This window comes from Mastigoproctus giganteus, chromosome 2 (genome assembly GCF_048544385.1).
Source record: "Mastigoproctus giganteus isolate SK-2022 chromosome 2, ASM4854438v1, whole genome shotgun sequence".
Taxonomy (NCBI): domain Eukaryota; kingdom Metazoa; phylum Arthropoda; class Arachnida; order Uropygi; family Thelyphonidae; genus Mastigoproctus; species Mastigoproctus giganteus.
In genome coordinates this window covers 195,901,350-195,973,438 of record NC_143576.1, presented here as the reverse complement: position 1 = coordinate 195,973,438, position 72,089 = coordinate 195,901,350, and the positions used below count along the sequence as shown (strand labels likewise).

Sequence of the window (72,089 nt, the reverse complement as noted above, 5' to 3'; positions counted from 1 at the left end):
AACCACCAACCTTTCGGTTAACAGCCGAACGCGCTAGCCTATTGCGCCACGGAGGCCTTCTTCTTGCTGATCATTTTAAATTTATCATTTATTCTCAAAAGGATGTCAGTAATATTTGAAACTGAAATAGAAAATGAGCAGTGGAATTCACTAAATGGAAACAGAGGCATTTTAACAGTTTTATTTATTCATTTTAATTTTTTTAAAACACACATAAGCACGATCGCAGGGTATAAATACTCTGTATAAGGTACAAATATTTAAGATTATGTGAATTAAAACAAAATGAACGAAAATCTGAACTGATTTTATTCTGACAATAGCGTAAAGGAGGGAACAGACTGGATGTAGTTCCCTAACCAACGTAAGTAGAAATCTTTAGAGAAAGCTTTGTTGTACCAAATATTATTCCCAAAACTACTTTTCTCCTAAAAACCAACATAATAAGGAAAGCACCACGATGTGTACATAAATAAACACCGTAGTACTTTCCTTATTAAATTTGTCTTTTAATCAGTCATTACTGAGATTTTGCACATTGCCCAATACGCGAGTGGGCACACTGTGGAGTGGACTCTTCAGTTCAAACAGCCACATTTGGGATATTAATTAATTGGCTACTAACCAAGTTTGCGTCGCCTCCAACTGTATGAAAGCTTTCGAAGTGTCCGCTAATTAGTGTCGTGAGGTTTCCATGGAGAGAAGGTGCCTTTCCACTTGATAATTAGAATTGCTTCGTGTTATTGAATTTTAGCCCTGCAGCGATAATACTTTCGAGTATATCCAGGTACACAAATGATTAAGCTTTTTACGTGCCTCTAAATTATTTTTGAAGATATCGCGAGCTTTTTCTTTTCGAGTATGTACGCGTGCTGGCAGTATTCCATAATTTTGATGGTTTCAGTTAATGGGAAATATTTCATTATAGCGTTCCTGTTGTTGTTGTAGGGTTTTAGGTGCACCATCAACTTAGGCCATATTGCGCCGTATATAATATGTCCGTAAATTTCGTGTGTTCTGTGGTCGATCTGCTATTTGCTGGACCAAAAAACCGAGTTTTCGGGAGAAAAAAAAAGCCATGCTACCTTTCCTGAGACCGACTAACACAGCCACATTGCGAAAAAGGCCAATAAAAATTCCTCTCGTCATTGACGGATTCGAACTCAACTGTGCTACACACGAAGGCTCGCCATACAACCTGATGGTGTTAAAACAATAATACTTAATCCAATCCAGGATTATGGATTAAGTATTACCTTTTTAATATCTGGATTAAGTATCTAGTTTGATATCAAATTCAAAAACTTAAGCCCAAATACGACACAAAAAAAAGTGTAGACATCAAACAACTCAAATCTAATTTTGATCCGAAGAGAAAGGGGAAGATACCCTTGTTTTTTGAAATTATCAAAAGATATTCAGGCACTATCACGTTCAGAAAAAGAATTTTCTATAACAAATGAACAGATGTTCCACGATGGAGCGAAACTGCCATTGGGCACACCTTTGGCTCCAATGACCGTATTGGTACATTATGGAACGCTTTCCATGTTCCTTGTAGCAGCCAGCAGGAATTGTGTCCATTCCTCCTGAACAGCAATCATCAGTTGAGTTGTAGAGGGGAGGGAGTATACTGGACATTCCCTAATTCGATGTTTCATCGGATTCTGGCCTGGACTGTGTGCAAGCCATGCTGGAACCCGGTGGGCTCATTTCCATAGAAGTTGCCAAAGGATTTTTTTTTTTTTCAAGGTAATTCTTTTCTTTGTTTCCCATCCGAGACGGGATTCGAACTCAGGCCTTTTCCACCCCGTGTGGGGAAGACGGCGATTATACCGACTGTGCTACCCATGACAGCTTGAGCTGTTCACCCACATATTTCGACGCCAAAATAGTATGTAATAATGGTTTAATACTTGGCTGCAGTAAGGTTTCACTCGTCTGTTAGTGCAATAATTTCATTGGTCCATAAAGGAAAATGTTTTGTACTTATTCTTGGACTCCCAACAATAAGTAATATTTTTATTTTTTACACGAAGGCGAACAAAAATAAGAACACAGCAACGTTTCGACCATGGAATAACCAGAATTCCTTTTCAATAAAGAAATATTTGCAAATATCTATCCTAGTATAGAATTTTTCTGTCTTTCAGGCTCCTTAAATTTTATTTTTCTATCTAAACAATGGCCGATAGAAGTAAGGAAATCCTTTTATTCACTATATCTGGCAATACTGTGCTCCAACAAATGGATTTTTCTATTCAGGTATTATATTTACGATGGTGCATTTATCATCCATTATATTCTGAAGGGTATTGATTTTTTCTTCCTCCAAAGACGTCACTCTCCTACAGTAATCTTTCCTTGGGTTTCAAAAAAAGGGAAACAAAAGACATATCGAAATGATATCGTCTTTAAATGTATCGTCTGCTCTTCAACGACGAACAAGTTATAAATAAGATTTTGGAACTAATAATCTTTTGGCAACTGCTGCCGTTTATTTAAAAGTGCTTTTTTTTCTGAATGGATGAAAAACTGCTTTCAATTATTTAATAGCGTGAATATTCAACACAATTAAACAGATATAGAATGTACTCTGTGATTTCTCAAATTGCAGACGATAGGAGCATTGATTAATGTTCTTTAAAAGTTTCTTCAAACATGTATTCGTAGCTCCACCTGCTGGCAATATGCGCAGTTACTTATATCAATGGAATAATTAAAATTTGGCGAATATTTGCCTCATTTTATGATCAAATAACTGTAATTTGTATGTGTGTGTGTGATGTTCTTTTTGCTTTCGACTATTCAAGGAAAATCATATATTTTTTACAAAATAAAGATCACTAGAATATGGCATAAGGTAATGGCTACTTATTAAAATTACGAATTAATGCAATCTATTAAAGCATGGTCACAGGAAACAGATATCTACTTCCTTTCCACAGTGAAATTTTATTTTGGTAATACCGTTTATATATGCAGCAGAACTCAAGATGTATCCAACCCTGAAAAGTGTCAGTCATAAATGATTCCATAGAATCCAAGTCACGATCGAAGACCATAGCGGTTATTCATCTTGACTGGATAAGAGGATTTTGTTGAGTCATCTCATTTTTCTTTAACAGGAGAAAAAATCTTTGAAGAAACTTACGTAACACGAAACACTTATAAAAATGTTTCAAGTCTCTTACCAGTCATGATGTTCTTGCCATTTTTATGACACTGTAGTTGTATCGGCGACTTTACATCCATTTAGGATTAGTCTTCCCTCGTGGGTAGCACCGTTGACATAATCACCGTCCTCCCCAAACAGAGTGAAAAAAACCTGAGTTCGAATCCCGTCATTGACGCGAGGAATTTTTATGGGTCTTTTTCACAACGTGGCTGAGTTAGTCTCAGGCGAGGTTAGCCTGGATTTTTCTTTCAGCAAACAGAAATCGACCACAGAACCAACCAATTTACAGACACGTTATATATGGCCTAAGTCACCGATGCGCCTAAATGCCTACAACAAACCATAGGATTACCCTCCATCCTGGAAAATTTAAGAATTCAACTTAATCCTGGAAATTCATAAAAATTCGAAACACAATTTCATAAATTTAAAAACAAATTCTTCCATGTATTTGCCGAATCTTTTTCTTGAGTTGTATAAATCTTTGTATGAGTACAATAACTTTCCAGACTATCTGGGCAAAACAGAAATGGCTGTTTCGTTGTAATGAAATCCAAATAAAGCCGGATCTATGACTCCTGTAATATACAGAGGATATTCGGTTGGACAGTTAGGGTAGCAGCTGTTCCTAATGTGCAATAAATTACAACCGTCGTGATAAACATTGTGGTCCAGTACGGCGTGTTTGATCAATTACCTTTTCTCAAAATGGTTTCTGCTACAAACATTTGCTTTTCTCGATACCACACAACTGCCTCTATTAGAGAAGCAGCAGTCTTCAATTATAGCCCGGAATGCCCCACTGACAACGTTAGGCGATTTCAGTGATTTAGAGGTCTCCTTTTGGTATTGTACACGCATTCTATTGGCGGATCGCTTGAGGACGTAAATTTATGGTATACACGAGCTAGTGTTAGTCACCGTTCGGTTGTTTCATTAGAGATTAAATTTCAGGAATTTTATAAGCATTGTATAGGTGTCAGTTTTGTTGAAATATGTAGAATACAAGGAACATTTATCTCCCTTTATTTATGCTGTAGACAGAAAAAAGGTAAAAGGCTTTTCATGGTCTTAACTCTTCTACTTGGCGCACTTTTATTTCAACGAGTTTCCCTAATATTAAAGAACTGGTAGAGTAATACTGTTAGGAAGCCTCTACCCATTCAACCATAGATGTAACAGTTGTTTCAAAATTGCCTCCTCCACTTACCAGTACACTTATCTCCCTCCCAACTCTCAAATGAATTCTACTAACTTTCTTGCAATGTTTTCACTGCCACCTCGAAAGCGTGCAAGTTTCTTTCCCCTGGGTCTTTCTCTTAGAAGAACGGTTACAAATCAAGATGTAGACTGTCTGGATAAAATGGAGGCTGGATAAAATTGTTTCGCTTCAGTAAACATGTACTGAGAACAGCCATTGTGAACTCTTGTAGGGATACGAATAATCCACGTGTCTTTAAGTGGAGGGAAATTAAAAGAAAAAGCGTCCTAGAGCACATGTTTGTAAATATCTAAAATGCATCAAAGTTATTCGATAGATTGATGTATTGGACATTTGATTTCAAATGGGCACTTGCTTTTGTTTCGTATTATACTGCACTTTATCTTACAAGTTGTGATAAGGATACTAGACTTCTCATCTGTACTGACCATTGTCTTGAACTTTACGAAATTCTGTGCGGACATGATACCAAGCACATATAAAATACCATCACTCCTTCTTTATAAGTTAGAATAACCGATCAATCAATCGATCGACCGATTTATTGATTGTAAATGGTTTTAGACGCATCCGCGACCTACACCATATTGCGCCTTATATATTATGTCTGTAAATTGCTGGTTGCTGGTCGGAAAACTCGAGTTTCCATTAGAAAAAAACCAAGCTACCATCGCCTGAGGCTGATAAACTCAACCACGTTGTAAAATGCTGTTTGTCTGTTAGTTTTAGCAAACTAAACAAACTGTTTGTTTGTTTGTTAGTTTTATTAGTTACATTCTGCAACATTTTGGTAGAGTAGTACATACGCTGCTCTAACGTTATTATCCGGACATCCTGCCGTTGACAGCTGGCCACATTCTATGGAGTTAACAGACTTCCAACGCGGAATGATAATAGTGTGTCACATAAGCAATTAGTCTGTACTTGATATTTTAGCACTGATGATCCCTAGATCAAAGATTGGTGATGCGATATGAATGGAAGCCGACTAGTGCTGAAACCGTCACGAAACGACCAGAAAAAACTTGGAAGGTAAGGGAACTTTACAGGAGAGCTCGTCAAATCGCAGATCGATGTTGTCGCTGCACATACAGGCCCTCAGTGAAAAGATTGGGACATATTCACACCAGTACAGTGAGCAGGACGCTGCATGATATGGGTATCTGGATATGGTTAGGATTTCCACATTCGTGCAGCTGTCCACAAGCCACTGATCACCAGGCCTAATGCTACAGGCCGTCTAGCTTGGTATAAGGCCTGCCACTCTTGGACCCTAGACCAATGGAAAGAGTGGCCAGTCACGTTACTTGGTCTTCTAGCCTTACGGTTGTCTTCTTGTGGCGGATGTCCGGAGAAAGCTCTCTGCCGGACTGTATAGTCTCGACAATGAAATTTGGCAGAGGTTTGGCCTGAGACCATTGGTTGCTTTGGACAAAACCATGAATGTTGAAGTCTGTCTATACGTCCTGGACATCAATACATTACCTATGCATTGTATCAATATGTCAGGGAAGGGGCATACCTGTATAAGAAGAGCGATGCTCCACGTCATATGCTCTCCTTGTGATGGTTTGAGGACATGAATGTCGAAAAGTTGGACTGGCCAGTCCAGAGCCTTGACCTCAATTTTAGAGACTTCTTTGGGATGAACTGAATCGTCCGGTGCGTGCGAAGAGAGCCTATACAAAAAATAAAGCTGAACTGTCGCCATTTTGAAGGCCAAATTCCGGAAAATGTTGGAGGACATTTAAAAAATCTGGTGAAGAGTGTTCCCGCGGAGATTAAAGGCTATTATAAAGCCTAAAGGTTTCAACACAAGTTATTAGTTTTCCTGTAAATAAAGGTGATTTGCAGATATGAAAAAAAAATATATTTTTTTCTTTGTCCACCGCTGTACTTAGATTAGACCAGTTTTGTTTTGGTTGGAAAACAATAAACGTAGATACAATTCTTTCCGCTATAAATAATCTGGAGTTATTACATGTTTGACAATGGGCATTCTTTTGTGAAAAGCTACAATTTAGGTAATTCTACTCAGTGTTTTTTTATATTTATTTAAATTAATCCCTGTACAGCAGTAATGCCTGGAAGGTGATCAGTAACCTCGAACCACAAGAAAATTATCAAATTATTGGAACTGTGAATCTCTCTCCCTACTCACGAACAAGGAAGTGTCACGTCTGACCGAAAGAATTAATTAATTTCCCTGCCATTGAAGCCATCATTTCATTTGCAACGAAATTAAAACAATTGATTTCATTTGACGTATTAAACATGAAAAATGGCCGACAAGTTTCACGCTAGTTAAGCAAATGAATTTTCTGCGTGATCTCTATCACGCTAAAATGAAAATGTCCGAATTAAAACGGAGCACGAACTGCTCGTAAATGAAATTCTAAGAAAAGTTTCTCGCACAAATTTAAAATTGCTTTATTTATCTCTCTTCTAGGCTGCGGTTTTTTAATGAACAAAGTCGGGCTTCCCAAAGGCAGACGATTTTCGCTTACTTTACTTCAAAGACAAGGGCTTTGACAACCCCATAATGACATTTATGGTAAGGAAGCACGACGCAAGAGGGAGAGACATCCTGTTTCCACCGCTTCATCGATTCTCTGTCGCTACCAATTTGGTGGTGTGGTTATTGGATTTTGTGGTTGTTGGGCAAGTGGCCCGCCTCTCTCGCCCGCTTGTAATTGACGTTCGCGTTCAGTTTTCGAAACTGTAAATTAGCGAAATGATTCCTGAATAGGATGCAAGATTAGATTTTGTTGGAGTGCAGTAGAGGCGCTGAAGATTGTTTCGAAGAACGGGACACAGCAGTGCCGCTTTATTACAGAAAGCTCGCTTTTCGAGAGAGAGAGTTTCCTACAGTTATTAAATTCTCATCGCAGAGGCGCGAATTATCATCACAAAGCTAAATACATTAAATGCCACAATGTTCCAACAGAGGAACGTTCGTAGTTTATTCAGAGCTCAATTAATAGCATCCATTAACCTTCTTCGAGCCTTTATGTCATCGGTAAAAGAAAGGTCACGAAAGAACATGGCAAGTTACAAATGGTAAGGCGTACCAGTGCAACTTCAAAACCATTCATTGCATAAACACGGGCGTAGACTATTTGTTATTATGATCAGCCCCTCTCGCTACATTTTTATTCTGGTCAAATTGTTCTGTGGTCTTTTTGCCTGTTTTACTGGATGAAAAACCCAATTTTCCTGCAGAAAAAGCCTTGCTATCCACTCTTGAGAGCGACTAACTCAGCTATGTAGTGAAAATAGACTACAAAACTTCCTCGCGTCATTGAAGGGATTAACCTGGGTCTTTTTCAACCGGTGCGGGAAGGACGGCGATTATAACCTCAGTGACATGCACAGACTTTGTTCGGGAAAGGTATTTTGATTTACGTTGGGCAATTAGCGATTCATTTTGAGGATTATGAATCATTCATCAATTTGTGTCGCTGATAAATCTTTAAACGGCCCAAACAGACAGGATGCATAGTGGGAGATGATCTCAATTATTCCTGTTTTGGTCTTGTCCTGAGTCAACTCTTGTTGCGCTCTCGTGGGTAGCACAGTTGGTATAATCCCCGTCCTCCCGACACCGGGTGAAAAAGACCCGGGTTCGAGTACCGTCGATGACAGGAGAAATTTTTATGGGCCTTTTTCACAACGTGGCTCAGCTAGTCGGTCTCAAACAAGAGTAGCATGGTTTTTTTCTCTAATGCGTTAATATCAGGCCTTTTCAAGTCAAAAAATAAATTAACTTTTGATACCTCGGCACTACCACACATATTTAAAATCTTTATTGTTTCTTACAGAGGTCAGTGGAGTTTACAACAATCATTTTTACAACGAATAGAATCGTGAACCGAGTGAATTGCACATTTAGCAGCCACACCAGTTCCAACCACTGTCAACTCAAACAGTTTTATGTGTGTATTAAGCGCCAAAACAACTGAAGTTACGAGGCGTCAGTACTTTGTGCTTGTAATTGCGTGTATTCTTCGGTCAGTTTGTCTGTTGGATGAAAAACTCAAGTTTCTCGGAGGAAAATTAGCCAGGTTGTGAAAACTCCGATAAAAGTTCCTCTGTCAAGGACTGGATTATAAACTAGGGTTGTTTCATCGAATCGCTGTTAGCGGAGTTATTATTTCCACCGTGCTACCCTTAGGGACCAAGCGTGCGCTATTGCATTTCCCCCACTGCCCACTACAACAAGCCATTAAGTTTTTCGACTAGTGATAAAAATTGTATAAAGTGACTTCCAGTTGCTGTGAATGAGGAACTAGCTAACTTTTTCTCGAAACTGAGGCGTTCACTAGGTGCATTCCTTTGACCAAAACAAGTTTTGAACTTGTGAGTAGTACTCCTGAAAAGAGCCGTTAAGTAGGGCGAGAAAAGGGGCTTTGCTTTTCGAGGTACATCAAAACCAAGAGCGCAAAAACCTAGGATTTAAAAATAAGATATTGTACATAGTTACTCTTTTAACTTTGAGTTAGCCACTCTCAAGTGGGAGTGCAGAATTTCCCTCTCTCATCAGTTGTTCCCCGGTTTATTCCTTTAAAAAAACATGCAAACCAGCTTTGAACACTCATGGTCACAAACACATAATCGCAGCAAGCAATGGAAATCCACAGCATATTAGTCTATATAAATCCCTACAGTTAAGGACTATTTTCGCCTTCATATACTGGCACTTCATGGCCTTAATTTCCTAGACCCTAGTTCTATAACAAATAATCAAAATGATGTTAATACATGCATTATTAATGGAGGGAACGTCGGTATTGTAAGCGAAGCAAAGGTCTGTAATGGTCACATAGGAGATCGCAATTGCATCCAAACTTTCTGGGATAGATCTAAAATTAAAATTTGGAATTTTAATTTTTACTAACATACCTCAGATTGCAGTCCAAAGTTCGGTTGACAGATTTACAATTCTTGTGTGCCAGGTGTACTGGAAGTTTCTTCACAGTCCAGTGTGTCTGCTAATAAAGATCTCTTCAGGCACTGGAGTGTACAGTGAAAGCCCAAGATGGTAATAGCGGGAGTCATTTCGCAGTAACTGTGAGGGTGCAATCGAGATGTGTCATTAAATCTGCTGTCTAATTATTCCATCGCATACCGAACAGTCACTTTACAACCTCGTGTTGAAAACAGTCCCTTGGAAACGTTGATAGTATCGATCGTGGTGTGGGGATTAACCAGTGCAGCTCAGCTACTGACGTGCGTGTCTTCACATAACATTTTGCCTTCGTAACGCTCCAGGATGCAAGTTGACTCTCTAACAGAACCGTGGATTGGCGTTGTCAGCAATGGCTTTAATTATCTATTCAGATTCTTATGACAGGCAAAAAAAAAAAAAAAAAGAGATCGAAAAAGACGAGAGAGGATGTAAATTTGCTACGTGCATTGTCTTGTCAAAAGTATGAGGACACCGTAATTTTTTTCCAGTAAGAACCTCGGCATTTGGGGAACCGAACACAAAATAATCTTATCTAATTCATTACAAAAGTTCATATTTCTGTTAAATCCTGAAAATTCAGCTGGTTGAGGCCCTTCGAAATAAGTGTTCGATGCCACATGGGACATGAATATCTGTATAGCTGTCAATTTAAAAGGTGTTAGATTAGGCGTGTGTTAAGTACCAAAGGCTTTGAGGCTGCAGTATTTGTGTCTATAATTGTGTGTATCCTTCGGTCGGATTGTCGAACGAAAAAACCGAATTTCAGGAGAAAAATCGTGTAACCCTCTGTGACCGTCTAAATGAGCCAAGCCACGTTGTGAATAAAAAAAATCTGGCGTCATCGATGGGATTCTAACTCAGTTTTTCTCACCTGAAGCGGTAATTATGTCCACCGTACTACCCGCAAGGTGGACGTAATATATGGAAGAAAGTTGTCCCAAAGAACAGAAGTATAGGGAATAAATGAATAAGATGAAAAGTTCGTTATATATGTACTGTGAATAAATGCTCAATAGTTGACGCTCTTGTTCAGTGGGATTCGGAAGAAAATGGTTGAATTACAGATGCCAACATCAGAAGAAGAACAGCGATCATTGCTCGTGAATATCTGTAAAAAGGTTATATAAGAGGAAACTGGACGTATATGTTATAGGGATTATAGAGAGTGCGTAAGAAAGGAATCATTAATTTCCCAACTGCTCTGAGGGAACGGTATTCCATGGTAGGGGATTTGCAATTTGTATACTGGCAGTGGATAATTTGAGTAGTTGTGATGGACTGTACACAGAAAGATTTGTCAAATTGGAATATAGCGCACTTTCATCAGCAACGTTACGGTAGAATTCCCAGTCAACGCTGGAGTTCCAGATGATGGTCATTGATGCGGAAAAGAGAGAGGAGTTAAAATAAGAGGTACTCCAGAAGTGGTTGAGAAGTTAGACTACGCAAAGCTTTATACCATCACAAGTAAGAAACAACAGAGTAAGGAAACTATGGACCCATTGATAAAAGTCATAGGCACACCCATAAATGGGAGTTTGCCTAGTTAGTCTTCTTGCCAAACCCGCTTGAAATCTTTTAAATCCAACAACGTGAGATTATTCAAACTTTACCACAAAATTTGTCCACAGTGAATTACGTAAGTCAAGACATTTCCTTCGGTTCGATACTGATGGAACATCCATTAACGATCGTTAATCACATTAAAGTCTTTCGAAATAGTGTACGAACTGGCTGTTACCCGATTTCCCCCTACTTGGTATATTTTTGCCACAAATGTATCAAGGACGAATAGGACAATAATTAGATGCCATTGATTTGTTTCCATTCTTAGTAATTCACTGGGTGTGGAAAATATTCGTGCAGAAGGGAAACGCCAGAGAAATAGGAGCGCATATGGAAGAAACAATATAAGAGTTAACTCGGGAGCACGTTTTAAGAATAAGTTAAGAAATAATCATTAGCATCCAGGGATCGCTAGCATTAAAGGTTTTACGTGATTATTCTAATATTTTTCTCTTGAAAAATATTAGAATAATCGTTTTAAGAATAAGTTAAGAAATAATCATTAGCATCCAGGGATCGCTAGCATTAAAGGTTTTACGTGATTATTCTAATATTTTTCTCTTGAAAAACTAAGAAAGGGATTGAGAGAGGTGAGTTTCGGTATGACAGAAGCAGATTCGCCAAGATTAACAATGCACGAATTAGAGATAAAGTAAGAAGGTAAATAGGCCATCTTTATTGTTAGATGAAGGTCATGGCTCAACAGACATGGTCACTATGATGAATAGTATTTCATAGGTCATTCTAAGAGCTGTGAGAATAAATTGCCATTTCTTTGTGCCAAGGATCGTAGCAAGTACTAGCACAACCTTCGACATAGGTATAGAACGATGAACTCTTAATACGAACTAAAAGAGTCCATCTTATATACACCGGTGTGCAAAACTTAAGGACCAGTCAGGTTTTCACCTGTAGCTTCTCATAGGAGTGCCCTGGATATGGGAAAAGCATAACAAAGGAACCTTGTGAGGTACAGAAATGATGAAGGAAACAACAACGGCACAGAGGGATTTTATTCAAAATTGGCAACATAGCACTGGCTGCCATGATACAGAGCATCACAGCCAAAGATGGAACAAAGAAAAGAGATGGTCCTCAGTAGGAGATATGGCCACCCCTAATGTCGATGCAAGTTTTGCACAGCAGCCTGTCCATACTTAGAACAATGTTGTTGATAAGTTCTTGCGGTAACATCGTCCATTCCTCTGTCAGCGCCATCTTCAGCTGGTGAACATTTTCTGGTGGGTGTGGACGTGCCGCTAGGCGTCTCCCCAGAGCGTCCCATATGTGTTCGATAGGATTTAGATCGGCGGGAACGGGCAGGCCAATCCATACGAACAATGTCCTCACTTTTCAAAAGCATATCAACAGCTGCAGTGCGATGGGGTGTGGCGTTATCATCCATAAACACGAACTCGGGGCCAATGGCACCTCGGAACAGACGCACATGGGGAAGGATTACCTCAGTATAGTAGCGTGCACCGGTTAGAGCACCGCCTTCCAGTATCTGGAGTTGTGTACGTCCATCCTCAGACGAGAACACCTCGACCGCCATATCGATCCCTTTCAGTGATGTTTGTGGTGTGATACCATGTGCCAACCTCTCGCCAGATTAGCTGCCGGCCAGAATTGCTGCTGAGACAATCTACTCTCATTAGTAAAGAGTACCTTACCCCATTGCGGTGCTGTCCAGTCCTTGTGTTCGATGCGCCGCTGTAAACGGTGTCTCCGATGGACAGGTGTTAAAGGAACACAGCGTACTGGCCGTCGGGAAAATAATCAACCTTTGTGGAGGCTCCTGGCCATAGTAAACCGCGATATCCGACGTCCTGTGCAGCTGGTTTGCAATGGATCCCGGTGTATGGTATCGATCCCTCTTGGCCTGTATACAGCGGACGTTGGGCGTTGTTTTTCGTGGAAGACCACCACTGGTCCTTCGAACAGCTGTGCCCGTCGTTCTGATGGTCTACCTTGCACGTGAGATGATGCTATGGGCGATACCGAACTCTGCAGCCACACTCCTCGCACTTCGAGCTTCCCAATTATTCGAGCCCGGGTAAAGTCATCCAGATGTTGTCTACTGGCCATTTCGTTGTCTGTAGCACTGTATGAAACCAGTCGAACGTCTGTAACAATCTTGCTCACCATTCGGTAATTTTCACATAACTGCTGAACTGCTGCTTTTATCTTTTATGTGAGCCCTCTCATCACGATTCAAATTTTTGCATGTGCATCAGCTTTCTACTGAACGGCCACAGTTATGCAAATCGCCACAGGCTGTTTTGTTTGATTGTGTGGTTGTGGCCTTTAAAAATAGTGCTGGTCCTTAAGTTTTGCACACCAGTGTACTATCCAATCATATTTGGCTTTAATTAGAGTAGCTGTAAAATTGGAAAGTTGGTTTTATATGAATTTAACGTTAACAAGCAAAGTGTTTTCAGCATTTTAACCTCATCACATGACCCGCTCGAGTTTTCTGTGTAATGGCCGTTTCGGAAGACCGTTTTTGGGTGCTCCCTCTCACCCTTCTTAAGCTGGCGACTAACATTTGGCAATAATTCCTAGATCGTTTTTACATTTATCGAAACCCGAAGATGCAGTAGAACTATTAGGGACGTACGCCTGGAGATTTATAATTAAATATAAAAAGATTCGAACCAATAAATCAAATTTTCCACCAATAAATTCCACCAATAAATCAAAGTTCTTTACAGGAAAAAAGTAGATATTATAGTCACTAAAGAAGAACGGAAAAAATGAATAAACTGTAAATGATGAAAAATAGAAAAAATTTAAAGGAAATTTTAAATGTCTTCCAGTCCCGTCTTGAGAAAAGGTACTTTTGTGATTTTTCATCCCGTGACGAGTTAGTTGGTTTGGCAAAAAAAAAAAAAAAAAAACAAATTATGATATTAGGGTCCCCCGTAAATGATTACATCTACTCACATACTGTGTTTATTTTGTCTGTAAATTGCGTGTGTCCTCTTGTTGATTTGCCTGTTTGCTGGACGAAAAAACCCCAGTTTCTGGGGGAAAAAACCTTGCTATCTACGCCTGAGACTGGTCTTGGGCAAGGGCAGTATGCTTTTGGAACAAAGTTTTTTCCAGAAAAACAAGCAAAGTGATCATAGAATTACGTAATACACTGACACGTCATCGCCCACGTTGAATTGCCACATGAACAACAAATATACATATACGATACTGTTTTTCCGAGGTATTTTGATAGCTAAACATCACGTGGTACGTTAAACCATAAAATTAGACGATTAACAAAACAGGCAATTTCTTTCGATATGTATTTTGACTACTAAGGAATTAAGAAAGTGGCTTTGAATTTTGCATACAGCTAAGTTAATAGATCTTCTTAAGATTTTGCAACAAATATTACGGTTTATCCTAATATATTCTTGGTCTAACACCCAAACAATTGGACCAAAACAAGGAATTTTTTTAACGTGTCTTCTTCACGTGACTTTTAAGTACGATCAGAACAGATTAGAAACTCTTCTGCATTCAACGGTTAGGCGAGAGAAAGAGAAAGAACGCAAAGTGACAGTCTCTCAAGTATCTTCGTTGCCCTTTGCTGCCATATTTTTAAAACTAGCCACTGACACTATCGATCCGAATCTTACCTTTCTCTTTGTTGACTTCCAACGTAATCCCTTAATCCGATCATTTATCTTGCTCAAGAACCACTTTCTGCTCTCTAATCTGCTACTGGACACGTTCTCTTGAATGTCAATTGACGTATCTTTCAATAGTACCCACTCAACATATTTGCATTGCATTGAAAGCCACTTACAAATGGCGCAGTTTTAGAATGTATTAAAAACCATTCATCCAAAAAAAAATATATAGATTTCGCGCAGTAAAACAAGTAAATGGGAGAAAATATTCTAATAGAAACTTCTCTTAGAAAAATGTTATTATTAAGTGCAACATCCAATCGCTCGATATCCAATAAATTTCACAATTCAAGTTGAAATCTTACGTGGACAAAATGCCAATTATTTTGTTATTTGATTTGATCACACCCGGAACTTAGATTCTTGTTTTTACTACAAATTTAAACCAACGGGAAATTCAAATATTACTAAAATTTAAACAGGAATTAACTTGCTAGAGAAACACTCAAATTTAGATGCACGCATAGATTATAAAATAAATTGCATAACAATCCAAATACTTACGACCTTGTTGGTATAAATAAATAAATGTTCGTTATACACTGAGATTTTAAGTATAAAAATAATCTTTTAAAAATGGGCGTCTTAAAAAATTTGCATTTATTACTTATTACCTAAAAGAAACAATTTATTGGTTAATTAACTACAATTATCTTAACGAAAGGAAATTTTTATAGCATTTAAAAGTATAAAAACATTTTCAAAATGAACAATTGTAAAATCAATGATAATATAATAAATATTTTTGAATACTGTATTTTAGTAAAAGAAACCATATCAAGAGTGAAGTTAGTGATATAAAACATTTGGTGGCTGAGAAAGCTTAGGAGCCCATCTTAGGATGGGTTCCTAAGCTTTCTCAAACTAAGATGAGTCCGAATCCCGTCCATGACATGAGGAATTTTTGTTTCTTTTTCACAAGGTGTCTGAGTTAGTTGATCTCAGGCGAGGTTAGCGTGGTTTTTTCTCCCGGAAACTCGGGTTTTCGTTCAGCAAACAGAAAATCGACTTAAAGACAATATACAAGAAGCGATATATCCTTAGTCACTGATACTCCTAAAACCCTACTACGACAACAACGATCTTGGCCTACCCCCAGGAAATATTCAGAAATAGCTAAGAAGAAATTCAGGAAATTTTTTAGTTTATTTTTGTTTTGTTTAATTTCGTCTTTTAACTCGGCGAAATATTTTACCTCCAGAAAGACAGATTTTCTTCTAGCTGTTGAGTTCATTCAGCGTGTTCCACGCTGGCCAGTTGGTCAAACCATTCGTCTTACACATCGGCGCATTTTGATAACAGAGCGAAACAAGAAAAGATGGATGGAGTAGAAAATTGTAAGTTGTTGTCGGGTAAGGTCATATTGATTGAGATTTTTAGATGTGAAGTGGGGACCACTTCGGGCGCGAGAGCTTTGGAAAGCTACTACAAAACCTGTAATATTGATCCAGCAGGGTTAAATAAAAAAGGCTACCTCTGCGCTCAAGAGAATACGACTTTTCCTGACTATTGGAATACACTCCGAAAAGTTTCCCAACGGTAGGATGACGCTATACACGTGTGCAGTTTGAAAAGCGGTCTTTGTCACTCTTAAAGTATTGTATTTTCTTCTTTCTGAATTTTTGTCATCTGTTTACTCGTCTGTTTATTTTACTCCTAGAAACTCCAGTTTCGGTTCGTTTGTACCATATAGTTGAAAAACTTTATCATATTATCGTTTTTCTAGCGTTCTGATCTTTTCGCTGACCCTTGACGTGTTCTTTCTATAGATGAATGAAAGTGAGAGAAAGTAACAGACCAACCGAAAGAGAGAGGGATCACTATTTCTAAGAATCTGATATCATAAAAAAACGGTACATAGAACTATCTGAACGCCGTGAAAATTTCACAGTGACTTCTTTCTTTCAATTGTAATCTTCATAACTTCATTGGACTTAAGTCATATTCTTATTTTATCAGGAAAAAAAATTAAAAATACTCTCACAGGTATGAAAGTCCTATTTATTCCATCGAATTCAAGTGATCATTGCATTAACCAAGAACGCAAAAGAGCCCTCGTGGGTAACAACAGTTGGTAGAATCGCTATCCTCTCCACGGTGGGTGGAGAAGATCTGAGTTCGAAGTCCGTCGATGACGTGAATAATTTTTATGGGTCTTTTTTCACAAAGTGGCTGAGTTAGTTGGTCTCAGGCGAGGGTAGCGTGGTTTTTTCTTCCGGAAACGCGGGTTCAATATCTTCTAATATATTATTGATCATATAACGAGGATGTCTGTCTCCAGATCTATTTATTGATATTGGATGATGTGGTAACACAAGATGTTTCTAATTATAGTTAAAACAGATTTCAAATCAATGATAAAAAACTTTCTCTTTAGCGAAATTTCTCATAAGCAGTTGTAATTTCATTTGGGAAAGGGATTTTATATTTTAATAATGTCAACATTCTTGTCTTTTTATTCTAACTGACAACACTACTAACATTAGTTAGTCACATTGCAGGACTTGCTAAATTGGCCACCAGGCGGCACTGATAAAATAAGTATAAATAAAATCTTAAAGTAATTATCAAATAAGAAATATGTTTTCCTCATATCAATAACAATTCTAAACATATTTATGTCATTAATAAATACACGTATATATTTAAAAAAAAAAAGTTCAGTTCATTCTAAATTTCATCAAAATCGGACAAATAAAAACCCAATAATTATTATTTATTTATTCGATGTAATCACTATGAAAAAAAGAAAAAAAGAAAATTACCAGATTAAATGTAGTTTTAATGCTGCATTGTTATCTATGTCCCTTTCTTTCTCTCTCTCTCTCTATATATCACTTCTTCTCACCTCTATCTCTCTTTTTCTCTGTTGCTCTCTCTTTCTCTCACTCTCCCTCCTTTTATTTTGTTTCTCTCTCTCGTTCTCTTTTTCTTTTCCTCCCTTCTCCCTTCTCTCTCTCTTTTTTTTCCTCCCTTTTTTCTGTTTCCCTTTCTTTTTTACTGTCCCCCTCTCTCTCTCTGCTTCTCTTTCTCTCTGTCTTTCTCTCTCTCTCTCCTTTATTTCTTTGCTTCTCTTTCTGTCTGTCTGTCTGTCTGTCTGTCTGTCTGTCTCTCTCTCTCTCTCTCTCTCTCTCTCTCTCTCTCTCTCTCTCTCTTTTCTCTTTCTATTCCTCTTTCTGTGTCTTTTTCTCTCTCCCTTTTCTCTTTCTATTCCTGTCTCTCTCCCTCTCTCTTTTTTCTCTTCCTATTCCTCTTTTTGTGTCTTTTTCTCTCTCTCCCTTTTCTCTTTCTATTCCTGTCTCTCTCTCTCTCTCTCTCTCTCTCTCTTTTCTCTTCCTATTCCTCTTTCTGTGTCTTTTTCTCTCTCTCTCTCTGTCTCCCTTCCTCACTCTCTCTCTCTCTCTTATTTTCGCACAAAAACACGAATTCCTACTGAAAATTTGAACTGTTCCGTCCCTAATATTGTGTATCTTTCGGAGAGAAGGACCGAAGGTCTCGACAGAGTGGAGGCTGTTCGTGTTTATGCACATATACGAGTGCATCCTCTGGGGAACAGGTTCCATCTGTGCCGCTTCGTTTTAGAGATACCTTTTGCAGCTTCCTCCTTTCCCTCCTCTTCGTTTTATAACCACCGCGCGCAATAAAAGAACGCCATTCCAATTCGGTTTTTCTGCGCAACTGCAATACGCAAAAGATTGTAATATGCGCCGAAATATTCATTTCTGCAGAAGACAGAACATTAATCAAGCTGCAGGCCTCCGGCGGAACACTTTTAAAGATAAAAACGTTACCTAAAGAACGGGACACGTTTCATAAATAAGAGAGTCGAATGGCGACGATGTCGGTACCGCAGAGCACCGTAGAAATCCCCATCAGTGGCTTTTAGGCAGAATCCGTGGCATGAAAGCGTAATACCGGTCTCGCTCCACGATGAAGTCATGTATAATGTATAACTGCTCTCCGAATCTCTCCGGGATTCGTGCTGTCCAGAAGTAACGAGCCGAGCAAGATGTAAAGAGACACGCGATACACTAGAGAACGCTGACACACGCGGAGATTTAAGAAAGGTTTTTATGCGGGTCACCGGGATCTGTTTTCTTTTCACTTCGGCATACAAACAAGCCTCGGAACGTATGAATAGCTGCACATGACAGGGAGCATGCCATCAAATCTACATTGTTGTCACGTGGCAATTTTAACGATTGCGAGACCTGCAAAATGACTCACGTGAACGTCATGTGTAATACTGTTAGAATTATGAAGGCCACGCGATATCAATGTCGATTTCGCCTTCAATTTTAATTATTTGACTTCTGGCTAAAATGTGTTTATTTCCAGGTTAATCGTCTGATCAATCTTCTGGCTGAAATGTGTTTATTTCAAGGTTAATCGTCTGTTAAAAAAAAAAAAAATACTTCTGGCTAAATGGTATTTATTTCAAGGTTAATCGTCTGACTAATTTTCCTTTTCTATTTTTTAACTTTGAACTTTATAACTTAATGCGGTAAATTCTGTAGAGAATAATTAGAAAATAAGGAATTCCCATACAAAAATAGGACTTGTATTAACTATATTCAAACTGCAAACTGCAAAGTGTTTATTTCAACATTAATCGTCTGTTACTTCTGGCTAAAATGTGTTTATTTCAAGGTTAATCGTCTGGCTAATTTTCCTTTTCCATTTTTTTAACTTTGAACTTTATAACCTAATGTGGTAAATTTTGCAGAGAATAATTAGAAAATAAGGAATTCCCATACAAAAATAAGACCTGTATTAACTATATTCAAACTGCAAAGTCCTTAGTTGGCAAAGCGATAGCAATATTATTAGATCGGATGGATTATCTCAATCGTACTATATTTCCTAATAATGTTGTATTGACTGCAATGATGGAATATCAGAAAAGCTTTTAGCACTATTTCTGAGACTGTTTATTGCTATGGCAACTGTAGCGTCATTAGAGTGCAGCATCATTTAGTTTAGTGCATTAAAATCCAGTCAGCTGCGTGATTGCTTCTACCCAACCCTTTAGAGATCACGAACTGAAGCCAAAATTTGATCACTTCCTTGCAGGCACGTTTCGTATTCTTCCGTACACTCGTGGCGAACGGTGCTACTCGTCATTCGTACGATCAAATTAATCAAGGTCACGGAAAACAGCCATCAGTCTGTTTCCATATTTTGCATCACTATAATGCTGCTAATAGTATAATGTTGTTACATTAAAATGATTTTAGCAGTGCCACCAAATAAGACAAAATCTCGGTAATCCGAACATGCGCTCATCCGAATCAGCTTGTGGTGTAAATAATTCTTTTAATAATAACAAAAAAAGTAACAATTAGAGTTTGAAAATTTTCTCGGAATATTATTGTTACAGAATTCAACGGAAGTGTGCAGATTGCTTGAACTGTCAATCATGTGCTACTGCGCATGCTCAGTAACAGAAAGTTATCTTACACTCCCAGAGCCATGCAGGCGAACTAAGAACTAAGAAATTTCTAGATAGATGACAGTACAGAAATACTGCCACCATTTTACACCAGTCTCTTTATGATGTCTGAGGAATTATATGAGGAATAATGTAGATACGCGTAATAACCCCACTAATCCGAACATTTCGGATTATCGGGGTTATGTGAACGCATTAAAGGCACGTTTTATTAATTAGTTCGAGTTACTCGAATGCACTGTACATATTTTGGATTGGTGTACGCATACTGGCATTTAGTTAAATGAGATTTTATTCAATTGATTTTTTTTTCTTATCTTCACAGAAGTCTTTGTCATCGTTAATGTGTGTCAAGAAATCTTTGCAATATCTACGACTTCCTCAGCCATTTAAAGAGACCCCCGTGGCAAAATAATGCTATTCGAAAAATGTTATTTCGATAAACGAGCCCCAACTGTCATTAGGTTAGTCCGAGATAAAAGCATCTAAAGTTTCCCCTTCTGTCTCTTAGTTACTGTGGCGCCAAATAAAAAGACAAAACTTCAGTTTTATTTGTCGAAATGATCTCCATTACGACTTTCCTGGGAAATGGCAACAGCAGATAGATGAAGTGTGTTGATAGTAAAATTACTCGGGAGAATAAAATGCGGGGGTTTTTAATGCAGCAATCAAAGCCTTTTCTGCTGAAAGAGACTGCAAGCATTATATCCCCACTCACCCCTTAAGGACAATAAAACGCGGTTTTGACAAATGAATCCATTTTTATGTGGCACATTTTCCTCCATTAACAAATAGAATACGTAACGTACTTAAGCCTAACAGAGCAAAAACAAATTCTGGCTAATTGTGGAAAATTCTGTTGCCATTTTTGGATGGCCTCCAAGCAACAAAAAATGTGTAATGGTCATTACACGTGGTTTGTCCATTTATTAAGAGGGGAGGGAAGAAGTCATCGTATAAAGTAAATAAAAACCACACGTTTTTCTACTCCTCATAATAGCTGCATTCTTTCCTTTATATTTCAAACGGAAACATTGCTAATAATGGAAGCAATTTTCGGATGTGGGCCAAGGAAGCAATACAAACCATCTCATACGTTTAATGATACCATCGCAAGGAAACTGGGATGAAATAAAGCAGCCATTTTGCTTTTGTTGAGCTCACTTTTTCCACGTTTCTTTATTTTTATGTCCCCGAACGACAGACAAAGTTTCCAGCCAGTCCGCGATAAAATCTAATAGAGTCCACCCAGAGTCGTCAATCGTTATAGCCATTCCCGCTCTTTATAAACTCGGAACGGACATCAATTACGTGAACGGGATGGAGTTGGCTATTTGCCTACCGCACTGGCAATCCAATAACCACGCACACAACACAACAAGAATCGATCAGGAGAGAGTAATACAATGTGCACAATTCCTCTGCCAACAGAGTCGCCTACTTGATGTTTGCGTTGTTTCACCTGTCAGGGCACATTACGGGGGGGGATTACATGACCGTGACATGCGGTCACGACATAAAGGTACAATTTGTCTTATGTTCTTCTGGTGTTTCTATATAACACCGCGAACATTTTAAACGAAAAAGGATTTAAAAGCAAACTCAGAATACATATATATGAAGTAATTTATTGCCACTAACAAAGTAGGGGCAATGCCCCGATACAGACAAGCTAGAGGGGTTTACATCAACTTAAATTGCCTTTACCAATGAGCATAGTTAAAATCATTTGGGCGTATTCTCGAATTGATTTATCTACTTATGGTTCTAGGAAGAAAGCATATGATGGAATGAAGAAGGTAGGCTGGATGGTGTTGTTTGGTGCGTGTCAAGTGCGAAGAACAAAGGACAAAGGGTCAGTATTTTGTGTCTGTAACAGAGGGTATTCTTTTATAGTCAATTTACGTGCTTTTCTGGATGAAAAATCTAAGTTTTTGGGAGATAAATTGTAAAATTTTCACCAAGACCGGTTAACTCGGCCACATTCTTTGTGCTATTGCTTTGAAAGGAATTATTTATTTTAAAGAGAGAGAGAGAGAGACAGAGAGAGAGAGACAGAGAGAGAGTTCATCTCAACAAACATTATATCTAGTGCTTTAGCTACAATACACAGTATATCGATAGCCTATGTAGTATGTTTTTAAAATAATAATAATAATTAGCACATTTCTATTGGTCTAATTTTAATGAAATTTAGGAAGACTTGACAAATCTTTCTCTAGAGCCAAATATAAAATTTCATGAAATTCATTCCCCAGAAGTCGAGTTATTAAATGCGGACAGACGGACTTCGTGAAGATAATAGGGGCTAAAAGGTGTAATAAAATTGGTCACTGATCCATTGATCGTTGTCTCGGATTATTAAATTTATACCATAAATTGATGATCCTCTTGAAGTACATTTGTAAAATCGTCTCATGGTAACTCTGCAAAATTTCTTGTTACTTCCAGGGACTGTCTTAAAACTTTTATTAAGGTTTCATCTATTAGATTAGATATGATTTAGGCAGGTCTCAGAAGCAAGAACTTATTCCAGCACGATTCCCTAAGGACAACGGTAAGAAAAAAAAAATTCTAAAAGAACACACGTGCACAGGCCTGCGCGAAATTCTGTCACTTGTCTTCTTGTGAGACGGAATATTTGCAGAGTTGGGCTTTGAATCTCTTATTTTCTTTCTCTGTCGTGAGCGTATTGGTTGCAATAAAAAAGAAACACTGGATGTGTGGCATCTTAAGTAGCCTGTAAGAAAATAAAAATTTGTTCTTTCTTAGAAATAAAGAAAAAAATAAATTAAATACAGTTGCTTTGATGCATGGTAGCCTTTTACTTTTTTTTAAATCGCTTTCAGAAAGAAGAATATACCGACACGCATGCGCATGGATAAGTTTGTCAGTACTTTGAATTAAAAGTATCACGTGAGTTCTAATGATGTTTAACTATCAGCCTAATCTTTAAACAAATGTCAAAGATAAACGAAATGTATCATTTATCTTTGACATTCAGCTATTTAGTATATTATAGTATAATTAATAGTTGCTAACTTCATATATCAATATATAATAAATATTTTAAACATAGCCAATAAAGTCTAAATAAAGTAAACCCCTAAATATAGTGAAGTTTAAATACAGTAACATAAATAAAGTAAAAAAAAGTTAGTGAAACATTTGTGTTAATGTGCCTTAATAATGCGTAAAGATTGGACAAATTTCTATCTGAAATTACAGTTGTGCATTTTAATTCATGAGTCCAAAAAATGGCGCATTTACAATTCATGGAAACATAATCTAATAAAGGATGCGATCTCCTTAGGTAATAGACACGCACGACGTCGACTATTCATGCTGGGGAAAAGACTGTTAAGTATCAATTTGCATCCTTGAGTAAGGGTTGATGCTTAGGAGGTTGGGAGAGGCTGTGACTGAAAATCCTCCTGCCCAGAGCATCTCAGGCATCATCTATTAGGCCAAAGTGTTGGTATGTGGTTTGCTATTCCTATACGGGTTAATCTGAGGGAGGGTGTTGCTGCACTAAGAGATTATGTGAAGGAATACGAATAGTACAGTGTCTGGTGTGTCTTAAAACAGAAGTTTTGGGCAGTTCTCAAGTTGAAAAGTGATTGCTATTTTTAAATCGGGAGTCCGAGCAATAAACAAGAATTATAGCGATTCTGAAAACAAGCTGTTATTATTTGATTTCTCTATTTTCACGTTAGCAGTTGTTCAACTTTATTTAAAGGGTTAGAGGAGAGATTTTTTTTTCATAAATGAGCAATACTTGGCTCTGTTTTAATTTGTAATTAAAACTGTATTAGCGTTTTCGTGTTCCATAGTTTTTGAGCAGAAGTGTGATGGATGCGCAGAACTAAATGGAATCTCTGTTCGTGCATAAAACTCGTTGCTTTTTGCTTTTTTTCCCTTATAAATCATGATTTATTACTATTTGCTAACGCGCTTGAAATATAATTCGCTGCATACATTAACTAACTCGTTTTCATATGTTTGTACAATTATCTGTTAAGTATGCTTTTAAATTTTCACTTATTAAGCATAAGCATCTGATTACGAAATATATTTTGAAATTAAAACCCTATTACCACATCGAATGATTCATTGCTTGTTGTGTTATCAGCAGAACAGCTTTCAATAAATGTTGTCATTCCACAAAGAGCCAACCACAAGTGGGTTAGATACGCGATTTTTGAAATAATTTAGCTTTTATAACTGTAGGAAAAGGCCATTCTTAATTTTAACAATTTTCCAGTTTTTTTTTAAATTATCTGTCAAATATTTTTATCGACATATAGGAAAAGCTATCTGAGTATTAATCAAATCGTCTAAAAGATCATAGAGACCGTAATTATGTCTCAACATTCATTTTTATACAAAAAGAGATAACTTCAGTCTGCAATAGTAACTCGCCATGTTGTATTGAAACATATCAGAGGGACATATTCTTATCTATCAAGAGTAGACGATATCATATTCCCTTCCAAGCATTCTAACGTTGTTGTCACGCTTTTGTATTAGATTTTTCATGAAAAACTCGATGTACAGAACCTGCACAGAGCGAATTTGGCTTTTAGTTGTTTAGAAACCAACATGGGAAGACAATTCATATTAGTGTCATGGGTTGTTTCGTGTTTTAATGCATCCGCCTCACAGTAAGTCTGAATTAATGTTCCGCTAAGTAGGATTGTTTACTATCTGGAACAGCGGACTAAAAGGAAAATTCTGTTCTTGCCAAAGAAAGCGTAAATCGATTTTTGTCCGAACAACAAACTCGTTTCAGAAACAAGAATCCTTAAAACGCGCAGCATAAGACGTCCATTTAAACTTCATGCACCAGCGACGTAAGAGCATTTTTCGTCAGTAAGCGATCGGCCCAAGTGAATTCTTTTCCACTTCCTTCTCCTTCTGAACATTGCACGAAATGGTAGAAGAATAAACAGCGTGTTACATCGAATAGGACAGTTTGGTTCAGCACAGAAAACAACTGGGAAGGTTTAAAATACGAAGATGTGAAAAGTTATAATGTAGAGTTGCTCTGTAGCCTTAACTGGCATACTTTTAGATTTTAAATTTAAGACATTTTTAATCATTTAAATGTTTTGAATTTGTTACAAACTAAGAAGAAATGATTTGCGAATTATATTCGTAAACCTAAAGTACAGTTAAAATGTATTTTACAACTTGGTTTATGAGCAATAAGATAAGAATACGAATAGTAAATTTTAATATGATAATTCATGACTTATGTATTTAGTAAACTGATGACAAAAACGATCAGAAAGTAACGACTTTTATATGCGAACCGAGAAACGAGAACATTTCGTTTCTGCACATACGCCGTATTGTCCATTCATTTCTTCAAACAGGATACGTCAACAAACATAATATCCAGTACTTCAGCTACAATATTGGATATATGGATAGTCTGTGTGATATGTATGAAAATAAGAAATAATTATTTCCGGATTTTTAATGAAATTTGGCAAGAGTTGACAAATCTTTCTAAAAGGTCTAAATATAAAATTTCATGAAAATCCATCCACTGGGAGTCTGTTTATTACATGCAGACGGACGGACATGGTGAAGACAATAGACGCTATACACTTGTAAGCCGTCTTAGCCTAGTGGTCAGGCGCGCGGGTGCATAAGTACACGTGCCTTGAGTGACCGGGGTTCAAGCCCGTGACTACTGAATACGGTGCTGTTTCTTGTATTCTGCCTATCTTGTGAACTCCTCTGACCGTTTGGTCGTCCCGGAGTATAAACAGAAAATTTATTTATTATATATTAAAGCGTCTAAAAATGAAAAAATAATGCTCGGAATCCCCATTATAGATAAGAAAAGAAACGACTGGATAAAGCAGAAGTGTGTGTGACAAATAGTAGAAATGATAATAGAATGAATGTGGTAGATATGTATTAAGAAGAACCGTCCACTGGTGAATAAGAAAGAACCTTCAGTTAAGCTAATGAACTATGAAAAATTAAGATAAAAGGAATAAAATGGAAATGAGAGGAATATTGTTGCAAAAAAAAAAGCGAATGCAGCCAATTCGAACGGTAAGACTTGATTTAAAAGAGGAATTGAGTTACCAACGTTGTAGGCCTGAAGGTTCTGCAGGACGACTCATTTTCTTCCAGAGTGCAATTTGAATTTATGGTCCCCAGGTCTGGAATTCTTTATAACAGTAGAAATTCTACCTTCATTCATTTTACTAATCCCTCTCCGAGCCTTATAAACCTCAATCAGGTCACCTCTAAGAGGGTTAGTTACTAATCTCTATAGCTCCCATAATCAGTCTTTCTTCGTATGGTAGCCCTTTTGCCGATGCGAGTTGTCCTTCTTTGGACCCTTTCAAGAAGCCCAATGTCTTTTTTCAGATGAAGTCTCCATACTTCGACACAATATTCAAATGATGCCTTGCAATTGCCTTTACTGTAGGATTATGACCTCTCTGTCTCTGCAGGATATTGTTCGATAAATTTATCCTCTGCAGGATAGATTAGCTATTAAGCATAAAGAGTTAATTTGCATTTTATTATATAACTAAAAGAGGTATAATTTTTATCTTATTACGTAATACTAATTTTATGAAAAAAAAGGTTTGAATTCTTTGAGACAATGACATTTTAGAGACATTTAAATATAATGAAATGTTCATATATTTTGCTTTTGATCAGCATTTCTTTTCTTGTTTTTAAGATGGTGTTTATATTTGAAAAATACAAAGTTAATTCTAAGATACACAGAAAAAAACACAGATACAGACAACACATACACGCAAAAATTCCTCTAGATTGAAAATAAAAATGCCCACACAGAGCGGAGAACAGAACAAAATTTACAAACAGAGTTGCCAAGGCAACTAGATTTTTCCCATTTTATTTTTCTATCACTCGAGAATCTTCAATCGTCAGCAGCTGTTTTGAACAGTTCTGTAACTGACTAATGCGGCTACACGCTAAGCCTAATCGTCAGAACGTTGTCGTTTTGTAAAAAATATCTAATTAATGCGAAATTGATACAAGGAAAGCGATTCAATTGCAGTCCAGAATTACGTGTAGGAATATGGAGATTAAATATATGTAGCATCGCCACACAAATCAAACGGATGCTTTTGAGGAACACAGTAAATCCTTGTACTTAAAAAAAACTGATCATAGTATTAGGGAAATCGAAAAGTACGCAAATTAAGAATTATATTTGTTTCTTAACACAAATAAGAAGAATGAAGTTCAGAGCGTTAATGCGCGCATTGAGTGTGCATTCTGTAGGTCGGTTAGTCTGTTTTCTTTTTTCCTTTCTTTCTGGAAATAAGAAAACCAACCTTCAGAATGCTAAACTGGAAAAGAAACGTCCAAGTTTTAAAGTATGTAAATAAAATAAAGAAAAATCTCGGTCTTTTTTGAACAGAAGGCCGTCTGCGTATTCATGAAGGCACCTCGAGAAACTTGTGATCTATTTGAATCACACATTTTTATAGGTCAGAATCTGATCACATGACTGTTAAAATCCCATTCGATATACCATTTGTGCGTAATAGAAATTTATGCAACCGAAAAACGCTCTACCGTTGTTTGGTTGCAATGCTTTTATTGGAATTTAATTACAGAGGCATGCCGGTGAAGAAATCAGACCTTCATCACATCGTTCGCTGCAATTTCCACGTGCCATTAACATGTCAAAGTCAGTATGAAGACTTAGGTGCCTACATCTATCTCCTTTCATCTCACTTCTTGCTCGTAGGTGACAATGCGATTGAAGTACAGGAAATCAATAGCAAGCAAAACGAATAGATTTAATGGATTGGATAACTTTATAGCAATTTTAAAGTAGTGGTTATAATCACCATCTTCCCACACTGGGTGCAAAAGGCTTGAGTCGAATCCAGTCGATGATGCGAGCAACTTTTAAGGTCTTCCAGCAAACTGCAAGCCGACTGAAGGATACACGCAGTTACAACCACAATATATTGACGCCTCATAGCCGTAGTTACTTTGGTACTTAACACACCTAACTAAATTATAAGGACGGTTTCTCATTGTATATAGGATTAGCCCCACTTTACTAATACCTTAACTGCCGTGAGACACGACAATCGAGTTCTGCGAAATGGTAGATGGTTCCCATTGTGCATTTCATACTGACGTTTCCAGTAGGTGGCCTGGAGGACTTGAATGTGACATTACTCTGCAGTTACACGATGACACCATCTAAGAGATAATTAGGCTGCTCTCTCTCTCAATACCCTTTTTATGTTTTCTTCATTGTATTCTAGAAGAAAACTATATGGCAGCCCTGAAAAATACAATATTTAAATATATTTCGAATTGATAAAAAAAATAGATAGCAAAGAGAAATTTTTAAAGTGTATAAAAACCTTTTTACTTTCCACTAAATATCCACATTATTAAATATCCACAAGATTAAAATTAATAATAATAAAATACTGTTATGCCACGTCAAAAATAGGATTAAAAATCTCTATTGAGAAACCCCGATAGGTACTTTTAATGACTAAGCTACGTTTCACGGCAATAATACGTCTTGTGGTCGGGCAATCTGAAAGTGGAGAGACTTGTAGGTGATCTGCAGACAAACCAGTTTTCAGTTCACCAGAACAGAAAGATCTTATCAAACGTAGCCTTGAGTATGTATTTAGGTATCCCAATAAAGATGCCTAAAACTCTGAGACACGGCTTTCGGCTCTCGCTGGCAGTTGTCATATGGATTATGTGGCCTGGAGTGCTCTTCCACTGCAATTATGTTGTTTTCTGTATAAACTGGAGACATAAATAAATAAATATAAACTCATATCAGTTAGAAAAATAAATGACACAAACGTAAACAAGTGGTACAAGACGAGCATTAAAAAACACGTAGCACGTATCTAGTGGCCAGAAATGGCATTTTTCACAACTGGGTCTTGTGTGATCCATATAGAGGGTCTCAAATGAGAAAACACTAAATAAGAAGGGGGGGGGGGTCCTCTTATTTATTCTTTTAAAACGTTGCGTATGGAAATACGGTATGTGAAATGTAAAATATTTATTCACTTTGTACATTATATAGCATTTAAATATTTCAACAAATTAGACTGCTGACATCAAGAACACCCATGCAATATACCAATGATCTAAAACAATACGACCCTTTTGAAAATTTCTCAAATGTCCAATGTCAGCGGTCTTCGTGTGATGAGAAACACAGCAATACACAGTTGGCACACTCATAACGGTAGCATACAGCACACCTTGATGATCCAAGTTTTTTCCCCCAACATTCAGAGCATTTTAAATGTACTTTTACACCCTGTAGTCATTGGAGGTTCCTGTCAGTTCAGTTTCATTGTTACTGAGGGCGCTGTGGTCGCGGTTGATTTCTCTTCCTAACTTCCTTCTGAATGAGCGTTTCAAGGTTTGTGAAGAATGTGAGGAATCTTGGGTATAGTCGTACGTGAAGCCTCCTATAATACCTCCAAGAACAGGGGCAACCCAGTACACCTGCAAAGAAGAAACTGTTATATGAAGCAATCTGCATGAATTTGAATAAAATTACACAGCTCTACCTTGCAACCCACAATGTACAGTAAAGCGAAGTGTATGCTTATCCTTTTATTTTGAGTATCCGGGGGAGAGGGGGAATTTGGTTCATTAAAATATCAAGACGAAAAGTATCTTAGCATTTAAATACATTACCAGGAATAGAGCATTATTGTATACTTACCCAGTGATATTTCCACGAATTCGTCACTACCGCAGGACCCAAGGACCGGGCGGGATTGAAACTAGCTCCAGTATAGCGAAACTTAAATAAAATAAAATAAATAAACTATTTAAGATTAATTTGACAGACGTAAAATCAAATATTTATACAGAACAGTACGTGACACGTTTAATACAATATAGATTCGGTTACTGAGTAGTACATAACATTCTAGAGTAATCAGAGCATTATATAAAGTAATTTGACCCAAACGCAAGCAAGCAATTGGATTGCACGCTGAAATGAATACTGAATACCCCAGGACCACAGACAGGGGTATTTAGGAACTTTTTAACAGTAGTTTGATTGGAGTTGTCAATTAGGTGATGAAGCTTTTAGGGATGGGGAGGAGATCCGATGGTTTTATAAAAATAGAAATTAAGAAATAGTAAAAGGTGGTGGAAATTAGATACCTTGAATGCACCTTGAGAAAAACAGAGGAAAATGAATTAGAATTTCCAGTATAGTTTCAGGTAAAAAATGTTTCAAATAAGATAATTTTTACCTCTGGAATTGCAAGTGAAGCTGCACATAACGTTATCGTGTTTGGATGTGTAAGATATTCCTTTTCGAGACAGAGAGCACAAGTCAATTTCTTTAAAACCAGGTGTAATGGCCTCCCTGGGAAATTAGATTTTCGAAAGGGCAAGCAAGCGTATCTGGGTTTGATGCGAATTCCCTGTACTTTAATAAGTTCTTTCATTTTCTTCTCCACACCGATATTACATAGCCACTAACCCACCCCCTCCCCATCTTCGGCTCACATTATCCATAAACGTTGTTCATAGCCAAAGAAGCAGAAACAATTTGGGAGATTGATTTTCTTTATGGGATTATCTTTAACCGACACGCACACACGAAGTATTTGTTTTCCCATCTTTATGAATAGATTTTTCATTTCTGAATCTTGCTGCCTACATAGAAATGCAACGACGTCTCGAGAGTATCAATATCCACACTTAAGGTCGCTAGATTATATCACTTTTTTTCCATTTACCTGAAAGACTTTTTCTTCGATTACAGAGAAATCTGTTTCTCAAATAAAATACAGTACTGTAATATATCTCTGAACATATTAGGGTTATTATTATCTCTTGGAAAGAAATAATGTCGCTTTTTTTTTCATTTCCTCTTACTGTTATTAAAACAATAAAATCTAGATGATATTCATTCAAGAACACAGTTTTACTCTATTCTCTCATTAGCTACCATCTTTTCACCGGACGTTGGATGCTCTGACAGTAGAATTCGAAGCGAAAAACAATTTAAAGTCAGTTTTGTTTGCATCAAGTTACTGTACGTACCTCTTTTTATTCAAAACTTGCTGAAAGGATTTGAATATATGGTGATCAGAGTCCAGTCAGAAGATTGTGGTGAACGAGGTAGAATCTCACGCCCTCGTGAGTAGCACAGTTAGTAGAATCGCCGTCCTCCCCACACCAAGTGGAAAAGAGTTGGAATCCCGTGCCTTTTTCACAACATGGCCGAGTTATTCGGTCTCAGGTGAGGGTAGCATGCTTTTTTCTCCCGGAAAATTGGGGTTTTCATCTAGCAAACAGAAAATCCACCACTGAACCCGCGCAATTTACAGAGAGTATACACACTGTAACGACGATAGTACTGAATCTTTGGCCAATTTTGCTTCTAACTCGAGGATGTTTCCATCAAATTTCGATAATTACCGAAACTGATCTCAATCAGAAACCATACTTGACCCTTACGTATAATGAAGGTAACGTCTCCATAAACATTGCAATTCATATTAAGAATATGAAATCAATCCAGCTACCTTCTCTGGAACCAACTGGGAGCTATCAATAATAAGTACATCGCTGGTGTCCACGTGATTAACCTCTTCCCAGTAATACATGGCATTTAATACTCGCTGTATCCAGGGACGGTGCTATCAGTAAGCGAACTAAGCAGCCACCTAGGGCACAGACCTCAGAGGGGCGCAGTACCGACCTTTGACAAAAGATCGTTCATTTCCTCTTTCCAACCTGAAGGACAATGTGGTTAGCAGAGCGATCATAATTGTTGTTCTTTAATATCATGCAGGTAAGGTATGGTTTATATTCCAACTATATTCCATCGAGGAATTTTTAATGGACTTTTATTCATATCGTATTCGAGTTAGTCAGTCACGGAAAATGGTTGCGTGAGTTTTTCATCCGGCAAAACTAGCTGCAACGTTAAAAATAAAACCAAACAGACAACACACCATAGAAAATTTTTTATTATTAATTTCGGGAGGAAACCAAAACAAAAAGATGGTAAATTTTTTAGTTTTTAGATGTCCAAAGATTCAACCAGATGCATTGTGCATCTAGCCGAATTCCAAAGAGTTACTATTGCAGTTATTTTAAGAAATTCGTAAGACGCATGCGTACATGCCAAGGCACAGTCGTCGCCAATTTCCAACAGTTTACAAATCAGAAGTTCCTTGAGTTAGTACATACTAGAATGGTTTTATAGCCCTATCTTAATAATTCATAGCTTTTTATCTCCTCTTTATTGCCTAGTTTACTTAACTATGCATTGAACGTTTCCATGAAAAAGTGGATTTTCTTAAAGCACCTTAATGATAAGGCGATTTTTGTGTGACTGGTTAACCAATCTTGGAACTGTGCCATGTGGTACGGCTATAAAATTATCAGTAATTTATCCTTTACAGCGTTCACAAAATCATCCAATTGCTTAGGAAGCGGAATGATTTATGTCGTTCTGTCAATGTACTAGTTTGAATATTGTATCAGACCGAAGTTATCTACTTCATAGATTTAACAGAACTTTGGCACTGATCCAAATGTTCAAGACGCGGTTGTGGTTTTTCAAGAGTATGGTGAAATCCCGGTCCAACGAATACCGTTTCCGAGTAAAATAATGGACCTATATATTAGACAATTGCAGCAGGATCTCGTTTGAACGGAATTTTACTGCATATAAAGATTCTTTTGTCAGTTACAAGTGACTGAACAGATCTGTAGAACAATACTGTAGAACTGTTCTTTGTATTCGCCATAGAACAGAACTACAGCAAACAGAGAAACTTTTGTTTCCTGTCTCTTCATATATCTTTCTTTATCTCCTTCCATTTTCACGTCTTTGTTTCTTCAGTTTTCTTATTCTTTTTTTATATTCGAAAACCAGCGTTATCACATTTTCTTCTTCTTCTTTTTAGAATTAGTTAATCAAAGATCGATTCTGTCAGAGATGTCAGAAAAACAAGCCTGTTTATATCTCGAAGCAAAACTGTCGAGAGGAACTCATATGAATTACAGATAGCTTTTTTTTCCCTCCTCGGTTAGCAAGCATTGCTTTTATTCAAGTAGACTGCATTATTCATCGAATAAACAAATGAATGAATAATTCACGTTCACAGGACTAGATCAATTCATCCGTGGTAAACCTGCACTATGGTTTGACAACGCCTCGTTCGATTATTACAAAAACGTTTGCATGCCATAGTGTTTTCTTTCACTAAATTTAGGATTTCAGTTAGATGTCATGTATATAGACAACTGAAGAGCCTTTCTTCCATTTATGGATGATTTAAACGGACTCATGATTGGCACACAAATCCAAATCCACCTCACTATATGACTTTCGTTTGTCCTAAACGAAGGTCATCCACCAAAGTTTTTTTTTTCCTTTACAGTATCGATTTTGGGCGTGGCATACAGTTGTCGATTTACACCTATCCCATACGCTGGTGATTAAAGTCAGACTAACCGGTTATAGACCGGTTAGTCTGACTTCAAGGGAAAATCTTCTAAGCAATGATTATGAGGGCAGTCCAGGTATATTTAGATAAAAATAGCATTCTGAAGGACACACAACATGATTTGTTAAGGGTTGTTGTTGTTTGTTATTTGGTTTTTAGGAGGATTAGCAACTAAGGCCATATTGCTCCGGGGATATGCGGTGGTCATTCCCTGACCTTTCCGCATCCTCCGTTGGTGGTCACGGGCTCGAACCCATTTGTTAAGGGAAAACATGTTTAGCTAACCTGGGAAGCTATTTTGACACAGTTACTTATTGAGCTGAATGCAGTAAAAAAAAAAAAGTAAAGTGCAGCCATTATCAACCCACTGCAGGATGGAAGCCTCCTCAACAATTCATGCTGAGGGAAATGGACCATAATCTGCCACGCTGGTCCAGTGCGGGTTGGCAGATCGGCCGTATTCAGCAGTCAGGGGCTTGAACCCCTGTCTACTCAAAGAGCGTGTGCTACTGCACTCCCGCTCTTGCCCACTCGGCTACGGAGGCCTATTTGGATTTTAGCAAGGCATTTGACTGTCTCTCATGAGAGATTACATGCTGGAACACGTTGGGATTCTAAGATTCTAAGATAGATTGCAAAGTGCCCTGCATCTACTTTGCGATCCATCATAGAATTTCCAGTAGTCGGCAGAAGGCAGAGTGTTGTGATTAATGGATATTTTTCAGATTGGTGGGACCTTAGAAGTGGGGTCTCTCAAGGATCGATTCTTGGACGACAGTTATTTCTGATTTTCATAAACGACATCGACGAAGAGATAAAGGGCATGATGTTAAAATTTGCAGAAGAGGTAAAGATTGGTAGAGTCGTTAATGATCAATGCCAACCAGCGCTTCTTCAGGATGACTTGAACTGGTTTCAAGAATGGTCAGAAAAGCGGTTCTGTGTTTTTATACAGCAAAGTGCAAGGTCTTACACTTGGAGAATAGCAATCCCAAATTAACTTATACACTTGTGGCGCTGAATTAATAAAAGTGGAAGAAGCAAGGAATCTGGGACTAACGATACGAGCAGATATGAAGTTTTCTGAGCAGGATAAACAGGCGGCCAGCAAAGCCCATGTTGTCCTATCGATGATTTATCGAACATTATCCTATAGAGATAAGGAGGTCGTAATCCCACTGTATAAGGCAACGTAAGATCGCATTTTGAATACTGTGTCCAAGTATGGAGATCTCGTCTGAAAAAAAAAAAGACGTTCAGCTCATTGAAAGGATCCAAACTAGGGCAACTCGCATGATGAAATCGGCAAAAGGGGGACTGTACGAGGAAAGACTTCGATTATGTAGGCTATAGAACTTAGTAACAGGGCACCTGACTGAAGATTGTAAGGCTCTTTGATGAGTTATTAAAATAAATAAGGCAGAATTTTCAGCGTTTAAATAATTCCAGAACTATGTGCCATAAATTCAAATTACTGGGGAGGTTGGAAGACTAGATTGTGGAACATTTTTTCTATCAACCAACGAGTCATTGATCCCTTCGCAGCTAGTTGGCTAGTTGAGGATGCCAGTTTGAAGAAATTTAAAGGTCAACTGAATTGTTAACTACAAGGACGGAAGCACATAATTTGAGTTTTCATATCTACTTTTCATATATACAAATGTATATATTTTTTGGGCCGTGCAGCAAAAACCTTTGGTTTTCTTTCTCTATGGTTATACTGATACTAATTACTTCTGGAGAGACGCGTTCTGCTGTAAAATTCTGAATAACACTGTGTTGTACCAGTTTGGACAAACTAGTCACTGTGAATACTATATTGTGTTCTGATGAGAATTACTCCCCGCGTATACAACACAGCTAGTATGTTCTGTTTGTTTGTTGTAGGGGTTTAGGCGCATCAGCAACTTAAACTACACTGGTGTTCAAAGAAAGTGCATCACCCCTTAAAATTGTAAATGTCGTCCGAATAACGTAAGTATGTGTCAATGTTTCTTACAGATTGCATCAGATAAGATTGACACGCGTAGGTGATGACGTAATATTGCATCAGCTGTTACTTTCAGCTATATAAGCACGCTATGCAAGAGTTGCAGTCATTCCTTGCATGGGTCAGGATGGCTAGTTACGTGCAGTTGACGCCACGAAGAAAGAGTGAGAAAAAATGTTCTTCCCGTCATATTGCTTATAGAGTGTCTTGTAATCAGTCGACAGTCAGTAGATTTCTTTCCAAACTCAAGAATACTGGTTCGGCTGTTAGGGAAAAAGGAACCACACGCAAACGAGTCTCTACGCCAAAACAGGACCGCGTTTTGAAGCGCTTATGCCTTAAAAACCGTAAGCTTCTTTGTCTGAGCTGAAAAGAGAACGGGAAGAACATACAGGAGTGGTAGCAAGTGCAGTAACAGTCAGAAGACGACTCTTCAAAAATGGACTTGTAGCTCGTCGTCCTAAGAAGCCGCTCCTCACACAAAAAAATGAAAAAGGCCCGATTAATTTGGTGTAAGGAGCATGTCAAAGGGAACCCCGAGCAGTGGAAGTCAGTTATTTTCTCGGATGAGAAGAAATTCAACCTCCATGGCTCTGATGGGAGACAAATGATTCACCGTAGATGTGGTGAAGAATACCATCCAGGCTGTATGGTGTCTACAGTGAAATTCCCTACCATCCAAATGATATGGGGGTGCATTTAGTATCACCTGCAGTTTATAAAAGGTTCCGTAAATGCCAATGGATACCTGACTATATTGGAAGGAAAATTGCTGCCAACCATTAGAAACCATTTCAACCTGCAAAGTAATTGCATCTTTCAGGACGACTCTGCTCCTTGTCATTGGGCGAATAGTGTAAGTAGGCACTTCTGTAGTTACTTTAGCTTCATTTCTGCATTAGAGGTTCGACAGTAATGTGTTTACATTTGTTACAGGTGAAAAAATGGTTGGAAGAACGGTCCATTACAACTCTTAGCTAGCCAGGAAACAGCCTGGCCGGACCTGAATCCTATAGAGAACTGTTGGCATCGTGCGGAATCTGCAGTTGCCAGAAAGAAACCAAAGACCCTTGGTGAACTTCATAATTCGTGTTCGGAACCACGAACTACCAGCTGAAATCATCAGGGACAGAAGCAGTTCAACTAAATATTAGTTTGCACTTGGTGAACTTTTCATTTTGTTTTTTGTTTTCCATTTAAAATGATAAACTGAAGCAAATTGAGGGCGTCTGATAACATTTCATCCGTAATTGTCGTGTTTACCAAAACTGTTGTAAGGTTGCAAATGCTCATTTTGGAATATTTTGAGAGCACCTGTCAAATATTACTTAGCTTTGCCTTAACTATTAAAACTATTAATAAATATCTTTTGTTTGTATTTCTATTTGTGATGCTAGTCATTAATGTAACATACCATCGCGAAAAAGGGTTAGAAATGTGAAATTCCATGTGATGCACTTTCTTTGAACACCAGTGTATATTGTGCCGTATATATAATGTGCCGTCAGTAAACTGCATGTGTTTTACGTTCAATTTTCTGCTTTCTGGATGCAAAATTCGGATTTCTGGGACAAAAAGCCAGGCTATCATCTCTCAGACCGGCTGACTCAGCAATTTGTGAAAAAGACCCATAAAAATATCTTGCCTTATTGACGAGATTCAAGCCCGAGCCCTTTCCAGCCGTTTTGGGGAGGATGCTGATTATACCAGCTATGCTAGCCACGTGCGCCCAAGTTGTTCTAATGTCCAATACAAACATTAGTACCAATCCCTAAAATTTATACCCTTGACGACGCTTAATTTAGATTTACATGTAGATGGTTAAAATCTCGAAACATTTTGACCCACCTCTTCATATTTAAATTTCTTTAAACTCGTAATCCGTTATCATCGTTCATGAAAAACACCACAAAGAGCACTCATTGGATTAAATATACCTTAAGCTATTTAACTTGTGTAATGTTTTTAAGATAGTAGAATGGAAAGTATTCATACAATCAAGTTAGTGAATGTAATGCAATGCGTTCGATTTTTTTCCAGAAATTAAATAAACTTTTGTTCGTTTTCTGTAATTAAGAGAAGTGAAAAGGAAATATAGTTATCTCCTTATCATTTAATTACTACGATAAAAACTTTATACTCATAGAATACTTAATAAAAGTACAGTTTTACGTTCTGTAAAGTTATCCGTTCAGTTTAATTACAACTGCATATTATTTTTTACTTCCTACCTGTATTACTCTTTATATATATTCGATTATTTCCATCAGAATTTAAAATTCGTATTGGGAATGCAGATGTATATTTTCGTTACAAGTGTCTTTGTTTTGGCAACACCAAACCTTGAGAAATTTCAATGTGAGCAGTTCACCGACTGAATACAATTCCGAAGCGAACTCCTCACTTCAATTTCCCCCAAACCGTCACAGGGAATATGATTCTACCCGATCTTGGTGGATTGCTTTGCTACACTTAACAAAAAACCTAAACATAGTATTGAATATCCTGGGTTTCCGAAAAGATCAGAATGATATCCAGTTTTTTTTTTACGCCCAAGGTATTACATTTCCATTACTTTTGGCATTACCTCACTGGCTGACTGAAGGAGTGTCTGCTGAAGATTACTATCGGTTTCTTGCGAGCGAAATGAATTCTACAAGTTGGATTAATCAAAATAAGTTATTGTGATTCTTGGATACATTTCTTCAAAGTTATTCAAGAGAGTTGCAAAGCTCATTAGAAGGAAGGAGCCTAAATGTTTTGGTTTCAGTCGGTTTAATCTTCATAAAGAGATTTGTGTTAGTGTTATCCAAGAGAATAAACTCATCCACATATGTTCGTAAATGGTGAGTGTTCTCTGGTCTGTTTGCCTGTTTTGCTGGATGAAAAAAATTGGACTAATGGGAGAAAAAAAACTTATTATTCTCGCCTGAGGCCAACTGACTCAACCACTGTGTGTAAAAGGCCCATAAAAGTTGCTCGTGTCATTGATGGAAATTGAATTTAGACCTTTCCACACAGTGTGGGGACGACGATGATTATAACCACTGTACTACTGCGAGAACTCTTCATAAAGAGATTATCAGGAAGGACATAAGGGAAAAAATCAACTTTTGCTCATGTTACGATTCTTTAAAATATCTAGTGCCCTGGCTTTGAATAGATTGAACTGAAATTCAGTTCACTGCTACATTTTAAAAAAGCGGAAAGCTTTGCAAAAGATGAAAGATAAGTTCAGCCGCCCTCGTTCATTTGTTTTTTGTTCTTTTGGTATGATGTATATTATTTCAGAACGTTTTCCGACATTATGTGGCAGATAACTAAGGCCGATTGGTTTTCCCCTGTGCTGGATCCCTCTCATTACACACACAAATGTAAACTAATGAAATGCTACATAATTTAATCTACCAAGACTAATATTATAAGGATCATTGCAACTAAACTTTTAACAGGTGCAATCTTCTGTTCTAATTTTTGGTACATCAATTCAGTTCCTTCTAGGGTTCTAAAAGTTGAAAATAAAAGGGATGAAGATGGGCATGTATATATAGCATTTTAAGTACGGACACAGGATAATTGAGATTTGCCCGAGTACCCGAGATTTGCAGCTATGCTGCCTGCGTGGCTTTTCCTTGTCAGAATGGATGATAGTTGCCTCACTTCCAGTTCCAAACATTCCACGGGTGTTGGATTGAGGTCAGGAGAATTTGGAGGCCAATTAAGATGGATGATATTTTCGCTGTGTTCCTCGAACCACTCGTGCACAGTGCTGGCCCGATGACATGATCAGGATCTTAGACGCATTATCGTCTTGGAAGATCCCGTTTCTGTCAGGGAAAATGCAGTATGGCAGGGGGCACATGGTCTCCTAACAGCTGCCAGTAGACCTCACCAGTGAAACGTTGGTCTATACGCACCAGGGGTCCTAGTTCTTCCCAGCCAAACGTGCCCCATATTAAGCAATCACACCCACCTGCCTGGATAGTGGACATCATGCACGATGGACATCAATAACGTGCCCCAAACGTGCTCCATATTAAGCAATCACACGCACCTGCCTGGATAGTGGACACCATGTGGACATCAACACAAATCCACTATGGATTTGTGTTGCTTGCGCCACACGCAAGGGCATCCATTGGGGTGTTGCACGCCGACGGACTCATCTGACGAGCACACTCGTTTCCAGTTCTCTAGTGTCCAACCACGTAACAGCACAGCATTCGCTATCGGTGAGGAGAGGGTGTCACTTGGGTCGTCTGCTGTGGAACCCCATAAGTCTGAGTGTGCGACTCATCGTCATTTGGGACATTGTCCTTGCATTCTCCATATTGTATTGCGATGTCAACTGTTGCACAGTGATCTGCAGGAGAACCAGTACAACTCTCTGCACCATTTGCTCACCACGAGCACCCACCTTGCATAATCCACCTTCAGTTTTGTCGACTGAAGGTGGTTCGACCCGTTGGAAACCATTCTTTGTGGGCCGTGAGCAAAACCGAGAAGACGTGCCGTTTCCGATATGGAAGCACCCAACGCACGAGCTCCTGCAACCATGCCCGCTTGAAACCTCGTGATCTCTTTAATGCGTCCCATAACTGCTTCTTTATCAGTTTGATTTTCACGACCCGGAGCAAATTACTACTGCTGCATCGTACGATGCTCTTTGGCTTTTTTTATATTGCAAGCTATGCGGCACAGTCCAATTACGGATGGGGTGGTCACGATTGATCAAATCAATTGTGATCCCTCAATAATCAAAAAGTGTAAATAAGTATCGGAATGATCCTTTTCATTTTAATAAACTAGAGAGTACACTAAATACTATCTGCATTGGAACTGTTCCTAAATATAAGAAATTTCCTTTAACAAAGATTTCGACTGAATTTATAATTAATGACCTTTCAGAATCATTTTTCAGATCACATAAATTTAAATTAAAAATACAAAAATTAACATTCAAAATTCCCCGATGTCTATTCTGCCTTTTTACTTATTGTGAAGGACTTGTGAAGGACTTAGAAACATTTTTAATCCAAATGCGTTTTCAGATAGTTCATTTCTATACCCTAAAGGGTTTAAGAAATCCTAGGAAAACTAATAAAAGTTCACCGTAACAACCAGAGAATAACTTTGATCCTAACAAAAAAAAAAAGAGCTCATTGATGTTTAAATTTGCTATTATCAAAATGAGAGAAGTATTGCTGGAAAAATTCTGCAATCTTCAATTGCAGTTGCATTTGTTAGAATATATCTTTTTACTAAGACTTGATTATTTATTGGAGTAAAAGACTCAGAAATTATTCCTCAGGGTTAAGCTGAGACAGAGAAAACAAAAGAATTGAGAAACTAGCCGTTATATGGAGCAATTCTTTACTGCTTATAGAGTTACTCACTCTTCTCTTTCTCTCTCATTTCGAAGGTCTATGCATTTGATTTAAGATTAAAATAAGTCATTAATAATTATTTTAATATCTTTTCCTCCTCCTGCTGTTAAAATAAGCTTATTTCATTCTCTTAAAAATGAGTGAATTCTCCGGTAGATTTGCTGTTTTGTTGAACAAAAAACCTGACTTTTCGGGAGAAAAAATCGTGCAATCATCGCCAGAAGCCGATTTAATTCAGCCACGTTTTTAAAAAAAGAAAACCTTAAGTCATTGAAGAGATTCGAACTCGGGCCTTTTCCTGGCATGTTGTTATTGTAGTAGGGTTTTAGGAGTATCAGTGACTAAGACCATACTGCTACGTGCATACTGTCTGTAAATTGCATGTGTTCTGTATTCGATTTTCTGTTCGATGGACGAAAAACCATGCTAGCCTAGCCTGAGACCGACTAACTTAGCCACGTTGTGAAAAAGACCCATAAAAATTCCTCGCGTCATCGATGGGACTCGAATTTAAGTGTTTTCCATCCAGTGTGGGGGAGGACGACGATTCTACCAATTGTGCTACCCACGAGGGCTCCAGGCGGTGTTGGAGGATGATTATTATAATTACTGAGCTACCCTCAAGGACATTCATCGCTTTCAAATCTCTTGAATCTGTCAATCTATGCATTACAGGACAAATACAGCATAATCTTACTAGATACCTTTATTAATAACTAAAATTACACTTCATGGAAATTACCTTCACAGATGTCAAAAAATTTGACTTGATCAATCCGGAAGATCGAAAAAAACTTTTTAGATATTCGCACTTTCTTTAAAATCATTAATATCATTACTAAAACTCATTACTAATATTTATTACTAATAACATCATTACTAATTATTAAAATCATTAATCATTTAAAATCATGGCTACAATCTATTAACTTGTAATTGTCCCCTTAGATTAAAGAGGAAAACAGAACAAGTACAAAATGCTAATTTTAAGTATTTATATATTCGGTTTTTAATAGGATTATGAAATTAAGCCATCAATTGAATTTCGAATTATTTGCCAATTTTAATAAACGTTTATTTCAAGTTTTCAAATATTGAGTTAAGTGTTATCTATTTTTAATATTATATACTTGAATTATTCCAACAATATATCCTGATTATCCAAATTGTTCTTCCTTAGTTTGGATTTATTCTATAAGGTTGAAGTTTAATTAAAAAAGAAATAAATATAAATTAAAATTAAAAATAAATAAAAATTTGCCTTGCACAAAAAAAAGTATGAAACATATAGTGGGACCGAAACTGGTTATATAATATTTCAAAAATAAGCAATGCGGAGAATTGTATACTCGCAAAAGGTTTTTAAAATCGATCTTGTCAAAGAACTTAACTTTGGCACATAAATAGTTTTGAAAACACCAAGGTGACGCCATTTAGATGATTGTTTGATGTAGAAGGAAATAGGTAGAGGAAGACGGGTCAACCCCATACATGGTAAAGGAAATTTCTCAATGTGGACCACAGTGAGTGCCAATCAGGAATTATGCAAGCAATGCCAGAATACAGAAACTCTTCTCCTAGCACCTGTACAAGGGCATTCTGAGGTCACTTAACCACAGGACGACAGAAATATTATACCTACAAATTCCCATAGACTATGCTGCATGTCAACTTGGATTGGGACTTGACGCTGCCAGAGGAACGATCTTTATGAGGAAGTCTATGGAGGACCTATGTCATCATGCAGGATTACTTATAATCGGCGTTTATATATTTATTTATTCAGTTTTAACCCCTGTACAGGGTAAGGGGATTACAGGTTTAGCTATTTTGACTAAATTGCCGATCTTGTTGACATGCAGCATACTACATTTTGCACAGAGGAACTGTATTGCCTGGAAAGAAGTGTTCGAGGCAGTCGAGCTTAGAGAACAATTGAGTGTACGGGTGCAGTGTTTCTTTCCTTCTCCTTGAAGGTCTGTCGGAACTCTAGAGATATCAGCGGTGTTGATCTCCTCGTTATGAGTTGAGACAGGGTAGTGATGTTCCTATGAGCAACAAGTTGTTTCCAATGGATGATTTGCAGGTCAGCAAGCACTATTGACTTAGATGGTTGGTGGATTCCGTTTAACTTTATTTAGATATTGGAGGATCCAGCATTCAGTGTTGAGGAATTTCGATGGATGACTAGATGGGGAAGGTGACCGGATTACAGACGCGTACATGTAAACTGTGTCTAATGCACCGTTCAGTATACTGTATGATCATTTTGGTGTTGTTTATACTAAGTTCCTTTTTGATTTTCCATAGTGCTGAAATATTTTGACTTTTGTGTCTTTAAAGTGCTGGAGAAATCTAAGATTCTCGTCCCAGATGAGCCTAATTTCGTTATGGGTTTTGACTTTTTGAATACGAGTGTTATTGACTTGGATATTATGCCATTCTTCTGTTTTCTCTTCGTAAATGTCCTTTGAGTTGATCATAATTTCGAGGCCGATTGATTTTAAGTAGAGATTTTTAATTCAGCTAATAATTGAGTAGCCTGTTTAGTTTTCGTGGGGATTGCTTTAGATCATCAGAATAAATAAAGAACTTGATGTCATTCTCATATGCTAGTACATCAGGATGATTGGAGAGAAACGGCTGAAGTGTGACAGCAAACAACAGGGTGGAGAGAAATCCACATTTGTTACTGCTTTCGAGTGGTGTGTTCATGGAGAAAATGTTGGTGGGTGACTAAAAGGTACCTTTCCTGAAGGATGGCTGCCAACATTAGAAGAATATTTCCGTGGACGTTGAAATAATTCTATTAGGTATTAGGTATGTTCGGGGTCTGACGGCACCTGGGATTTCTCCCATCTCCGCGTATGTTCTCTGTATCGGACAAGCCAGAGATTTAAAAGTGTGTGGGATATGTACTGTGTAGTTTGTTGTGCCCATTGTTCATCCGGCCTGTTAGCCGCCGGGCCCCTAGTGAGACCCGACGTTACCAATACCCGCCACAGGGAGGCCGGCCGGGTGTTACCAATATTTGTACTCTGGCTGGTCTTGCCACTTACTTTCCTGGGATTTCAGTGGCTAGGACCAAAAAAAAAAATAATAATAAAATAAAATAAAAAAATAAAAATAATAATAATTATAATAAATAAATAAATCGAGGTTGATATTAGTGATACTTAGCAAGTTAGTATTAATAGTACGCGACATGGGGCTGTGCCGTGAAAGTGAGTTTTAAAAACCAAATAGGTTCGGGCAAGAATTTTGATGTTCTCTTTTGATTTTGAAATGTAGGGCTAAACGCTGTGCAAGACAAAAGTTTGGGGGAAAGATGAAGACTGGGGGGAAGAAGTTGGAAATAAGGGGCCGACAGAGTAGATAGCCCCTGCAGGTAGTGAAGCATGCCCGTGCCCCACCAGAGTGAGAAAATTGGGGAGGCAAGGAGAGGCAAGCCTCTCCTCCCCAGGAGTTTGGAAAGAAAGATCCGCTCAAGAGAGTGCGGATTTGGGTCGCCAATAGGCTGTCCGGAGGGAGAGTGCCACCGTATGTCGTCTCCATCAGTTTGCAGGCCCTAAAAAGCTGGCCATTGAGTCTCATCTAGGTGGGACACTAATAGGAGGTTAAATCTGGGATGTCATCCTTCCAGAGTGCATGTGGTCTGGGTCCTATTTTCTGGTCATTATCTTGGGGTCATAATCAAGTCTACTGGCTGTCATTATGGGGTTTTATCCCTTCCGTGATGTTTGATAGTTCTCACACTACCTCTTGTCATTATGTAGTGGGTCTATGCTGCAAGGTCTGGGGGCAGTGTCCCTTTGTTCTGATGTCACAACTATTTAAAGGTGTTTTTTTGTTTTTTTTTTTTTCGCTTCCATTGGCGGTAATCATGACTCTTGTGGTTAGACAATATATTGCCACTTGTCTTTTCCCAGTTCATTTTGTACTCAGTCCAAGGTCTGTATAGTCGGCTCCTCTGTGTCATCTCGCTACTATTTGCAGGTTTGTTTTGTCTCATTCCTTTAAGGTCTTCTGTATATGGCGGTTAGTGTTTGGCGCCTGGTAAATAATCCCTGGGCAAAATCAGTTAAGGCTAAATATTCCTCTTAATAATTCTATGGAAATAATTCTATGGAATATCGAGAATTAACCGAGACAGTTACTACTTTATTTCGGATTTCATTTTAGTAAATGGTAAAATCACTCCACACAGAATTCGCCAGGTGAACCAACAGCTAGAGAGAGAATATACCACATTTGTCTACTCTCAGCTTTCCATTTTAATTCAATACATCCAGCCTTGAATATTCTAGGAATGTGCACTGTAACTGTTTCCTGGAGTTGTCACTCCAGTTATCCATTATTTTCAGCATGAAGAGATGTTATGAGGGACACATTATTATGAGAAGAGCCATATTTATGTTCAAGAGGAAATGGTAAACAGAAAATAAGATCTATCAAAGTCTCTTAGGAGCCCATTGGAGTAGGATATAATTTGGAAAGAATTTCCCAGATATTTGAGATTTGATTGCAATGTCTGAGACGACTGTATGACACTTGCAATTCGGGGGTTTAATCATAGAGTTTTAATCCCATCTGTTACCTTATTTTTCGATTCCCTTTATATTACTGCTAAGTTTAAAGAATTCTGGACTTATGTCTCTGCTTTTCGAACTTCTCTAGTATGTTGCTAGTACTGAAATAGTATACAGGCTTAGATGTCTGAAAGAAAAAGACGTCCTCTGTTTAGGTCACGTACCGTTGCTTATCGGTGTCATCGCGAACCAGCAGAACAAGAGAAAACAGAGGAACATTGACGATGCACGAAGCCATGACACGGCTTCCGTTGAAGACGTTCTCGGCTCCCGCTTTTGTCATTAGAACGAAGGTTTGTGTTAGCGAACTAGAGGAAGGATAAGAGGAAGAGTGGTGACAAAGGAATGAACAGAACGGAAAGTCCACAGTGTAAGAAAAAAATGCAGCTCTTTAAAATCCGTGAATTCAATCGAGAAAGTTCATCCTGAAACCATCTCCAGAAATGTTTAACTTAAGTAAACGAAATTTCAAATAGTGGGTGTACCTACACTGAATTAAAGTTAAGGTGTAGTCGAATTTGTGTACTTGCTCTTTGTAAATCGAACTGAAATTGTGTGCGAAGATCAAACAAGACATTTAGATGCACATGAGCGCATGTGCATATCATTCTTATACGCAGATATGGGTAATTTAAATTATAAATTAAATTTCACTGGGGTCATTTATTTCTACCTTGAGCACAAATATCACTGAGTAGTTCTTCATGGGTTAATGGTATGCGGAGACACCGTATGAGTGATTCATGGCAGGGGGAGAGTGGTCTGCAGGATGGAAGTGGACCAAACACAGACGGTGATGTCACAATTCTGAAGACAGCTCTAAGAAATATCTCGAAGAGTTGTATAAGGTTGACCAACTAGCATAACACCAAAAAAAGACTGATATTTAACCGTGCAGTAGTGGTGGGACACTTGACAAGTACCCCTCGAGAATAATTCCTGCATTAACCGTTAATCAACGGTTAAAAATTATTTTTTTTTCTATCTTCCTAAATAGGGCCAAATTAAAAATAAAACTATCTTATAAGGTCCAAGGAGTCAGAACTTATAAATTCACGTGTATTATTGTACATAAATTACGTATGTGTTCTATGGTCGATTTGTCTTTGGCAAATCGACCATAGAACACACACGCAATTAAAGTTACTTATACACACGAAACCTGGTATTCTCCCAAAATGGCTGCTACTCTGCTGGAAGCAACCCATATCTAATATGGTCAGGTAAGGAGACAATTTTCCAGTTTTCAAAGCACACGCACTAAAGTGGTTCGCCAAGTGTTATTAGCTAGAATATACACATGACACGATAAAAACAGTTTCTTCTTTTTTAACAGCGGTAAATATTTCTGTCTTCTGTTTTTAATTAATTGCCCAAGTTGTGTTCCTTATATCAGTTAGTTCCTTTTCCTGTGCTTGAACTTACCAACCCTCTTTTCTTGTCTTCTTTCTTCTGAAACCACTTCGTGATGACTAAACATATAAACACGTCTTAATTTTTCTCTTTAACAATCCGGAATGTCACCTTGAAGGTCTAAATATTCGGTGTGCATTAAGAAAAATGAACCTCTTTCTGTGTCAGTGGTTTTCTATACATTACGACAGCGCTGATGGATTCTTGATTGAGGGTCTCCTAACAAATATTTATCTCCGGGCTCATTCTGTTGACTCAAAGAAAGAAATAACCAATCGATATATGCTTGTTACATCATTCTGTGGCTGGTTCCTAAAATATCTTGGACAGTAATTCGGCTCGTGATGATAAATGAGGTACCACAGTGTCGTGTGACACGCTAAGACACGTTCTGGCAGGAAGTTCAAGTGCACTTAGTTTAAACACGAGGATCGAAAGACAAATAACTAGAGACAGACAGAAGGACAGAACGGGAACGTAAAAAGATAGACAGATACCGAGATGTAGATAAATACAAGGAGAAAAGCAGAGAGATAAATATATAAATAGAAAAAAAGAGAAGATTCTGGCAGTTTAATATTAATATTGCTTCACGATATAAAACAAAAACATTTTCTCCATTTTTAATAGGTTCTTTTAGATGCGAAAAACACAAAGGATTTCATCCCGACTATCGCAGCTAAGAATTAAATAAAATAATTTGTAGAAATGATTTTCCAACGGTAGGGGCGTTGCATTATGGCATTTACAAACACTGAAACTGAATACAGAAGTTGCTGGATATATCCCACATTAGATCTACGCGTATACAAGTAAGTGGGCAGTAATGTCTAAATTATTACTGGAGTGTTTTGTTTTTATTCTTTTGTATAGTTTATCGAAGAAGTACAAGAGACACTAGGAATAATTAACGATTTCACATCCTTCCGTATTATTCAGGCTTATGAATGCAATTATGTTAAGGAATTCGTGGCTTAACATTGTTAATTCACTAAAATAAGCAAAGTCCCCTCTTCAGAGTTCCTTATGCGAGAGATGGAGAATTTTATGATACTAATAAATATCATCATTACAAGCTACATCCAGCGGCTTAATTAAGTATATTACGGAGCAGAGGAATCGATAGCGGCATAATTAAAGGGAAGGGCAAAATGGCATACTTTTATTTGAGGAACTCAACGAATAAAAAGACGGATCTCATCTAAGAGTATAATGAGAGACTTTTTAGTTCCGGAGTCGCATCATTACAGTAAATTGGCTTTAATGTATTCACCACCCTCTTTCCACTTTCCATAAATTTCGAACAAGCCATTGTTTCAGAAGAAACGGCAGTTAAAGAATAGGATTTTATCTTTGCGTTTTCGAAGCATATTGGCATCTCATCAGCCAGCGGATAGCTCTTTTAACGAAAGTATGTTAAACTGTGATGCTCAGTCTTCGACCGAAGTCGAACGCATTTAACGCGTTCAAATTTTGATTTTATTTCGACTCTTGCTTCGAAATATCCCGCATTCCCGAACTGGTACCCTCATCGGGAGCACAGTTGGTATAATCTTCATTCTTCCCACACCACATGGAAAAGTTCCGAGTTCAAATGACATCAATAATGCGAGAAATGTTTAAGGGTCTTTTTCACAACTGCTGAGTTAATCGGTTAATCGAAGGTAGCGTGACTTATTACTTCCGTTTGGGCTTTTTGTCCAGCAAAGAGCAAATCAACAACAGAACACACGCAATTTACATATCATATACGCGCAATACGGCCTAAGTTGCTGATGCGCCTAAAATGCTACAACGAACCAACCTAAATTGGTAAAGTTTTAATAGATATATGAAGTTGTTGTTGATTTAGGAGCATCAGCAACTAAGGCTATATTGCTTCGTGTCTACTGTCGGTAAATTGCGCGCCTTCTGAGATCGATTTTCTGTTTGCTGGACGGAAAACGCGAGTTCCCGGGAGAAAAAACCATGCTATCCTCGCCTGAGGCCAACTAACTCAGCCACGTTGTGAAAATGTCCCATAAAAATCCTTCCCCTCATCGACGCGACGCGAACTCGGCTTTTTCCACCCGATGTAAGGTGGACGGCGATCCTACCAACTGTGCTACCCACAAGAGCAGATATATGAAGTGATTGACTTTATGTTATGTGATGGGAAGCGCTGTGGTATACGAAAACGAGCAATTTCGTGACAATATAGAGAAAAGAGTTTAATAACAAAGGCAACTGGCTCTAAAAACAGATAACAGGCAATTATAAGTTATTTCTCGTTGGACTATCAGTTATGTGGTTTTACCCCACGTAATTGAACAAAAAAAATGGATTTTCGTCAGGATTTAGCGATGATTTTATAACTGTATTTCGATATCTAGAAACTACAGAAAACTCAGATAAGCTAATATAAGAAACAGAAATATTTTTCATACTAAAGAGTCTGATGTGAAATACAAGGGTCTTATACCACGTATTATGAGCGAGACATTTATCAAAACGTTACAATAAGACTGAAACCGCTTCAGTAATTATTAAACTTTCATTAGGCCTGAAGACGAGATTCAAAGACGTCCTGAAACGTAGTCACTTTAGTAAAACACGTGGGTAGTGCGGTAGTTTCCATCTTATTGTAAAATTTCAATAAACATCTTAACAATATGCTGGTATAGAAGTATTTTAGGTCATAGTACATTCTTTAAGATGAATAACCACGTATTGCATCTTTGAACAGATATTTTCAGTTTTTTATTTTTATTTTTTTAGTGAATAAAGGGAAAAAGCGGAATAAGATAAAGGATACTGCACGATCATGTGTTTATTCAGTGCAGCCCAAACCAATACACAAAGAATAAAAGGCATCAATTAAATTAACAGCAGTAAAATTATATACAAAAAAAAAACAAATCCAGCAACGTAGAAACAAGTTCAAATTGTAAATCTATTAATCCATTGTAGTATCAGAGGTCGCTAATTAATGATGGTATCACTGTGCAGAGGAAGGATTGACTTGCCAAGATGCTTAATAAAGGAGAATCGAGAGAAATACGTCTGTTAAAACCTTCTTGGCGTGTTCTTGAAAAACCAACAAAAATTTTGTTTATGAAGTGATCAATACGACGGACCAGACAACAGGACATATTTACATTTATAATTGCAGGAAGTTTTATGGGCCTGGAAATTACTGATAGAAGAAATGAGCAGCTTTTCGCATCCAGGAGACTAGTTTGGATCTAAGGCCTTTAGAGCTGCTCTTAAGTCCTCATAAAGATGGCATTCAAAAAGGACGTGAAAAGAATCTTTAGGTAGACCGCATCGACAGAAGACAGTATTAGAAAGTCTAAATTGACAAAGTTTAGTATTAAGCGAACCATGTCCAGTTAGTATATAAGAGGTAAATAAGTAAGGGTGAAAACCATTTTCTGGTGGATAGGGGAAGAATTGTAGATACATTGGAGACAAATTTTTGGTGATGGCTCCTTTTTTCTGTAGAATTCTATCTATGCTGCCAGATGTCCAGTAATAAATTCCGGCATCTGGTCTGTTCAGTTTTGTGATCAGCTTGAGGATTAACAATGATTCCCTGAAATTCTGTTGAAGCGCCTAGACGGATGTAAAAACAAAGACCTCTCAATGCAACATGCAGTTCCGGTGATTAAGTGCGGTAAAAAAATCCTTAAAGCTGGTGTTGGTACTCTTTGGAAGGTAGCAGCCTTCCTAGTGATTGTTGCTCCCTAGTACCTAAGTGGCCAGAAACGACAAAACAACAGAACAAGACACACACTTCGTAGACATAAAAAAAAAAGGGAAAAAAAACCTATTTATTAGGGTCACTCAGAATGTTAATACAACTACCCATGTGTATTTGGTCTGTAAATTGTGTTTGTTCTCTGGTCGTTTTGCTGAACGAAAAACCCTGGGTTCCGGAAAAAAAAACTTGCTATCTACGCCTGAGACCGATTAACTCAGCCACGGAGTGAAAAAAAGTCCATAAAGGTTCCTCGCGTCATGGATGAGATTCGAACCCGGACCTTTTCCACCTGGTGTGGGGAGGTCGGTGACGATACCACTTCGCAGACATAAAGCCGTACTCATTTCTTGCCATTTTATAAAGTTCGGTATCCATCACAGTGTACTATGACGGAATTGAACTAACGTTAAGGTGCCGCCCTACATAAGACACAACACATGTCCGCATGTCCATTTTCGGCACGCATGAAGAAGCGCAAGAAGAAAATAACACTGAATAAGGGATAACTTAATTTATACAGGTTTAATTGCACTAGTCTAAACCAAAGACTGGAAGCATAGATTGTAATTGGGATTATTGCAGCTTTATAAAAATAAGTGTAGGTTTTTGGAGTTCAATTCCCAGTCTTATCTAGAGATTTGGAGCAGCACTAGAGGGAAACTATTTACTTTAATGGACAAGTTTTGTAGATGTGCAGTAAAAGAAAAGCGGTCGTCGATAATAATTTCTAAAAATTTGGTGCGTCTGACAAGTGGAAGTGATTTGATGTGAAGATTTACAACTGATGGTCTGGCACAGTCGAATTTATGTTTAAAAATCATAATTTTGGATTTTCTTGGGGATAATTTCAATTTTCTCTTAAAGGACCAAAATGATAGTTCAAGAAGTACTTTGTCGGCAGGAACAGACACAATTTGGTCTCTGTAGCCCTTGTATCATTAAACCTAATACCAATAACAACTCTATTGGCATACAGTTCTAAATTAGATCTTGAGTTTCCATTGACCAAAATTACAACGTAGTCCCCATATGCGATTTGTTGAACATTTTGAAATTCAATTTCTCTAAACAACCAATCATCAAGAATTAAGTTCCAAACCAAGTGACTCAAAATTGATCCTTGGAGACAGCCCCATAAAACAGGTCTGTGAATTACCTAGTTTTTATGATGACGATCACCGAGCGATCAGCCAAAGAATTCCTTACAAGTTTGTAAAGCTGAAGAGAGCAATGATTGGAACTGAGTCGAATGAAGGTGCTCTCCCACTGCAGGGTGTCAAAAGCGTCCTCAATATCGATAAAGATGGCAAATTACAACAAATTTTAAAGGTGGATTAGAAATATATTTCTTTCGATCACAATATTTTATTAGTGAGATCAATAGCATAATATGATACTTTATTCTTAGGGTCAGCGAATAAAACTAGGAATCAAAAGAGTTTCGGAGCAGAAAAAGTTTGCATGACATTGGTCCAGCGGTTAAGCCGAGAGCCCCGTATTCCAAAGATTATACGATCTTGACATATGCAAAATATCGGGTCTTACTGCTTGGTCATTTCCTTCATTTTAAGGAATACTTTATATCAATACAAAGTTTAATATAAATCGAAGGTCACATGATCCTGCATTTCCCTTGTTAGACTATTTATAGAACGTATTTGATTTATTTTCAAAGATTAGTATCGCTACACCTATTACTGTGTGGACATATGACCATCTGCCGTGGCTCATGCCTGGCGGCTCCTAAACCTTAGTTCAACTAAGCTGTGGTTCTCTGTGCGATCACAGAGAACCACAGAACTATACAGAACTATATATGATACACAGAACGCTGGAAAATCCAGAAATGAGCACAGTGACATTGAGCGCAGTGCATAAATTGCAAAAGACAGAAGAAAGAATAACAGCAGTCTGTCCGAGATGTGAATTGCTGTGTATACAAAAATGCTCGGGACCAAGTACGATTAAGGACCAATTATGATTAACAATCTGCATAATTCCTCCAATGGTCAACAATCAAATTTTACCCATGCGACCACCCCCAAAAATCTGTCAAATAAGCGGTCGCAGATCTAGAGTTGTTGCCGACGAAATTCACAAAAGCTCTGAAGAAAATAACATTGGTATAATAGCTACACACAAGAACCGTATGCATCAAAAATCCCTTCTAAAAACATGTACAAAATTATGGGCTTTTCACTCCTCTCTCGGATAATAAATGCCAACGTACCAGATCCTAAAACTTGCATGATAATACTTAACAAATCCCTCGATGTCACAGTTATCACATGAATGTGCAATTAATTTGCTACATGAATACAAATTGCCAATGCATCATTTTCGTTCTATCTGTTCTCAATTTATTGCTCACCTTCTGATGACTTTAATATACAATTAAATTACCTTGAAACAGTTCTGCATTTCCTTAGATGCAAATTCAAAATTCAAATTCAAAATTCAAATTCAGATGCAAAGATGCAAATTCAAAATCTTCGACATGGTTCAGTAATATCACTGAAGAAAGGGGACGTATACTGGAAGACTTCTTGATTGCTAACAACATTGTTATCCATAACCTCCCAGGACAACCCTCTACTTACAGCAGTTTTTCAGGAGAATCCAACATTAATCTCACTATAACTTCGGAAAATATGACTAATAATATTACAAATTGATTTGTTGATCCTGACTGGTGTTTCAGTGACCATCGTGGAATATTCTTCCAAATTGAACCTCTCCAAAAAACAAATATTGATGATGATAGACGTCCCGAGTTAACACGGTTTCTATTCGAAATATTAAATGGGAAAAATTTGATTCTTCAATTCAAAAAGACTTATCTGTCGATGTTACTTGTCATTTGGAACAATTAGATGCTCAAAAAACTGTTAATTATATTCAGGAATCGAGATTGAAAGTTTGCTATTTGTCAACTAAAAAGAAAAAATTACACCAAAAACATGTGTATGGTGGAATAATTAGCAAATTTGTGAAAAGAAGTTTATCAAGTTAGGCGTCGATACCAAAAGCATAGAAACTGGCCTCCAGAAGAAGTTGAATTTCTGAAATTGGAGTACCGAAGGCTTAAAAAAATTTTGATAAAGCCATTGCAAGTGCCAAAAGGGAGTCTTGGCAAAACCTTGTGAAAACTACAGGCAACTCTAATTCGTGGGGTTTATTGTATAAACTAGCAAAAAATGAAATACATGCTCCTGATATTTATAATACTGTGGTAAATAATAACGCCGAAACTAAAAACTGGCCTGAGACGATGAACACCATCCTAGATAGGATCTTTCCTCCAGACAACACTACTCTAGATGATGATCTTCATGATCGAATTTTACCCCTCCGTTCTCACTGGGGGAATTACAAACAGCCACTAAATGTCCTGGCAGTGACTTCATTGAAAATATTTTCATCATCAGAGTGGTAAAAAATTTCTTAACAGCATTCTGCTAACGTTTAGCAAGTGTATCTCGGAGGGAATTTTCCCTGTACCATGGAAAATAGCTTTGCTGCGTATAATCCACAAACCTGAAAAGCCGTTCTTTGACCCAAAAGCCTACAGACCGATCGCATTACTTGCCAACATGGGAAAATTGCTTGAACGATTAATAGCTCTCAGAATCCAGAAACTTTTCTACGACAAACAGCTATTATCACGCAAACAATACGCATTTTCTCAGGGACGGTGTGAAGATGCCGTAGTGGATTTAATTGAACACATCAACTCCTCAACAGCCAAATTTGAGCTGGCCATTTTTATTGACTTCGAGGGCGCGTTCGATTCCCTTTGGTGGGAGAGCGCTCTCAAACGACTAAGAACAGCAAACTGCAACGCCCAACTCTTCTCTTTAGTTCGAAACTATTTCAAGGACAGACAAGTACTAATGAAATCTAAACATCAATGTATTACTAGAGCTGTTTACAGAGGGCGCCCCCAGGGTTCCATTCTGGAACCTCTGATATGGAATCTGGTATTGAACGACTGGCTAATGATAAATTTTTCAAACACACATATCATAGAGTATGCAGACGATGTTACTGTTATTATCAGCGGAAGACCAAGAGCAATAATTGAATCCAATGCCAAATCTGTTCCACAGGATCTAACAAATTGGGCTAAACTGAACAAGTTAAATATTAATCCACTTAAAACTAAAATGCTTCTGCTGAAAGGTAAATTAGATCACAACAGACCTCCACAAATAAAAATTGATAGTCTTCAACTTCCTTTAATAACAGAAACGAAATACTTGGGATTTAATATTGGATGAAAAATTAAATTTCAGCGCCCACCTTTCTCATCTGGCGACAAAACAAAATTTCTCCAGAGCTCTCATACATATTACTCGACAGGACTGGGACCTTTCGAGAAAACCTCGAAGTCTTTATTACTCAGCAGCATTCATCCCTATTGTAATCTTCAGCGCCAGAGCCCGGTTTCACAGGTTATAGAATAAAACATTTCGAAATAAATTAATTTCTATACAAAGGAGCGTAGTACTAGCCTTGGTGCGTGCCTGCAGTGCAGTCTCATCAGCTTTTCTTCAAGTTCGTGTAAGATCTATTCCACTAGATCTTCACGTGGCTTACAGAGGGTTGAGTTACAGACTGAAAAAAACAATTACAACCGACTTCTTCGATATTAGAATCAACTTGAATAACCATAACATCAAGTGTGAGAAGCAAAACATCTGGAACGAACTTGTTAGCAAATGGCAGACACGATGGGACACGTCGTCGACCGGGTAGGTTACTAGAAAGTTTTTTTTCCCAGAGGTTACTTACCGAATGGATAAAGAAAGAAGAAAATGGTTCTCCATATCGATGCAACGTCATATTTGATCACTGGACACGGATCGCTTAAACGATAAACTGTACACCTTTGGACTTCATCATACTAACCTCTGCTCTTGCGGACAACGTGAAGACTGGCAACACGTATTATTTGACTGTGACATTTATGAGGACTTGAGAATTCCTTTAAAAAAATTTGTTAGCGATTTTCGTGCTGGACTGGAACATCACCTTGTGGAAAACAAAGAAGTTTACTGCACCTTCCAGAACTTTGCGTCTCTTGTTTTTGAAAGACGCCGATCTATTGGACAAACAACAACTACTTCCATCTGATTTTTTTTTAACCTGGGCACTGTTTATGTGATACGCTGAGTGTAAATATGTACTGATGTAACCATATCGGCTTAGTTTCAGTTCTACTATTATGTTATATGCTGAGTTTACTGTATTGAGTTTACTATATGTTCTGTTTACTGAACATGTAGTAAACTATATGTTTACTGACCACACATTTCCTTGCTCTGTTTGGTCACGAAGACGTTTTTGACTGCCCCCCCCCCCCCTGAGTACGTGATATCTGTCTTATTCTGAGGACCTACAGACCTGGTTGTTGAGATCTCCCTCCACGCGGACAGGATGAGATGCTATGAAGCCTTTCTGGTTCTGCCTCTTTTACATTATAAATTCATAGTGTCCTGTATGAAAACTACAGATTTAAATAGAGGAGTTGAACAAACATTCCTGGTGCCGCCAACTTACATACATACATACATTTGAGCACAGTGGTATCGCCACCATCCTTCCCACACCGGGTGGAAAAGACCCAAGTTCGAATCCCGTCGATAACGCGAGGAGCTTTAATGGGCTTTTTTCATTCCGTGGCTGAGTTAGTCGGTCTCAGGCGTAGATAACAAGGTTTCTCCCCCAAAAACTGGAGTTTTTTTTTTCGTGCAGCAAAACAGGCGAATCGACCAGAGAACACACGCAATTTAGAGACACAATACACATGGGTATATGAAAAAATTACCGGATCACCCTAATATAATAATTTTTGAGTATAGTAGGTAGTGCGTCTTTCTTAGTTGTGTCTGGCCACTCTGCTACCAGAAAACAATGATCATCCTGTAGGCTGCGCTTTCCAGTACCCGTTCCTGCCATGAGGAGGCAAGCCGAACTAAATTTGTTCTGCCATACAGGAATTCTGCACTCTGGTAAGAGCGGGATTATACTGTATACTGATAACACTCCACATATTTTATGTCAAGTATGTAGAGTATAGCATTAGAATAACTAAATGATGGGCCCCTCACAGTAGCACAGTGCATCTAAGCACCATCCTCCCCCACACCAAGTGGAAAAGGCCTGCGTTTGAATCAATGACCCGACGAATTTTTATGGATTTTTTCTCCATGTGGCTGAGTTAGTCAGTCTCAGAGTAGCATGATTTTTCTCCCAGAAACTCGGGTTTTTTTCCGGTAAACAGCCAAATTGACCACAAAACACACGCAATTTACAGACGTTATATACGGCGCAATATGGTCTTAGTCGGTGGTGTGCCTGTAACTTCATAACAACAACCTCATAACAATAACAGCAACAGCTAAATAATAGAATGAAGCGGACTTTACCTGCATATAACAAACTATTATATTAGGCCACCCGAATATTTAAATTCATATGCCGTCCTGTGTGTGTCTTATCTCTGTTACTTGAGTGTGTTCTATGGTCGATTTGTCTGTTTTGCTGGACGAAAAACCCCAGTTTCTGTGGGGAAACCTTGCTATCTACGCCTGAGACTGACTAACTCAGCCATGGAGTGAAAAAAGCCCATTAAAGTTCCATGCGAGAGAGATGTCGACGGCCACGTTCATCCATCACCTTCTGCGCCCACGGCGCTGTCCACGATGAGATGTTATTCGGGAAATGGCACATTCCCAATACACTCTTGATGCTGTCGAACCGGGATAGTGCAATTTCTGTACCATCTCTGCGATAGTGACCCATGCTTCGGGCACCCACTATCATCCCTCTTTCAAAGTCGGTTAACTCACGACGTTTATCCATACTGACATCGAATTACCGTCTACGTGAATGCAGTGTACTTGTATACCTGCCAAGCAGTGGGTTTGTCCATTAGCGAAAGGGCGAGCGTTGCCTTGCCCAGTAACCAGGTATTCCACGAATTCTGTCATTTCAGTGTACTGTAATATTATATAGCAATTGAAAACATGTAAGAAGAATATGGTATACGTTTCCTTTGCAACTTAAATAATTGAATCTTTAACTAGAAGATATCAAATACATTTCCATTGCAATATAATTGCAATGGAAATAAGAGATGAAATCATTACAGAAAATCCGAATAATTAAATTTCAACGTTAAGTAATCTTCATTCTTTTAAGCAAAGGAATTTCAATGTTTTTTAATCTTCATGGTTATCCAACATTACCAAATGATAAACGTCCTCTATAACAAAATGATTTAAGAGGCTTGCACTTCTGTTAAATTTTTATATTTGGCAATAGATCGTTTTCCATATTGCTACGTTGTTCTCCTGTGGATTTTTAAAGGTTTTACTCAATCAGCGGTTAAAAATAACGAATTACTAAGCTGCTCATTCAATACGTTAGTAAAAATAACTTACTCGCTATCTTAAAAGGGGGACACCATTTTTATTAATAAACCCACTCGCCCCACCTATGAACCATTTTAAATATGACTATGAAACCAATAATTAAAATAAGTTAACTGATTCTTTGCTTATTTGATGAGCGTAATATTTAACTACAACTGAACTGCCGTTATATTTTGAGTCACCTTTTAATTGCATTGGAAAATAAATTAAATGCTGATTAATTCTAAATGATCACTCTGGATATAATCTTAATCAACAGTCGTAATAAAATTTCCCCAACTCAAAGCCAAACTTTAAAAACCTGAAACCTTTTTAAGGTACAGTAGACATTCCCAATTTAGTATTTCTTTGTGAGTTTAAGTAACACTTAAGTAAACATTGACTTAATCTTAACTACAAAGTTTTGAAAACGCAGCGAGCAGCATTCTATTAATAACGATAGATCGGATCCAACTGCTTCAGAATCGGCTTATAAGAGAGATGGATATACAATCTTGGTTGACTTTTTCAAGCTTAATTTCCCATTTGGTTCGTGTCTTTAAGAATTTCACACATACCTTACTTCCGACCCTATTAAAGTGCCTTTATGGCTTTTTAAATAGTTAGGCTAGCCGTTTTAATGCGACTTTGTCACCTAAAATTATATGAAGCGCGTTTTTTTTTCTCTATGCTTGATTCTGCATCGGTAATTTGGGTTTTTCATCACTCGTGAGGTATATCAGTTCACTTAAATCGATTCAAAAGATTTTGATTAGATTCTTATCTAGGAGAAAGAGATTATAATACGATAATGTCTTCTTCTAGGAAATATTTTTAATTTTTTTTATAAATCTTTCCGGCTAGAATAGCAAATAGAGATCTGGACTTAAAAAACGTGTGTACTCTATTCTATGGTCGGTTTCCCTGTTTGCTGGATGAAAAATCTGAGTTTTCGGTGGGGAAAAAAACCGACCACGAACACAAACAATTTATGAACATAATACATTCGGGTGGATGAGGTTATTCTCGGGTATCCTTTAATATGGCTATTTTTTCTCCTAATGCCTCGGGTCTTTGGGGCTATGCCACTCCATACATAAATGTCTATCTAATATAATCAACAAGGATTTATGAACGTAACAAATGTATTTTCACTAAACAAATACAAATAGAAAATTTACGACTATATGCTAAACCAGAATTCATGGATGTCTGCAAAATTGCAGCGCATTATAAATAAAAAGCAATATTTATTCATGACGTTTACTTTCTTTTAACTTACTTCTTGTCATCGAACTGTTGTCTGTTTATAAGACAAACCGGAAAAAATTCTAGGACAGCTTTACTAAATGAGAAATCGATAATATTTTGAACACACATATTCTGTATTTCTCATTTCTAACTTCTTTATCCAAAAATGCTCATTCTAAGTAAATAAAAGCGACCCTTATTTGAATTCTATAGCTTTTAGAGAATGTTTCAAGCCTGTTAAGGCATTGTATTTTTAGTCGCTTAATTGTAATGTTTTGAAATGTATTGCCAGTGTTTCCACAATCACATTACATTGTTTTATATACACTGCCTGGCAACTTTATTAGACCATGGAGATTTCGACCGCATCGAAAAGTACTAAATCGAAGAAATTACATGGCGCCTTTTTGTGCAAGACAGCGTTATAAAACCGTGTGACTCGAATAGAGCCCAAACTGGTTCAATGGTATTTGGCAACGGAGAAATTTCATGAGCTTTCAAAGAGGTAATTCCGTCATAGAACAGACAAAGGCTGCACTTGTCGAGTGTTCAAACAATCATGTTATTCGAGTCTTTAATGGAAATATAATGTGACTGGGCGAAGTGTTCGATGTTTGGAGAAGCTTGTCAAGTTCAATAGTCATGAACGACGAAATAATTAATCTCTGTATTTAATGCAGGAACATCACAGGACATCAGAGTTGACACCATGCAAAAATCCCTACAAAGAATGCATTACTGGAGTGGGAAAGCTTCACGGAAGCTACTGATCTCGGACGTCAACCAGAAAATATGGCTATATTTCTGTTAGAAACATAAATAGTGGGAAAAGAGAACTGGAGACAAATCATGCAGTCCGATGAGTCCCATTTACGTCTCTAAGATCAAAGGGTGGAAATATCTAGCAAACCACACGAGGCACTGAAACCCATCCTGTTTTATACCGACAATAGAGGCTACTGGTGAAGGAGTAACGGGTGGAGCAAGTTTTCGTGGCATACACTCTGGCACCGTGAACGCCAGAATATATCTGAGGGGTCACGTACGCATGCTTATATGTTTATCCCTAGAAATGCTTATGATATGACAATACAACCATCCACTACGTAAACTATGTAAAAGCGTAGTTTGAGGAATATTTGGAAGTTTTTAAACATCTTCTCTGGCTAGTTCCAGAATCTCAATCCCATCGAGCATTTGTGGAAAGGCACGTTCATTTAAACACACCCGAATTCAATTATCACAATAATTGAGTTCGGGTGTGTTTTTTTTTAATGAATGGTCAGAATTCTTCGTATCAATTTTAAACACTTTATTGACTCATTACCATGCCGTGTCGGTCAGAAATTCGAGTTGACAGCAGCCCAGCATGCTTCTAATCATAATAGAATTGTCAGACATTGTATATGATTGATATAATCCACTGGTGTGCAAAACCTAAGGACCAACACTATTTCTAAAGGTTACAACCACAAAATCAAACGAAACAGCCTGTGGCGATTTGCATAACTGTGGCCATTCAGTAGAAAGCTGGTGCACATGCAAAAATTTGAATCGTGATGAGAGGGCCCACATAAACAGATAAAAGCAGCAGTTCAGCAGTTATGTGCAAATTACCGAATAGTGAGTACGATTGTTACAGACGTTCGATTAGTTTCATACAGTGCTACAGACAACGAAATGGTCAGTAGACAACATCTGGATGACTTTACCCGGGCTCGAATAATTGGTAAGCTCGAGGAAGGGCGAAATGCAAGGAGTGTGACTGCAGAGTTCGATATCGCCCATAGCATCGTCTCACGTGCGTGGTCGGCCTTCAGAACGACAGGTACCGCTGTTCGAAGGACCAGTGGTGGTCGTCCACGAAAAATAACGCCCAATGATGACCGATATATACTCCTACAGGCCAAGAGGGCCAACACCAGACAGCGGGATCCATTGCAAACCAGCTGCAGAAGATCACAGGACGCAGGATATTGCGATTTATCGCCAGGTCCACAAATATGGACTGTTTCGCCGACGGCCAATACGCTGTGTCCCTTTAACACTTGTTCATCGGAGACACCGTTTACAGTGGTGCATCGAACACAAGGACTGGACAGCAGCGCAATGGGGTAAGGTACTCTTTACTGATGAGAGTAGATTCAGTCTCAGCGGCGATTCCGGACGTCAGCTGATCTGGTGAGAGGTTGGCACACGGTATCACCCCGCAAACGTTACTGAAAGGGATCGATATGTCGGTCGAGGAGTTCTCGTCTGGGGAGACGTTATCTCGGATGGAGGTACACAACTCCAGATACTGGAAGGCGGTACTGTAACCAGTGCATGCTAATGTACTGAGGTAATCCTTCCCCATGGGCGTCTGTTCCGATGTGCCATTGGCATCGAGTTCGTGTTTATGGATGATAACGCCACACCCCATTGCACTGCAGCTGTTGATATGCTTTTGGAAAGTGAGGACATTGTTCGTATGGATTCGTATGGACACCTTGCAGCACGTCCACACCCACCAGAAAATGTTCACCAGCTGAAGACGACGCTGACAGAGGAATGGACGATGTTACCGCAAGAACTTATCAACAACATTGCATTGTTCTAAGTATGGACTGGCGGTGCAAAGCCTGCATCGACATTAGGGGTGGCCATATCTTCTACTGATGACCACCTCTTCCCTTTGTTCCATCTTTGATAGTGACGCATCTGTATCATGGCAGCCAGTACTCTGTTGCCATTTTTCAATAAAATCCCTCTGTACCGTTTTGTTTCCGTTGTTGTGTCGGTGTTGTTTCCTTCATCATTTCTGTACCTCACGAGATTCCTTTGGTATGCTTTTTCCATATCCAGGCCACTCCTGTGAAAACCTGGCTGGTCCTTAAATTTTGCACACCAGTGTAATTCTTATAATCTGGCAGTACCACTAGACTATAAGAATAAGTTTACAACTAGTCAGTTTGATAAGAATATTATCATTACATGTGTTTGGCAGTCACGTGTGCTCAACTGCTAGCTCGAACGCATGTGCTACTGCATTCCCACGTTGGTCACTTTGTAAATTTTTATACAGAGTTCACTCTAAAATATACTTCAAGGATTTTCATTCGTAGTGGAAAGGCGGATATTAATTTGATTGTAAAATTAGGTTAGATTTAAGTTAATGAAATTTAGGATCGCTTGTCCAAATAATGGAAAGTTATTTAATGACAAGCTTAAACTCCATCAATTGACTTGAACATTTTAAATTCAAAATCACCAGGACGTGCAGCATATGTGAGGACATCGAGGGGAAATATGTGAGAGCTCAGACGTTGAACTTCACTTGCTTGATACAATTCAACCAAGAAAATATGTAGAGAGTGGTGTGTAGGAATTTGCGTCTGTATCTTCTGTCCGTTGAAAAAAAAAAGCATATTAGGGCGACCAAAGAACTAACTTACTATATATGCCCACGTGTATCATATCCATAAATTGCGTGTGTTCTCTAGTAGAAAAACCCGAATTTCCGGAGAAAAACCTTGCTGTTCACACCTGAGACGCTTTATTACTCTTTGTTGGTTGGGAGAGTGATTATAATTACTATACCACTGGCGCAGAAAACCTCTGTCCAATGAATTATAAAATTTCAATGCAGTCCCCGAATTGCGGACTGCATCTGTTTTGGGGCGGAGGATCTTCTCTATGCGTTCAGTCTGCGTGATATATAGTGAGTGTTGATGCCGATCTAAAGCTAGGTGGGAGATTATTCGTAAACAGCAATTCCATTTGTCCACTTCTTAGACCATACCGCACAGTAAGTTCCCAAAGAGTACGAGACATCTGTCCGACATCAGAGGAAGCATCCTAGTGATACCTAAAGCACCTACCATATCAGTGCTCGTCTGAGGGGTGGGGTGTGAATTTACATGTATTGAATATTTAGTGTTACTCGTGTGGATTATGATCCTTAGTGCATTGTATATACTGGATAATTTAAAACTCTCTTGAAAAACTTTGGGAGTAATTTGGAGAATTTTGGAAATAAAACAAACTCTTTTGTGCATGACTTCGTAAACGCCTTATTGCTGAGTTAAAACTTCTTTAAAATTTTGCTATTGAAATAAATGGCTCTCAAATAGAATTATTTATTTATTACATTTCTGTATTAATTTATTTCTTCTCGTAAAATAGTAATAAAAAGAAATCATGCCGAATAATTCAGCATTTTCATCATGTTGAATTATCAGTCATTTTATTAATAAATAAAATAATGTTAGTGTGTTTCTTTCTTGATTGGAAACCTTCTAGCGAAACTTAACCCATCAAGATGGCATTTTATGATCCATGCGAACGATTCTGGAGAAGTCCTCTCATAAATATAAACGGAAACAATACAATCCTTAATGAAAAACCACTTTGATTTTGAAAATTCCAACTTGTTTTGCAGTTGGAATAAATATTAATAACATTCACAGCTATCCAGTTTCAGTTGTATAGAAAGCTTCACTGCAGCCTAATGATGCTCTACAGTGGTACAACCTTCAAAGGGTTGGTTTAATTTTTCTACTGTTCAGTTACATTTAATAATAATTATTCGGAGCTTAATTAACAGTATTATTATCCTATTCAGAAACTGTTAAGGAAAGTTAATGAGATTCCAGTTAAAAATTATTCTGAATAAAAACTATAAGTTATTATTTCAAATATTTCCAAAAATCTTCTAATGGTCTTCGAAAAAAAAATCGCCTTCGAACTCCTTTTTAGTCGATATCTTTGCCCGTTTCAGCTTTTAGAAAGATATTTCCAGGTCTTCGGGACAAAATTCCTCGACCTGTGCTTGCTCATAGAACCCTCTGCTTTCCTTTCTTAATTACAAATGTTTTCAAAGATCGACCTATACCTGCCTTCCTCAAGAAATTACTCTTCCCATGTCTCTTCAAATCTTTTTTACGATTAATCTGAGACCCAGCTCGCATTCGGATCACGTTATTCTCTCTGTGCCCACCATTAACAAATTTCTTTCGTGCTTACAAACGTGATCAGGCAGCAATCCTAGTTTTTCTCACCTATTTGAAGTTTTGGATTATCGATCAACCCACGTAAAACTAATTGTATTATTTTCCTCTTGACACGCCTCGCTAAGTAGCTCAGTACAGTAATTGATACCAGCATTCTTGTATCCAATAAGATAAAATTCTTAGGGGCCATCGAAATTTACCCTTTCATTCCCAAATCTCTCACGTTAGAAGCTTTTGAAGGTATTCTGGTAACTCAAATTGGATTTAATAGAAGTTTCAGACTGCAATTTCAATGGAAGTATTTTCCTACTTTACATCAAGCACCTTATTCCCTACGCATCGAATATTTAGAGTGCTGCAAGACCGGCTTTGCTGACTATTACCAAATGTTGTGAATTCTGGAGCCTCAAATGGTTCTCAGAGAAAGCAAGATACGTATATATTACTTCGAGGTCAAAACTAATGAAGATATTCTCTTCTTGCCATTCAATATCAATGGCTGTGAAAACGCCTTTGACTTTTTCTTCAACTAAACCGGAAAAGACTTTTTTTCTATCCTGATACTTCGTTTCCGGGCTCATTCCTTCATCGTCTATGCAAAACTTTCCAGCTAAAAGCAGCGATTCACCAGATTAAAGAAGTCATTGGATCTTGGTGATTAAAATAGTATTTTCTTCAACAACTGGAATTTAGATCATGACCTGTAGGTATCTGAACCGATGTAGGCTGTATACAGTTCAAGTAAAAAGTGCTTTATTGTCTAAGCAATGCAGGTGGAATTTGCAAACATTAAAATTGAATTTTTGCAATTGAATGTTTATTTTCTTCGTGAACATCCACTGCGACTATTGATTGATTTTTAGTTGTTTTTTTTTTAATTTTTAGTTCTCACATGTTTATCGCATTTGTAAATCCTTTAAAAAGCTTCTTTTCTAAGATCATCGTTAGAATTCTTTTATTTAGCTCAGTTTGTGGCTCAGCTTACACTATGTTCAACGCTCAACATCAATGGTGGCTGATGGGAACACCAAATGGAAAGGTCACGATGTTACTACAGTCGAGAAAAGTTCGGATGGATTGCAGAATATAACAGAAAGAGACCAGAGAGCTCTAAGAAAAGTGATACGTAGATCTTATCAGTCTTCATCGAATACTCTCAACCAGGAGTTCCGGGAGGCCACTTGAACTGGTATTAGTACAAAGACAATAAGTAGCGATCTGAATTACAACGGAGTTTAAGGGAGAGCTACAATACATAAATAAAACATCGTAGTGGTATTGAATGCACAGCGCCTACTCGACTAATCACGATGGGACAACTTTCCGATTATTCCAGAGACTAATTACGATGGGGTGTCGAGCAGACGTTGTGCATTGAGTACCACTACGATGTTTTGTTTATGTGCATTGCGCACAGCGTCTACTCTACACCCCATCATAATTGGTCCCTGGAATAATCGGAAAGTTGTCTTAGGAAGCGACGAATCAAGATACGTACATGGCTTCCGATCTGATAGCCGTGTTTGGGTCTGGAAAATACCCGGAAAACGTTATTTAACGGAGTGTGTGAAGTTTGGCGAAGGTGCTGACACCATTTGGGTTTTGTTTCTCGCGGTTTGGGGTTGGACCATTGATCATCAGTTCTGTGGCAATGAATACCATGCGGTACATTGATATTGTGGATAATTCCGCTCTTCCTAGGACGGAATTATCCACATTTTCTGTTTCAGCATTACAATTCACCATGCCATGCCATGCCACACAACCCATAGTGCATTATCATGTAGCTTCGTTTAAAGACATGGGGGTGCAAAAGCTTCATTGGTCTGCTGAGAGACCTAAACTTAACCACGCTGAATACCTTTGGGACACTAGGATGGCAGCTTTGGGCCAGACCTACAGTCTCACAATCAGTAGTTGGATTGACCACTGTATTCAAGGAGGAATGGACTGAAATGCTACCTTCTTATTATTAAATTGATTCGGAGTCTATATTGTTATTCTTATGAAGGTTACTCAATTTGATAAGAATAACAATAATGTGTTTTAAAGTAAAAAGAGAGGAACACGTAGAAGCAAAACACCGTGCGTCTTCAGCATTTAACTTGCTGTAGTTCTGAAATTGTAATTAGCTCACTAGGTGGAGAGGTTCTTCACCCTCTCCACACTTTTTGTTTAAAGCGAAATGTGTTTATGGCCAGTAGTTTAAGCATAAAATAATTCGAAGAATCATCCGAACGTACAACCATTAGAGGAAAATCTAATTTATTCTAATATTTATTATCGTTTCAGAGAGTAATTTAACAATGTTTGACAAGGATTAATGTTTAAAAATAAATAACGAGGCAAGATCCTTGACCAAGTTTCACTCTTATAACCACGTTATTAATGGCTGCTATTGTCTTCGAATTACATAAGCAAGTGTGCATTCTGGGTTTTCGGGTTGAAGCGGACCTCATGAACTGGAGTAGAGTGGATTAAATTATTCAAGTTCTTAGACACAATTTGATAGCTTTTAAAAAGAAATATTTGTAAACTTATAAAGTGTACACTACGCGCACATGATAAATACATATACCCATAGACGTACATTTAGATAGATGTTAAATGTTACTATAGGTAATACCTATCAGCGTAGCACCATGGCTAAAATCATTGTCCTTTCGCCCTCGTGGGTAGAACAGTTGGAAGGATCTCGGTCCTCCCCACACCAGGTGGAAAAGACTTGAGTTCGAGTCCCGTCGATGACGTGGGGAATTTTTATGGGCCTTTTCACAGTTAGTCGGTCTCAACAAGCGCCATCTGGTAAGTAAGAAAAATTAAAGTTTAAAATTGTTTCTTACATTTAATTTTATATATTTGAGTTATGATGAATAGATACGCTGTCCTTAGTGAATGGATCTATGCCCTTCATAGATCCATTCCACCCCATAATCCGTTTGATCTACTGATACAGGGTAAAGAAATAATTTCAGTGTTCCACCTACCTCCTGATTTGGGCTGAAAACTTTGAACTTCGTGTCAAAATTGGACTAAATACTATCGTTTTGATTTTACAATTTCCCACGTTTCAATATGAATTGAAGATTTACTAGAAAATTATTAGAAAATTCCGAAAAAGGAATTATTTACAAATAATTGTTGGAAGAAACAAACTGTTGTGGAAATTTTCTACTCGTAAACAATATCTAAGACCAAATCTGCAACCGAAACACAAGGATCAATTTAATCTATCACCTCCATTTCACAAAATGTCTAAAATTTGTACTTTAATAATGACATTGTCACGTTCAACAACCTATCATGGAACAAGAGAAAACATGGGCACACGCAGACATTAATATTCCGATGGACTTAGCCAGTTAATCAATTACTAATTCAAAACACGGATTTACATTTTACTCTGTGTTTCAAAGTGGCATTTGGAAACAAAAGTTTGGTCATAAATGTCTGTACATTTTCAAGGACACCATTTTCCAGTGCGTGTAATTAAAATGTACACTTATGTTATGATATTTTATGCTCTGTTCTTGGCACTTTTAAAAACTATCGTCCTATTACTCTGATAATTTGCAAATTACACAAAATAAGCTGTCAGTCCAGAACACATCGAAGACTGAGTATGAACCCATGTTTCCTATTTAATACACAGTTTTATGAACCTTCCACAGAAGCCAACTTTAAAATTCTGATGCATTTTTATTGAGAAATTGTTACCAATTGTTACGAATATTAATTTTCTATTCAATGAAACTAAAAGGACACTGAAAACTCCCTCGAAATTATCAGAAAAAATATAAAACGTGACTTACCGCTAGCAAATGTCCTACGGAGTATGCCAGTCCTATTGACAAGGCCCTGAACCCTATATCAGTCCTCTGAGGGTCCATATTCGTCAGGACGGTCATCACTATGACAACAGAGGCGAGGAACTCCATACCGAAAGCCTGGCTGGCGTGTACTCCTACGGCGGGTTCTGTTGCTCCCAGACCAGCAGACGAACGTTCCGCTGACGGCGTGAGTCCGTAGAGAATGGAGGCGCCTGCCAGAGCACCAAGACACTGTGCCAGTACGTAAGCTGCCATCCGAACCGGGGTTATGTGACGGGTAACCATGAGGGCAACGGACACGGCAGGATTCATGTGAGCTCCACTCACCTGTCCGGCACACTGGACCAAGGTAGCGACGGCAAAGCCGAAAGCCAGCGCCACACGGAGCTCGACGGAGGCAGTCTGAGCGCCGTCAGTCGGAGGAGCCTTCCACCTGAGGCACGAGCCGCATCCCAGCACGGTGAGCAATAGGGTGGCTAAGAACTCTGTCCGAACCGCCTTCCAGAACTGGTAGTTGACCACTTCCTCCCTGCACGTGAGGTCCTGCGGCAAGGACTCGATGTACCGTCGCATGACCTCGACGGGCGAGTGGACAGCTGGTCCGCCTCCCCTGGCCGGGTGATCTCCGGGTTGTGTCCTAGGAAAAGTCTCGGGGATGGGATCGAGAGTGATAGGCATCGGCTGCAGCATCCCAGCTCTTTAACGTATCCGGAATAGGAGGATCTAGTGTCGTTCCAGGTGGTCATGTTGTTCTCTGGAAGCCATCACAAACCACGCCCCAACGTTGGCCGCCGAAACGAGTGTGTAGCTCGTAAAAGCTCTCCGCCGACAGCACGAGTGGTGGCGTTTAGTGGAAGCGTTGATCTCGCCCAGACACATGTTCTGCTCACAGATATGACACTGCAACAAATTCGCGTTATCGGCTGCTCTTCCATTACTTATCGCTTCGATATGCCAGGCAGATGTCTGTTGGCCTCTGTAGACCATATCGTGTTCTACACATTACTCTAAACGATTGCGTTTTTGTTGAGAAAAACCCTTAGAAGAGCGTTTAGTGCTCTTTCTTCCGACTAATCCCCCTAACCGTCGTTTGTGAAAATGATACTTGTTGGTTTAAAGCGCCATCTGGTAAGTAAGTTTAAATTAAATAAACAGTGGCACTCTTTCTGTGGGAAAAACACCAAATAAGAGTGCAATTATACATAGAGAGAGAGAGAAAGATATACGGTAAATATAGATACATCTAGATAAATATTGGATTCTACTGCTGTTGTCATAGTAACAAGTACCACTTGAAACTCCACGTTTCAATACAAACACCAAGTTTACGCCGATTGTCTGGCAGTTAGCAGTTACAGACTGGGAGGTCATCACTGACAACCCAATACGAAATGACATCAACGAATCCAAATCGAAGATAGAATCTTTCTGAGGGAATATTGTAGAAGTGAATATATTCTTATTCTACGGGGTTGCGTCTAGAACCGTGTCACTTAACCTTAGTAGAATGATCGTGCATCTCACAACCTATTCAAGCTGAAATGCCCACAAACAGGAACTGAATCCAACAGGCCTGTCAACAACAGTTGCATTTTGATTTATGATCTCAAAGTAAAATCGTTCAATTAACCTGCCTGTAACTCATTGTACTTGGTATGTTCAGGGCTATTCTTTCTTAGACAGGCAAACCATTTTGTCCAGCTGAAACATTTAACTTCATTTAAGGAAGATAAATTGAACTTGCATTTAGTTATAACGGTGTCATTTGCATCATGGGAACCCAGTTCCTTAATATTAATCACACTGACGAAAAAGATAGAAAAAGATAGCGTTTAATTCTTTGAATACCACGTGTGGACAAGTGAAGTGTCTGTACTTGCTGTTCTTAAAGCTATACAAAAGTAAAAACAACACAAAAACCCTCACGATAAAATTGCAACTGAAATAAAACGATTTTTTGTTAGCCTCAAAGGAATTGCCGTTTTAAATTCATTTTTATTATCTGGCAGTTAAATAAAGCATTTTATGTTATTTATATATTATATTTTTTAATTTAAAATAAATAAATATTTTATTTATTAGTTAATATCAGTCTATTTGCAAACCCACTCCTGGAGAGTCCGGTTGGCCAATAGGGTTCTGATAAACACAACTAATAGTCGAAAGTAAACTGCTGAAGAAGAGGATCCGACTTGTCATTTTTCATATAAAAAACGCTTATGCCATCATTGAAGAGAAACTGCTTTTTTTTACTCTCATTTCTTTCCTTTACAAGAGTCAATATTTCTTCAGAACTGCCGGGGGTTGTTTGATAAATGTGGCCCACAGTAAGATCTTCGCTTAACACAAAAACATTTTCGAATCTCCCAGTAACGATAAACTATGCGGTACCTCCAAGACCGGAAGCGTGTCCTCAAACTGTCAGCACGCTAGACATTCAGCCATGCATCATACCGACTTGGGGATGCTTCTGATAATCACCAGTCCCCCGGAAAAGGATGGCAATCAGCTGATCGATTAGTAATAGTTGTTTCTGGGGTCACACTCTGAACAAATATTAAAAGGAAGATATCCACACTGTACACGACTTCTCGGAAATCATTCAATGGCTGATTGACGGCCCTGGAAATGATATGAGGGTTTGAATTGAAGCGTTTCATAGAAATCTGTTTAGAAAGACTTTGACTCTTGTAATAACACAGTGCTGAGATAATGTAAATCTTTGTTTTCTACAGATATTTCTATAAACTCTCCTTGATGGAGATCTGAATCCGTCTGTGATATTTATGTTGAAAATGGATTGCAGAGTGCTGTAGAGGTTATTTATAAAGATCAAAAAGGTTCCAGTTTAAGGTTCAGTGGTTATTTTATTACTTAGTTAATTCCCTTCGGCAATGAGCTTTTATTTATCTCTCTCTCCTAATAGTCTCTTCGTCCGAAGAATCTCTTCGTCCATTCTCTTTTTCTATTAAAAGATTCAAGGAATAGTTAGAATGAAAAAAATTCCTACGTTCTTCCAAATTTGATCGCGTTATACTCGAAGTAATAAAAGTACACACGATACCCTTCTATCCATTACTAGTTCAACTGTTATCGTTGTTTCCCTTTAATATTCTGATTTGCAATGCAAGTTAGTCATTAACGCAAACGCATCATTAACTTAATTTCACATTTAAAAACGAACTCATTAAATTCTGGTTAATATCATAAATTTGATTCCTAGTTGAAACCTTTAGAATGACATGTAGGATTATAGGTCAGTATTGCAAACAAAAATACACTGAGTGATCACTGAATTATGACCACCTGCCTAATACTTCGTAGGTCCTCCTTTGCCTCTCAGTACTTGCATGGTCAAAAATAAGAAAACAAAAATTTATTTAAACATGTATTTGATTCTAAACGGTTATGTAGTAAACTTCATTACTTAGGCACTAATTTTAAAACTTTATTAGCTCGGGCCTTTGGTTTTTATATCAGAGCAGTGGATATTAACTTACAAAATCGAAGGGATAGCCATATCCCGGTTGTTATCCTTTCGATTAATCGATCTGGTGAGACGGAAAAAGTCTGAGTGCACCAAGTAAGGAAGTAGTGGTAATCTGACAGCAATAAGTAAACAAATTCTCTATAAATGCGTGTTTAATTTAGTCAGAGAGCATAACTTAATACGTGCTTAAAGTACCTCATCCTTGTAGTGACATTCCAGTCCATAGAAACTAAGAAACGTGTTGCTTCTTTCAGTACCATCTTAGGAAGACATTGATGCTGACTTAAAGGGGATGTCTTGCCTGACCAATTTGATTGGTCAGGCAAGACATCCCCTTTAAGTCAGCTGTCATCTCACTAGCTACTCTGCAGTTTCTAGTCCTTAAAAGTCCAGACTGAAAAATGAAGACT

At 38.0% G+C, this 72,089-nt stretch overlaps 1 protein-coding gene across 1 annotated transcript; it reads right to left on the bottom strand.

Moving 5' to 3' along the window:
- Positions 1-29,213: 29,213 nt before the first annotated feature.
- Positions 29,214-69,262, bottom strand: LOC150089888 (aquaporin-1-like). The gene is made up of 3 exons (XM_090368889.1): positions 68,172-69,262; positions 29,816-29,896; positions 29,214-29,592 (listed from the first exon to the last, which is right to left on the bottom strand). The coding sequence occupies exons 1-3, from the start codon at positions 68,877-68,879 to the stop codon at positions 29,395-29,397; spliced, it is 987 nt and encodes a 328-aa protein (XP_090225015.1). The 5' UTR covers positions 68,880-69,262; the 3' UTR covers positions 29,214-29,394.
- Between the last annotated feature and the right edge of the window lie 2,827 nt (positions 69,263-72,089).

Excerpts from the sequence above, each read along its gene's own strand:
- LOC150089888 (XM_090368889.1), bottom strand. The coding sequence starts at position 68,879 with ATGCTGCAGCCGATGCCTATCACTCTCGATCCCATCCCCGAGACTTTT. Across the intron at positions 29,897-68,171 it reads CCGTAGGACATTTGCTAGCG|TTTCGCTATACTGGAGCTAG; the intron begins GTAAGTCACGTT and ends ATTTTATTTAAG. Across the intron at positions 29,593-29,815 it reads ATTCGTGGAAATATCACTGG|GTGTACTGGGTTGCCCCTGT; the intron begins GTAAGTATACAA and ends TCTTCTTTGCAG.